At 43.2% G+C, this 61,987-nt stretch overlaps 1 protein-coding gene across 18 annotated transcripts; it reads right to left on the bottom strand.

Moving 5' to 3' along the window:
• Positions 1 to 3,156: 3,156 nt before the first annotated feature.
• Positions 3,157 to 49,299, bottom strand: LOC103721441 (WASH complex subunit 3-like). Of its 18 annotated transcripts, none has more exons than XR_005509328.1 (7): positions 49,063 to 49,299; positions 48,899 to 48,981; positions 14,693 to 14,881; positions 8,421 to 8,538; positions 7,398 to 7,476; positions 7,050 to 7,089; positions 3,157 to 3,790 (listed from the first exon to the last, which is right to left on the bottom strand). XR_005509328.1 is itself a non-coding variant. In XM_039120953.1 (6 exons), the coding sequence occupies exons 1-5, from the start codon at positions 49,189 to 49,191 to the stop codon at positions 7,429 to 7,431; spliced, it is 567 nt and encodes a 188-aa protein (XP_038976881.1). In that variant the 5' UTR covers positions 49,192 to 49,299; the 3' UTR covers positions 3,157 to 3,666; positions 7,398 to 7,428. The 18 variants fall into 18 exon arrangements, 12 of the variants coding, with proteins under 12 accessions (XP_038976881.1, XP_038976880.1, XP_038976878.1 ...); XR_005509327.1 differs by having other exon boundaries at positions 3,157 to 4,124; XR_005509330.1 differs by lacking the exons at positions 7,050 to 7,089; positions 8,421 to 8,538 and adding an exon at positions 48,317 to 48,419 and having other exon boundaries at positions 3,157 to 4,124.
• Between the last annotated feature and the right edge of the window lie 12,688 nt (positions 49,300 to 61,987).

Here is a 61,987-nt window from a genome sequence, read left to right on the forward strand (position 1 = left end):
CAGCTCGGAACAGAACTCCCTGAAGCGGGCATTGTCTAACTGACAGTCGTTGTCAGATATGACGATGCGGGAGAGCCCAAACCTGCACATTATCGATTTTCAAAATGAAATCTCGCATCTTTTGCTTGGGTGATTTGGGCCACTGGTTCAGCTTCGACCCACTTGATGAAGTAATCAATGGAAACAATGAGAAATTTTCTTTGTCTGGTGGCTTGGAGGAACGTTAAGTTTCGATGCCATTTGGATCTGATTGTATCCCGAGAAAGCATCCATAAATGTCAGCAGCTGGTGTCCCAAGGTAGAATCAATGAGTTGGTCGATCCTAGGAAGGAGAAAACTGTCCTTCGGGTAAGCCTTGTTTAAGTTGGTGTAGTCCACACACATGCGCCACTTTCCATTAGCTTTTTTCACGAGGACCACGTTGGCAAGCCAGTTCGGGTAGGTGACTTCTCTGATAAAGCCGGCCTCAAGGAGTTTGTCCACCTCCCCGACCGCTGCTTGCTGTCGTTCTAGTGCAAGGCTCCATTTTTTCTACTTAACGAGCATGTAGGTTGGGCTCACCTGGAGTCGGTGAATCATAACTTCAGAATTTATTCCTGGCACGTTAGTGGGCGACCAAGCAAATATGTCGGTATTGGCTTGGAGAAATTTGATCATGCGGTCTCGCTTATGAGGGCTTAGGCTAGAGCCGACCTGTACGGTTTGATCCGGGTGGCCCTTTCTTAAGGGGATTTGAAGGAGGATCTCCCCGAGTTCTGCTCGTTGCTTCCTAGGCTCGTCTCACACTTTCAGGGTCTCGATAGGTAGTGCCAAGGCCGAGACTTGGACTAATATTTCAGTCGGGTCTTAGCTTAATCAAGAGTCAAAGTGCATTTCCTTTACGTATATAATACCTGAGTATGTAAGATCCCATTAAATCAATTATGATTGAACAAGTGCATTTCTGCATGTTCTTTACAGTTCTTTAACACCCAGGAGCCATAAGTTCTATCAGTTAGGTTCCCCAACTGTATATATTCTTGGGTGCAATAATGAGAATGGAGGGTAGTGGGATTTTGGTTTCTATTCAAGATAGGGAGAACTAATTTTGTGGGTTGTTATGAATATCTATGGGTCCAAACATTCATGGTGAAAAGATTTGTAGCAGGTATATAAGAGAATTGGTGCTAGGGATTAATTCAGTTAGATGGACTTAGTATCATTTGGTTCTCTGTGGAACAGTGGGCCTATGTAGCATCATTCCAGAATGGTGTTTTTATGCCTCATAAAACTAAGACCTTCATTTGCATTGTCCATTTTAATAAGCACATGAATGGTGATGATTAACACTTGCTTTGTGGATTTGAGGAAGAGATAGTGTCTCAATTGTTTCTTCGGTATGCTTCTAGCAAGGGTTTCGTTAAAAAGTTAGCTCGTCACTTTTCTGTCAGTGTGTGTAGGAGAGGCTAATGATGTTAAAGCATCCATCTTTTGCGGGATGAAAGGCTTTCGGCAGTATTCCTAAGGTGAAGTAATCAAGGGCACAGAGAGAGAGAGAGAGAGAAACACTTTCTTTAAGGTCATCAGTATTGCTTTTGGGGATCTTGTTCTACGATAAAAGAGTCTTATAACGATATAATCAGATTATGCAATTCTCTATTTTTGCCAATTTTTCACATCTCCATATGGAGTTGTTCTCATATTCTATATCTTCTTTAGGTCTGTATGTTGTCTTTTGTCCCTCATCATTTTACAAATGTAGCAAATTCTATCACTTTTCATTGCCCTCATTACTCTGCATTCTTCTATATATACATTTATGCAATTGCCCATACAATCTTGTAAACATCAGTTCTTTCTTCTTTAAGCAAGAATAGACTAAACATATCATCTTCATTTGATTCAAGAATTTTATTTACTTGATTACAGAGAAACCAAGTAAAGAGGGCAAATGCTCCTACCATGAGTGGAAATCCTCAAAGAAATTCATTGTGGACTCTTATTTCATTTTCAATTTATTAACTCGATGTATGTAATAATTTTCCAAAATTTTGTTGATATGTTTGATTGATTTCATTACATGTGGGCTAGTCAAAATATTATTTGTAGGAAGTGATGTTATTTCAAATAGAGGTACCAACACAACCAAGGTTTATCAGGAACACTTGTAAGTAAGAACCCATCCCAAGATGGCAGGGGATGCACACTTGGAACTGACTTTTTAAGAGAGATTTACAATGTGGTGAGGATGCATGGCAGGCCTTTAAAAAGGATAGACAGACAATACTTATTTGAAGATGGTTTTGGCTCGACAAATGTATGGTCATAAATATATGTAATACATAATTTACCTATTCTATTATTTTGTACCTTTTGCCAAGGATGCGAATTTTTTTGTGATTAATTGTCCATATCTTTTCCAGCACTTCTTCATGGGGAGGAGCTGAAAATTTTGGTTTGGAGCATTTTGGACAAGATTGGGCGTGTATGAATTGCATTTTAGTAGATTTTTGTCAAGCATGACTTTTTGTGTTCTTATTTTGCTTGTTATTACAATCCGTACTATAAATATACCATTTAAAATACAAGTAATATATAAGTAATGATACACAATAGGGCTTGCGTACATATCTTCCCCAAGCCAAAAATAGTGTACGTAAAATAAATCAGCTATGCAGTCGCTGCTGCCGCTATAACTAAATTCACTGTATAGGCTTCACTGGTGCGTTTTATCGGCCCTAAAACTAAACCGGGGCACTCAGCTAATACCGCTAATGGACTCTTGAAAGTTGGCAGGAAAAGCCTTGCATGCTCAACAATTAAAAGCATTCAGCGTTGATGTATTTTATTTTCTAATTCATTTGACAGACCTTTTTTTCTCCCTTTGGAGAGGCAAGAACGGTCCAATTTAAAGATTCTCAGACACTTTTCACCCCTAGCAAAAACGTCAAATGACTTAAAAACTAGGTTTTTGCTCAAAGAGGAATAATAACGATCTTAATGAGAAGGAAATTGATATGTAGAGATAGTATAACCAATATTATTCTCAGACACTTTTCACCCCTAGCAAAAACCTCAAATGACTTAAAAACTAGGCTGTTGCTCAAAGAGGAATAATAACGATCTTAATGAGAAGGAAATTGATATGTAGAGACAATATACCAATATTACTGCACAAGACAATCAACTACGCTAGGTAAGAACTTTCTCTTGAAAGGAGAAATTTTTTTTAAAAAAAAATAGCCCACCAGTTAGGAAAGTAGAGAAATGCATGAACAAGAGGAATTTTTATGCACTTTACCTAGCCAAAGCAACAAGAAGGGAAAACACAGACAATTGCATATGATTTTTCTATAGCAACTTTTAATCAGATAATCCCTCTTCAATATATGGAGTTGGATGGCTTGTTCAGACCTGAATTCCAGCATACTTTCGACTGCCTCAACAGCTAGCAATTGGCTTCCTTTAGCAAGCAAAACAATATGCGGACCAGAAAGATGTCCCCATTTGGATCAAAAGTGCTTATGAGGGAGGAGATGATGACTGCTTCTACCATGCTATTGGCGCATGCTTCACCAAAAGTCCCCAAAGAAGTTCCTTCCTCAACCCAGTCATAAAAGAATCAAAAGATTAGCACATTGGACATGAAAGCCTGGCTCTGAAGTTGTTTCCATTTCCCACCGGGAGCTTTAAAAGAATACCAATGATTCCAATTACTTGACTACCAATAAAAACACGTTTGTAGACTCAGCATTGTTACTCGTTAACAAGAAAGGCAGGCAACCCAGCCCACTGAACCCCCCAACCGAAACTGCAAGGTAATGTCGAAAGAAGAAATTCGACCACTCAGCAGATAAAATTGGTTTTCCGAAGACAAATTTTCTGAAGACACAAAAAATGTGGTTTTTGCTGATATATATGATGCCTCTGGCTATTACTGACAATAAAAAAAGTGACTCTAATTCAAGTTTGGCAAACCAAACTCCGTAGGAACTGAATATAGAATAAAATTGATATAATCTCCGACCAATAAGGCCCATGATAGTACATGTAAAGTGCACCAAGCTTATTAGCAGTGGACTGTGTTTCACTCCAAACTAACACTATTTTTGTGATGTTGCAATAAAGAAATGATATGATAATACCTACAAGAAGAGAATATGAGAAAGGATAACTTACTGTTGAACTACTTGAAAGAAGCATAATAATACGCCATATAAGATCAGATAAACATGTCATGAGGGAGAAAGAAATATCAAAGTTGTGACAAAAATGAACTGGCTAGCATGCATAGCTTGACAACAAATTACCAGTGAAACAATCGAATACTAAAGATGGTTATTGCATAAAAGACTCACATAGAATGAGGAAAACAAAGAAAAATAACTTGATAACATGATTGTGGCCATGGACATGGGCAACCTATTGAACATAAATACAGATAGAGAAATGACTTATTGTACCATATTTACTAGATATCACCTGTATTCAAACAAGGACTCGTAACATTTTAAAGAGGACAGAAAGCAGCATGGAAAAAATAAATTACAGAATGGAGAATTGCAAAATATACAATTTTTGGGGGAAAAGCTTAGCTGAATGTGATTGTCAGCATGTGACAACTTCCAACTTTATTTCACTTTGCAAATGTAAACATCTGACAACCTGTCCTATAAGGAGCTAGTACAGATGTCATGGTGGACAGTCAAGGATAATTGTTTCATATTAAGTATCATGGCTCAGTCATCATTTTTCCAGTTTCTGAGCATCTAGACCATAACTCGATATAATCAGGGGTGGCGGTGTAAGGTTGGATTCTTAAATACATTACATTTTTGCATGTCAACTGGCTCTTTATCCCTCTTTTGTTTTATTGCAGTTGGATTGATTATCCTCGTTTGACCTAATAAGCATTTGTATGCTGGGTTGTTGAGCCATGGGGAGATGTTTCATCCGACTGACTATATTGTTCACCCAGTGGTTGTCACAAAATACTATGATCATCTATAAGCTCAGCTTATCCTTGTAAATGAACCTTGACATCTTGTGGGTAAATCATGTCATGTGTCCATTGATTTACAAGACATTTGGGTATCATGTGCTCTCACAATTGAGTCCACCTATCTATCTTCCAACCCCCGCGCGCTATTTCATTCTTTGCCTCAATAGTTATGGAAGTTCCCTCTCTTTTCACGCACCCCCCCCTCTTCCCCCTCCTTCGCTCTCTCCCTCTCCCTCTCTCTCTCTCTCGGTTTGCAAGCATGCCCACATCTACGTGCATGTGCATTCCCTCTATTGAAAAAACTCATTTGCGGCTCTCTTAGTCTCATATGATAAACACATAGATCCCTTTTTCTGCTTTTTTCTTGAGAGAGAGAGAGAGAGAGTTTGTGGGAGGGAAGTCATCCAACATAAATTACAAGATCCAGATACTTGGGGATGCACCACCCATGACTCAAACCTTGGAACCTCTTTTGATAGCAAAAAAATCTAGATTCTTTTGTATTTCCTGAGATAAGTGATAACTTGACTGGTGAAGATATCTGGGATCAAATTCTACCATTATGGGTGAGTTTTGTTTTGAGGAAGGGAGGGGGGTGGGGGGGGGGGGGGGTGCATAGATTAAGGTGAATTGGTGGGTTATGAAGAAAGAAGCAAAAAAAAAGGAAGAAGCAGAAAAAAACGAAACAAAAAAAAATGAAGGTGGGTTATGAAACAGAAAGAAGCAGAAAAAAAACGAAACAAAAAAGGGTTATGAAGGTGAATTGGCTAGAGAATTGGTGGGTGGTTAACTTTCATATGCAAGAATGTTGGCTCAACAATAAACAACTAATGAACCCACGGATTGAAGATACTTGGTTTAAAATGATTTTAATTTTCTTCCTTATAAGATTGCATAGATTAAGGAAAACGAAGATAGAACATTGACAACGAGGTAGAGGCAACCTATTGCACATCTGCACAGATAGGCAAACAATATATCAGCAACCTATATAATGAATATCACCTAGATTTACATGTTCTAGTAAAAATTATATGAGGACAAAAGGAATTAAACAAAAATTGCAGAATGCAGTATTGAAGAATATATATTTATCAAGATGATATCAACTTAGCTGGACAGAATTGTCAACATCTTCCAGCTTCATTTTACTTTTAAGTAAAACAAGTACCATAAAAGCTCTACTCTTAGAAAAAGCTAATGACCACGTCATGACAGACAATTATAATTATAGTCATCCCACAAACCTAAGATGATCAGTGTTTATGCATCCAGGCTTTGTAAGCATCTGCATTCCCAAAGTCATAATTATTCCATCCTACATACCACAACTTTAACATGATTTTCCTTGGACATGTTCAAAGTCTCTGAGCTTCTAGATCACAATCTATTCCTACATAAAGGTTTGAAAGTGTCAGAGTTTCAATTACCCCAATTCCATCAACCATACATTGGCTAGCCAGTGCTATTTCTATTGCTTAGCTAAAAGTAACAGGGTGTGGCTTAGGTGGGAGACGAGGACATTTTGCAGGGGAGAGAGCAGTGAAAACTAAGCCCAATAACTTTTCACCATAACAAAATATGGTGGAGATTAATAGGTTCCCAAGTCCCAACTTATCTGTATTTCTCCATGCCACTCAGGAACTAAACACTCAAACATCTGGTTCAGTATAGAAGCTCACTTCCTTTATTAGTCCTTCACATTCTATTTGGTCAACAATTAGATAAACACTGAACAAAAACAACAGGTTGACCTTTATGGAAGACAGATTAAAGGTACAGCTTTTTATTGTTAATAATACATCTCTGAAGGGCACCTAAGGTGACAATACATTTTACTTGAATAAAGAATTTAACTATGAAATCTTAAATTACATACCAGCCCAGAATCCTAAGTGACACATCCTATGACACATTATGATAACCACCAACTGAGATGAAATCGAAATAATCAAACAGAATGTGTCATCGGAAGAAAGTCAAGCTATGACAGATGAATTTTGTAGCATTAAAAAGGAAAAGAAAAAAGAAAATCAAATTTAGTACAGCTTATGGAATGCGTCCGTACTCCATAGGCCAGGGAGAAATGCACTGTAGACTGCTTCCACCTGTTGTCATCTCAAGATCACAAACATTTATGCCTTAAAATTTAGAATGTAAAACTAATAAGATACAAGCATAAAACCATATACAAAAATTACTATTTTGAAAGAAAGTACAGGTGTCAAGTACAAAATTGAAACATCTGATGAAAAATCAATGAAGCAGTAATAAGCATTGGTTGAAAAATAAGTGAACCTTCACAAACGATTCAAATAATCACACATTGGAAATTCAAGGAATGTTGACAATTGAGAAATAAGTATATAGAAAAAGAAAAAGAACATGAAACCACTAATAGATACTGCTAACGTACTTATTCTGACGAAGTTTGGCTGTGGGACCTTTCAAAGAATGGTAATGCTGAACTTAACTGCTGAACATCGGTAGAAGCCCTGGCAATCGATAAGCCGTTGAGAGAATGTTAGCAAGTAGATTAGACACAACAGCCCAAATGACTTGGACTTGAGTAAAGCAAGTGATCATAAATAAGATTAAAATTGGCTTTTCTATTAGAAAAAGAAGATGCAGCCTTACAGAAGGCTTAGATTATACTGATCCCTAATAAGAAAGCTACTCTCATCTTAGTGGACACAATACTCAAACTACTACATAACACTTAAAGATAATCCATCGATTTAACAGCGTAAATTTTATGAGCTAGAGCCTTGATCATGGTTCAAGCATTTGAATATCAACATCAATACCTCGTCTACAAAGATTTCATGCTGTTTATCAGACCATAAAGCTCTAGAGGCAATGGTTAAACATTGCTTCAAAGTGAGGGCATCAATCTAAGCATAATACCCCATTGACCACATTTTTGTTCTCACTTCCATCACAATGAAACACAGCCTAAAGGCCTGAATTTCTTGTGAAGAATGGACATCAAGCAGTGAGGACCTGAGTCCCCGTGAAGAACAAATTCATTCCAGGTATGTAAAAGTGGTGGCGTTATTGGGAGTTCAACTTACTAGTAAACACAGGTTACAAGAAAAGCAAATTAAAGGACACACTATACCAGCATGTAAGGTTAGATATCAAACAAGATTGCTGTTTGAAGTCACCGGGAACAATATGATGATGATATAAAAACATGAGGATACTCAAGAGACCGTTGATGTGGTGAACAATGAGAGCTTGCCTTTAGTGGGGATGATGGTTACTTAATCCGAACCCCTTAGTCATATAGTGCGCATTAGATATATAGGGACTCCATGAAAGAAGATCAAACAGACACTTTAGCTGACACAAGACTGTGGCCTGTGTGGCTGATACATGTCAACAGCCAAGGATGCAAAGACAAGAAAAAGGCCAATACTGGTGCAAATCTTGTTACCTCACATGTGGACTGTCTGAGAGCATGAAATGGCGCAAATATATGACGATGACCTCTTTTTCCGGATCTACACTTATTATGGCCTTTATGCTTGAATCCTTTTTGTATAGATTTTACTCTGCAGAAAATTATCAAGTTTTTATAGCACCGTATAGGTCCTTTCCTATAGGCACATTTTGTAGCATTATGATTGTAAGTACTGCAAAACACATATCAGCAAACCTGTTGGAGCCCAGTCCAAGGATGCACATCATAAAGTTAGCATGCTAAAGCATTAAACACCTACCACTTACATATTTCAACATTAGCCAAGATTCAAGTCCTCGTGGACATGGTATGCTGAACCAGCCCGTACCGGCTGGTTCAGCACGTACCGAACCGGTCCGGTACCGCGGTGAAAAACGGTTCTGACCCTATAGGAGCCGGAACCGAGCAGTATGGGGCACGTACCGGTGCGAACTGGACTAGTAAAAGCTTGCTATTGTTTTGTACTGATGCGAACCGGTGTACGCGCGGGCGCTTGCTGGGAACCGCGCCTGCGCGGGGTGGCCATAGCGACCATAGCGCAGACACGCTGTGGTCTGATTTGACCACAGTGTGGACGCATTGTGGCCGTTTTGGCCACGCAGTGGCCACGGCGCGGACGCGCTTTGTGGCCTGATTTGACCACGGCACAGACGCGCTGTGGCCATAGCGCGAATCAAATTTTTTTTTGGCCACACAGAGTAGCCATAGCGCTCCGCGATGTGGCCTGATTTGATCATAGCGCGAACGCATTGTGTTTTTTTTTGACCATGCAGAGTGGCCACAGCACTCCGCGTTGTGTTTTTTTTTTGGCCACGCAAAGTAGCATAGCGCTCCGCGTTGTGGCCTGATTTGACGCACTATGGTCATTTTCTTTTTGGCCATGCGGAGTGGCCACAAAAACCATAGCGCGTCCGCGTTGTGGTCTGATCTGACCACAGCGCTCCGCACTATGGTCATTTTTTTTTGGCCACGCAGAGTGGCCATGGCGCGAACCAAGGTACCGGTTCGGTACCGATTCGATTTGGTCCAAACCAATCCGATAGTCGACCGGTACCGGTTCGGTGTACCTTGCTCATGGATGCATAAGAGTTTAAAAGGTCTATGTAGCAGCTAATAAGAAAAGCCTTTTATAGTGGTTGTTACATACTTCTACTATTTCAATCATTGAAAACCTTAATGACAAGTGCCAGCAATCAATCAACATCATGACCTCAAAAACCCTAATGTAAAAATTATTTCATAGCTCACTGATGGCACACAGTGCCCTTAGTGAACAATTTTTCTCTATCATTTTTCTCTCAAAATTATATTATTTTCCACACTCCTTGGCTTTCTTATACTGTCTCTTTCTAGTGGATGTACATGTTTTGTTACTCATGGTCATAGAATACAAAATTTCTAAATGAAAAACCTCTACCGGTGGCATAAACAGAGCAAAATGTCTGTTTTCTATTAACACCTAGAAGGCTAGAACATAACGATCGAAGAATTCCTGAGGAGATGAGGCAGCTTAGAATAGAATGCAAAAAATGCAGCATTGTGACCAAATGATATGCCAATTCAGACATGGAAAAATATTTGAAGAAACTGATTGGTTTAGTACACTACCTTAGTCAATGATGTGATGGAAATTGAAGGTGCATGATCAATTAGTGGAGAGGAAAAAAGAAATTATATGAGTGCACCATCAATGATGAGATAACAAAGCCCAAAGATTGTTCAAGGAGCAATAATAGGATTAAGACAAAGCAAGGATGAATTGATTCACTGAATCAGGATGGCAAGTAAAAGTAGCATGTTATCCAAATCTATGCATGTAAAAAAATATTGTTGATTAGAACATCATTTGTTGAAAAGTCAAACATTAATAACAAGGATTTAAATACCTGTACAAATGGTGGTAACAATTTTCTGTCAGATTGGTATTGTACTAGTCCGGTCTTTATCAACTCACGATATGAGGGACATCCCGACACTGAACTGACATGCAGTCCATGTACATGGACCTTCTAGCAGCTCCAACCTTGCCTACCCTAACTTCTCTTCCATGAACAACATCGGCCTCATCCCCTCTACCACCATTGCCTTGATCTGGAGATTCCTCTGGGTGGGAGGATGGCCTTGGTGGGTGCGGATGCCATCGCTTTGGGACAAAGAGAGCTAAGCCTAAAAGAGAAAGAAATAGGCTGGAGAATAATTGGTTTTTCAATGGGGGGAGGTGAACATGCATCTTGATGCGGATCCAAATGCCCTAGCAAATACCAGAACTAGACCACCATGCACCCTACCCATAAATATCCCTCCAACCTTCCTTGAATCACTACAAGGATCCAAAAGCCATGTCAGTGCATGCATCTTCCTCTCCCTTGCCCACGTCCCTCCCTACCTTCCCAATGCATCCACCTTCCTCCCCAACGCCACCTCCATTGCCATCGCCTTGTGAAACCCAATAGAGGACACCGATCAGCGAACCATCATCATCTCGAGTGAGAATCCTTTTCAGTTGTCGAGGGTTTCCACCATGTCATCGATCTCTTGGCGGAAATATATATATACACACATATAGATTGTCACTTTTGCCACCCCATCAACTGTTAGTTCAATACTAGTCACACTGATGTTGGTATTAATGCATACTCTTGCAAGTACCAATCAGTAGTGGGTACCACTTGATTTCAGCAAATTAAAATAATATTTTTTAATAAAATAATCATTTTGAGAATGCTAATAGAACTATCCTGCATAAAGCCTAATTTATGGCTTTAGTAAACATCATTATAGGCATATAATTGTCAATAGCCAAAAGTGTCCTGCATTGTTATGACATTGAAAAATACCACTATTAACCCAATCTTTTCTTCAAGGATTACTGTTTGAATTATTTTATTTCTGTATCATAATAACCATCAAAGTTGTTATGTTTGAAATGGTAAGGTTCACCATGCCGGTGCATATAACCTTGTGCCAGGGCAATATCATACACTACACAATAATGAACCGAGACTCAATAACGAACCGAGTCTCGATAAGCTGAACTGAATCCCGTACTAGGCAAATCCATATTTTACCAGCATGCCATTGGTGTGGGGTCCGATATTAAGACGGAAAATCTTGGGCAGCATGTATATACAAAAATCTTTTCTTATCATAAGGCAAACAATGAAAACAACAATGTTGTAGATGTTTTAATATGCTGGAGATATTTTAATATGTTGTAGATATTCTAGTATTTAGTTTATAATAATATAGTTAATCTATAGGAATACTCGAAGTTCTTAACTCTCTCCAGCATCTACCTTATGTTCTCCTTATTTATGTATTCTCAAACATTTTCCATGAACGAACTTTGCTAGGACATGGAGTGTTATTTACCTTTTTCATTAGGTCATGTGCGTTATTATAGGATTCAAGAGGGTGGATGCAAGACATTAAGATGTAACCCAACAGCTATGGCTAATCAATTGTGATTCAACAGCTCTAAACCAACTCTTCTATCAGAGAGAACCAAAAGAAAAGTTTGTGATGCTGTGATGCTTGCAATGAAGTGGATACTTGAGACCAAAATTTTGAGACAGATACAAGATAGAATTGATGGGGTGAAAAATGCAAAATGGCTAGATCTCATGATGAAGCGAGCAAAATGATGAGGCTTTTATGAGATAGAATTTATGGGGGCAGATATATGTCAAATGGATATGTTTCATTATGGAATGAGCAATCAAAAGGATCTGAGTAGGAGATCAAAATGCATGAGCATGGATTCACAAATTAGGGCTCAATCGATTTTTTTTAAAAGTTATACTTGTAATGGAGTCAGTATATCACAATAAAGGGAAGAGATTCTTAAAGAGATGACAAATGTATGTGTGTGAGAGAGGAAGGGGGGTTAATAGGGATTGCATGAAACCTCACCAAGTGAAGAAAGACTGAGAATTGAAACTGTTTCTTTGAGACAAAAATCCCCATATTGTTGGAAATCATTAGCATGGTGGATAAGTAGGGATATTGAACGACTTGAGATGATTGCTTCTAAAATTAACTCCTATTAAGAAGCAACACTAGGAACATAGAAATTTGGGTCTTTTTGATAAACTAGAGGAACTGAAATTTGAGTTATGTGACATATAGTCCTACCATCAGAGTCACAATTATGGGGATCCAATAGAATAAGAATTTTTTAGAGAACAGTGATATGGAGAGGATGAGTAATGATGGGGACACACATTTTTTGTTTTATTCTTTGATCCCTCATAATTGTCACATGCAACTGCCTCTAGCTTTAGTTTATATAGTCCTGCAAGGTAGGACTCAACAATTTGGCAATATATACTCTGAATGTGCATGGATGCATCTACATGCATATTATCAAATTTATTATATATCAAAGAAATTTAAGTACAGCACATTGCTTGCTAAATGACATATAAGAAACTAAAATCAACAAAACTAGAAAGGAATGAAACATAGTTTATAAACACAGTTCATGCATCACAATCTAAGTTACATTGGATTGTAAACCAAGGCATTTGAAGCTTACAAGGTGTTCATATAGTTTTTCATTTGTAGGGCTTGTTAGATTGTTTTCATTATTTAGTGGGATAAAGGTCAATAAAGAAAAGATTTACAAGACTGCAAAAGCCAGCAATGATGTATATTCAAAATGCTGTGCAATAAGAGAAGGCTTGCGCATACTTAAAGAAACAAAGTGATGAAACTTGTTTCTAAGGATTGTGATAAAACCAAGAAATCTGAAGTTGAAATGAGTACACTAATTGTATCAGTGGACACCGAATTTGTTAAGAAAAAGAAAACCGGCTTGTGGCCATATGCAATATATGTCGAGCCTCTAAAAATGCATGAAAAGTAGAAGCTAGATTATATAGAAAAAATTTAAGAGAATGAAGCAGCATAAAGATAACTTGAATGTTGAAAAGATTTATTCAGTTTGCATTGACACAGAAAGCAACTCTGTAAGAATGTAGGAAATGAAGTACTTATAAATCCATAGGCAATTTCTTTATATAAAACTAATTAATGATCATTAGAATAATGGTACAAATTATCAGTTATGGTAAAAATGTCCAACAAAATGGATTACAAGTAAATTGTTCATAATTCTTGAATAGATATCACAAGTACCAATCCAAAAAAAAAGTGATTAAGCATAATCACAAAGTAAAAGAAAACATGGAAGCAGAATGATAAAGCAAATATGCCAACATTAATGTCTCCACTAGATTTACATGATATGACTTGTACCAAGAGTTCAAGGAAGAACAGAAATAGATGGGAGTTGTGTGAGCGCTTCCAAAGGCCTTGCATTGTTAGAGGGCATTGGGATGTCACCCTCATGGTGTCATTGGAAATGAAGATATTTTATAAAGTTAAGGACATGCAATTGGAACGATGCTTAATGCTTATTGTTCCTTATGGTAGAGGTTATGAATCCTAGTTATAGAGAAGCAATCACTTCCAATACCTCAGAGGCGTATGAAAAAATGCATGCAATCTAGAAATATATCATAATACAAATAAAACACATATATGGCTGTCAATTGATTTACAAAGCTTAAGTTCAAACCAAATGAGGCCTAAATCAAACTCAGTTAAAATTTAATTGAACGAAGCTTGAACCTAACTCATAGGCTAGAAATTAATTTCAAGCCAAGCCAAAAATCAATCCGACTCAATAAGACTCGAAAATATACAGAATAACATACATTATATAATATACTACCATATAAAAGGCATGCTTGATGGCTTAGTTAAAATTATTTAGTTAATATTATGTTTTATGGAGTGATAACTAATAATATATTTCATAGTATATTTAATATTTTTTCCAACTTTTTGTTTTAAATTAAATACTAATCGTTTTCTACATTTAAATATCAAACAAATTGAACTTTAATTCAACTTTGAATAGAGTTTGAATCCAGTTTCATTCAAGCTTAATACAATCTTGAATTAATTTCAGCTCCATTTTAGGTTATCAAGCTAATCAATTAGCCTAGCGTTCAGCTCAATGCGAATTTATGATTGAGTCAGGTTCAATCAAACTATAGATGATGATATCAAAATTCAAGCCCGAAAATGTTTCAAGCCAAACTTGATTAGTCCTAGGCTCAATCAAGATCAGGTCAATTACACCCCTAAAAACAAACAAGTAAAAACAAAGAATGGAATATTATCACAGCAATGGGGAGAAGGGGGGGAAAATGGTACAAGTAAAAGGAAACGCTAACCTTGAAGATTCACCGGATACACAAGGTCGATATAATGACTTATCTAGTGGCAACAGGTTAGAAAGAATAGATTGGCTTGAAGAACCCATGGCTTTGAAGCCACTGTCATCCTCCAACTCTTTCTTGGGACATGTGCTCCTTAACTTTGCTTCTAGAAGAGTAAGACTTGCATCTAACCGCAAGATTCTCCTGAACATATCATATTGAAATTGATTAGTAGAAGCAGACTCAATCAAAAACATAAACAGAAAAACTAGAACAAGTGCCATAAAGTTCAATTAAGTCATTAGCAGTGTCATAAGTATCCTAGAATGTCATATATTCAAGAATATTATCCAACAATGTAAAATGAGACTAGTTGCCTACATTGTGAGCAAATGATATAATTTTCAAACTAGTGGACTCTCCAAGCAGAACCCGGTGCCAACTAACATTGGAGGGCCTCAATTATCTAAGCAATTGCAATGTGATTATGTTGTCAATCATGTGCAAAGAAAATGGCAATGCAATTGATACTTGCATAGGTTGAAGCATAGTTGAATGCCAAGTTTGGATAAAACAGGTTTTTCCTGATGCTGGAGTGTCTATAATTGATTGAGTGAGTGGACGTGGGTTGAACTAGACATGAGACTAGACTGCACAAGTCATGGGACCATGTCCAGCACACATGCCACCGCATGGATCGCGAGTCCCGGCCGCATGGGTTGCGGGTCCCGGATGCATGGATCGCAAGTCCTATACGCATGGGTCTCGAGACACGACGTTTTTGGGGATTAATTATTCTTTTGTCTCAATTAGGGAAGTTTGATGTTACTTAATTCTAGTGATTTTTAATTTTTGTGAACTTTTTTTTTTGAAACTTTTGATATTATTAGAAAAGTTAGTAGTTAGGTTATTTGAGTCAGAATAGGACTAGAAATCTCATATTGAAAAGATGAAGAAGAGTCCCTTTATTCTACTTATAATTGCCCCCCACCGGGGCTCCTTTTGTAACCATACTTGAGATAGTTGAGTTATTAATTAATAAGAATTCTCCTGTGGAAATTTGTATCGCTTTCTTTCTATTCTCTTTCTTCTCCGTTTTGGTGGATTCCTAAGATTTGCGAGTGAGCATGCGAGAATTGTATCCTTAGAGTGGCCAGGCAAGGCGGTGTGTTCGACCTTAGAAGCAAGTGATCCACCCCAGCTCCTCTTCCAACTATCCTCCGCCCGCTCTATCACCTTGTGTTGTACATACAGTAGTGGGGTTTCTACCTCACTACAATCAGTTGCACTGACATATCCTTCCTCTTTCGAGTTTTCAACCTAAGTTCAACACATCCTTGGCATCAGTTGATATTAGAGCATGGTTTCAAGATGTCACCCTGCCGCCGCAATGTCGAAGGGCATTTTGAATGTAAGCAAGATCTGTGAGACATCGAATTAGATGAATTGCATCGCCAACTTGAACAACTTCAACAAGAACATTGGCGGCTTTATCAACGGCAAGAGAAACATGAATGCCAATATTGTAAGCATTCTAATCGCTACTCTGATAGAAAACCCTTGGATGATAAATGCTAGTGTTTCAATAACGAAGTGGAAAATTTCAACCCATTTTACAATAGAAGAGCATCTCCATCGAGCAAAAAAGATATCCGTCACCAAAGTGAACGAAGATCACATTGCAAGAATCGTGACTTCGGCATCAAAATAAACATCCCCAATTTTGAAAGATGTCTGCAACCTGATGAGTTCGTTGATTGGCTTTACATTGAACAAGTTTTTGAGCTTAATAAAGTTCTTGATGATCGATGTGTAAACTTAGTCGTCATTAAGCTTAAAAAGTACACATCAATCTGGTGGAAAAATTTGAAACGACAATGTAAGCATGAAAGATGCAGCAAGATCCGAATGTTGGACAAGATGCATCGCAAACTCAAAGTAAGTTTTTCTCGAAAGATTATCATCAAAATAAATTCCTTAAACTCTACAATCTCCAGCAAAACGACATGACCATAGAAGAGTACACCATGAAATTCGAGTAACTCCTCATGATGTGCGCCATCAAGAAGCCCGAAGAGCAAATTGTAGCGCGATATCTTAGAGGACCAAAGCCAAAAATTGAGCAAGTTGTGCGACTCCAACCCTATCGAAAGTTGAATGGTATGATACAATTGGCAACAAAAATCAAAAAGCAACAACTAAGGATAAATAATTCACGCATTCTGAGGTATAGAGATAGAGCATCCAACCAAAGAAGTTCTGTATTGAAAACATCAACACCCTCCAAAGTTAGTACCTCCCAACCGTCTCAAAAGCAGGATAATGGCATCCTCAACAACCCCAGCTGTTCTAACACAATGGCCTCTAACCCTCGCAAGTGTTTCAAGTGCCAAGGATTTACACATATTACAATTGATTGCGCAAATAGAAGCTCATCTCTCGGGTGAAAGAAGAATCTTATGTAGAAGAAGAACAGTCGGTAAAGTGGGATAAGATTCAAGCGGGAAGAGTTGTGCATGCCAATAAAAGTGAAGCCTTGGTGATCCACCGCAACCTTAATACGACCGGGGGAGCTAATGAAGAAGACTAGTTACACCACAACATCTTCCATACATGCACTTCGCATGGCAAGGTTGTTCAGGATTTGGATTTCTATAATGAAGTTGAAAAGGAATTTCCAATGATAGAAGATAATGTTCTTCCAATGGCTAGCTTACCAAAAAGAGTTGTGAAGCTGGATCTCATGGATAAGTTTTTATCGGTACCAAGTTTCAATTGCTCAGATCTCTTGCAACCAGGCACCTCTACTTCTACAAACCCCTTCTGTTTAGAATTTTTCTCCTCTTTTGAGGTCAACAATGGCAGTTCCAATCCAATTCTGCTAGAAAATGATAACCAAGATGATGCAGCAAGGTCAGTTTTCTCTGTGGATCTACTTTCAAATGAAATTCAAATAGAATTAGTCAATGCTGCATCAAAGGCCCTTTCCTACACACAAGATATAATTAAGGAAAGAATTTGTCTAACATATGCATTGCAAGCAGCATAAGAGGAGAAACTCATCATTAATGAGGAAAAACTAAATGAGTCTCTGTGGAGTGATTGATTAAAACCCTATTTGATTTTGATGAGCTCAAAGCATTTGAGTATATCTTTTGTCTACTAATGAATTCAATTGAGTGTTTCAGTGAAAATCTTGTCTAAGTGTCTCTAGACTTGGTTCAAGATATTTTGGATAAGTTAAGAAGTCAGTTTGAACCAAAGTCTGAGACTCGAGTCGACTCCAGGATATTACGAGTCGACTCCAAGCGTATCAGGATCACTGGCACGGGCTCGAGTCGACTCCGGATCATTATGAGTCGACTCCGACTGAGAACAGACAGACAGACAGAAGGAATCAACTTAAAACCTGTCAGCGAGTCGACTCCTGAAGTGCGCGAGTCGACTCCGATGTTTACCGAGTCGACTCCGGAGAGGTATGAGTCGACTCCAAGGAGTTACAGGCAGAAAAGTCAGAGAGCGGTTTTCGACCCTAAGATTCGAGTCGACTCCTGTGGAACGCGAGTCGACTCCAAGGATTGGCAGGTCGACTCCAAGGAAAGCGAGAGTCGACTCTCAGCGGTACACAGAAAAAGTCAGAGGGCAGTTTTTGGACTCTGAGATTCGAGTCGACTCCCGCATTGCACGAGTCGACTCCGAGACACCGCGACCCCAAAGAAGACAGAAGACCAAGTTGCTGTCTCTGAGATTCGAGTCGACTCCCAGACAGCTCGAGTCGACTCCAAGGCAGCGCTTCACTAAAAACACAGAAGACTAAGTTTCGGAAACTGAGAGCCGAGTCGACTCCGGAACAGTTCGAGTCGACTCCAAGACTGGACGAGTCAAAAGACAGTAGATCGGGAGTTCGGGCTCTGAGCGCCGAGTCGACTCCCAGGATTGTCGAGTCGACTCGAGTGGACCAAATTCAAAAATAGATCCACGGACTTCATGGGACGAGCCGACTCCGAAAATGCCAAGTCAGCTCCAGAAGTTGGCGAGTCGACTCCGGGTCAAGTCGAGTCGACTCCCAGTCGAAGAGGCGACTTTAATTCAAATCCGGAACAGTTGCCGAGTCGACTCCAGAAAAGCATGAGTCGACTCCCGCTACAGCCGAGTCGACTCCTGATCGCGCGAGTCGACTCCAACTCACCAACGGACATATTGTCAGGCTGTGCAGAGTGTGCAGAACGGGCAGAAAAAGGTCTCTAACGGCTAGTTTCCGTGGGGGATGGCTTAAATAGCCACAGAGGACTGTAGCAAGGCAGAGAACAACTATTCCACTCAAAGAAATCAAGCATTCAATCTCTGCAACCTGTTCTTCAACGGAAAAGAGGGAAGAGCGACATTAACTCCATCCAACTTCCTCTTCCCAGCATTTAAGGAAGCCTCCTCCTGCATTCAAGTCGATCACACATTCAAAAGGAGACCCGAAGTTCGAGAAGCCCTACTCAACTCCAACTCAAACGTGTTTGAGGGCTTCTAACTTCTTTTCTGTTTATATTGTTGCTTATCTGCTTTTGAGAAGCTTTGTTTTCTGTTTGTCCCTTTTATTTACAACTTGTCTTTGCTTGATTCAATCGGGGGATTGAATCAAGAGTATTGAGGTTGGTTGGTGAGCCGAGTGTAAAACCAACGTGTGTAAGGGTTCGATTGTGATCCCGGAAAAACAATCGGGGTGGTTCTAGTCGGTGAGCCTGGGAAAACCGACCGAGTTCGTTGTGAGCTCGTAAAACAACAAGTTTGGTTGTGAGCTTGTAAAACAACCGGCTGTAATCCAAGGGGTTATAGTGAATTTCCAAGTGAGACTTGGGGAGTGGACGTAGGAGCAAGGGTTAGCTCCGAACCACTATAAAATCCTTGTGTTTGTGATTGTTTGTCTCTTTTCTTTACTCTCATTTCATTCACAGCACATAGCAATTAATTAATCATCTGGGTAAAGCATTAATTAGTCATCCACAACGTTTTAAATAGCTAAATTCTTTTAAAACCCAATTCACCCCCCCTCTTGGGTTGTCTATCTGGGCAACAAGTGGTATCAGAGCCTAAACTCTTCTACCCTAAGAGTCAAAGATCAAAATGACAACCCCATTTGGATCTTCCCACATTGAGGGTCAGTCCACCCAAAAACCCCCATTCTTTAATGGATCCGACTACTCATATTGGAAGGCTAGGATGAGAATATTCATCCAAGCCCAAGATTATGAGATGTGGACCATTGTAGTAAATGGGCCATACATCCCATCCATATATGTAGAGGGTGTCACTGTACCCAAACTAGAAAAGGATTGGGATGAGCATGACATGAGAAAGGCACAACTAAATTCTAAAGCTATGAATGTGCTTTACTGTGCCTTAGATAGAAATGAATTCAATAGGGTCTCAACTTGCAATTCTGCAAAAGAGATTTGGGACAGACTTGAAGTGACCCATGAGGGCACGAATCAAGTCAAAGAATCCAAAATAAATATTTTGGTTCATAAGTATGAACTATTTAAAATGGATTCTAATGAAACAATCACATGCATGTTCACTAGGTTTACTGACATTGTCAATGGCCTAAAAAGCCTTGGCAAAAATTATACTAACAGTGATCTTGTCAGGAAAATTCTTCGCTGTCTACCAAGGTCATGGGAAGCCAAGGTGACGGCAATCCAAGAAGCTAAGGACTTGAACAAGCTTCCACTTGAAGAGCTCCTTGGATCCCTAATGACCCACGAGCTAACAATGAAGCAGCACAGCGAAGAAGAGTCCTCCCATAAGAAAAAGGTAATAGCTCTTAAATCTACTTCATCTAACAAAGACTTGTCTTGCAGCAGCAGCAATGAAGAAGAAGAGCTTGAGGGAGATGATGGTGAGGCTCTTCTTGTGCGCAAGTTCAGAAAATTCATCAACCACAAGAAGTCCTATCATCAAAGGAGAGGCCCCTCAAATTCCTACCGCAAGGATAAAGGTAAGGAAAGGGAAAGTGAGGGGATTGGGTGTTATGAGTGCAAGAAACCGGGGCACATTCGAGCTGAGTGTCCCTTACTAAAGAAAGGGAGCAAATACAAGAAGAAGAAAGCTCTCGTCACCACCCTATCGGACTCGGACTCATCATCATCATCGGATGATGAACAAGAAGAAAAGGCCAATCTCTGTTTCATGGCCAATGAAAATGAGGTAACGTCCGAATCGCATCTAGATTTTACATTTGATGAACTTTATGATGCATTTAATGAATTAATGATAGAATATAAGGCCATAAATCTTAAGAATAAAGAACTAAAAATAGCTAATCAATCATACCTACATAAATACGATAAATTAGTTAAGGATAAGGAATTAATCACCAAAGAAAATATAGAACTTAAGACAAGCAACCAACTTTTAACTCAAAAGACTAATACCTTAACTAAAGAAAATGAAAGGCTGAATAAAGAAACATTAGAACCTAAAAAACATAAACAAATCTTAAACAAGGATCTCACAAAAGAACTAAATGATCTAAAAGCAGAAAATCAAACACTAACTAAAGAACTTGAAAAATATAAACCTTTGGTTGAAAAATTTACATATAGTTCAGAAAAATTGAATATGATACTTAATAGTCAACGAGCGGTATTTAATAGAGCGGGTTTAGAATATAAACCTAAAAATAAGCAAAAACTTCTTAGTAACTTCTTTGTTAAAGCTGGAGAAAGCAAAACTAAGAAAGTAATCTGCTTTTGTTGTGGAACTGTAGGACATAAGGCAAATGTATGTAACTATAGGAAAGGGAAACTAAAAAAAAAATTAAAAGGGTATGGGTTCCAAAAGGAACCAATATGACTAACCATGAAGGACCCAAGAAAACTTGGGTACCTAAGATTATATGATCTGCTTGTGTAGGAGTGTCTTGCAGCCAAGGTCAACAAAAATTGCTGGTACTTGGATAGTGGCTGCTCAAGGCACATGACGGGTGACAAGGATCAATTTTTCACCCTTGAAGCTAAGAAGAGAGGTGCTGTGACTTTTGGAGACAACAACCAAGGTCACATCATTGGTATTGGTAAAGTTCAAATTACCCCTTCTACTTTTATTGATAATGTTAGATATGTTGATGGTCTTAAGCATAACTTATTAAGCATTAGTCAATTATGTGATAAAGGTTATGATGTTATGTTTAAACCATCACTATGCATTATAACAAACCCAAATGACAATAGTTTAGTTTTTAAAGGAATTAGACGTGGGAATGTGTATGTTGTAGACCTTGAAGATCTTGCCAAACATAACCAATGTTTAGTTGTTAATGAAACTAAGGATAATGATGCTAGTTGGTTATGGCACCGTAAGTTAGGTCATGCAAGCATGGACACAATAACCAAACTAGTTAAAAGAGATTCCGTGATAGGTTTGCCAAAATTAAAATTTGAAAAGAATAAAATATGTGAAGCATGTCAATTTGGCAAACAATCTAGGAACTCATTTAAATCTATAAAGTGTGTCTCTACCTCTAGACCTCTAGAACTACTACACATGGACCTATTTGGACCAACTAGAACCACTAGTCTAGGTGGAAATAAATATGGTCTAGTCATTGTAGATGATTATTCTAGATACACATGGGTTATGTTCCTAGCACATAAAGATCAAGCTTTTTCAGTTTTTAGAAAGTTCCATAAGGAAGTAACAAATGCTAGAGATTCTTCAGTCATAGCCATTAGAAGTGACCATGGAACTGAATTTGAAAATCAGTTATTTGATGAGTTTTGTAGTAAAAAGGGGATAACCCATAATTTCTCTGCACCTAGGACACCACAACAAAATGGAGTTGTGGAGAGGAAAAATAGAACTCTAGAGGAAATGGCTAGAACTATGTTATGTGAAAGTAACCTCCCTAAGTACTTTTGGGGAGAAGCCATTAATACTTCTTGTCATATATTAAATAGAGTTCTATTGAGACCCATTATAAAGAAAACACCTTATGAACTTTGGAAAAACAGAAAACCAAAGGTAAACTACTTTCATGTTTTTGGATGTAGGTGTTTTGTTCATAACAATGGGAAAGATAATCTAGGTAAATTTGACTCTAAATCTGATGAGGGCATATTCTTAGGTTACTCTACAACTAGTAAAGCCTATAGAGTCTTTAATAAAAGAACCCTAGTTATAGAAGAATCTATACATGTTGTATTTGATGATTCTAGTGACATCTCTTCTAGCAAGAGAGTTAATTTTGATGATGATGCTGAAATTCTTGAAGAAAAGATAGATGAGATGACATTACAAGATGATAATCAAAAATTAATTGAAGGTGCATCATCAAGCCAAGAGGCTATTGTGGATCATGGACTAACTAAAGCTTGGAGGTATGCTCACGGGCATCCTAAGGAATTAATTCTAAATAATCCATCTCAACCTATTAGGACTAGGGCATCCCTTAGGAACTTAAATAATCATCTAGCTTTTGTTTCTCATTTTGAGCCCAAACACATAGAAGAAGCTGAAAAAGATGTAAATTGGATAAATGCAATGCAAGAAGAATTAAACCAATTTACTAGAAACAAAGTATGGAATCTAGTTGAAAGACCTACTGAATATTCAATTATAGGTACTGTTGCTGGTGGTCCAAACCGAGAACGATTGGCACAGCGGTGTGAACGGGGTTCCCTTGGAGTTGGGTTGATTGCGCTCCACCTTCCACCGGGAAACCTGCAGGCAAGCCTCGCACCACCACTGGGGTAGTGGGGGCCCTCCGACGATCAAGTCAGAGGAGATTGAAGGAGAAGGAGAGATAGTAGTAACGGATAAGAGAATACTCTGGAAAACCTTTTCTTACCCCCCCTCCCCCCCAGCCCCATATATATCAGGCTGGGGGGTTTTTCCGGGGATTCGTCATCGTGTGGCACGATGGGGCTGCCACTGACATGGCCGTTACAGGGCGTCGTGGGGCAGCACTGGGTACGGCCCTGGCAGGGCATAGTGGAGCTCCGCTTCGTACGGCTGTTACAGGGGATCGTGGGGCAGCGCCGGATACGGCCGTTGCAGGGAGTAGTGGAGCAGGGAGCCGCGGCGTGCCTCAGAGGAATAGTCTGTTGTTGTCGAGAGATTGCCGACTCGGGGTCGGATGACTGGATCAGGAGGCAGCCGACTCGGGGTCGGGCTGCGGAGCCGAAGATATCCGACTCGGGGTCGGATTGCTGGATCAAGGGGCAGCCGACTCGGGGTCGGGCTGCGGAGCCGAAGATATCCGACTCGGGGTCGGATTGCTGGATCAAGGGGCAGCCGACTCGGGGTCGGGCTGCGGAGCCGAAGATATCCGACTCGGGGTCGGATTGCTGGATCAAGGGACTGCCGTAGTCTTCCTGGGCGCGCGTGCCGGTCACGTGGGGCATGGTGGCTAAATTCCCCCGTAACAGTAGCCCCCCACTTCCGAGCCTGGAACCAGGAGGGGAATGGGTGAAGGGAGTGATGCTTCGAGATTACCACCATCCCTCGGAAAGGCGCGCGCGCTTCGAACTCCCCGCCTCCTTTATGGTGTATAGCGGTTGTCGCTGATCTGGCAGTCTGCGGATTTCGGCGGACATCCTTCCTTAATGGCGTCGATTCGCCTTTGGGGCGCGAGCGATCCTTCGGCAGCCAGGCGTCCTCTGGCGTCACCGAGGCGTCACCCGCCCTTCCGCCTATTTAACCGGGGGCCCTCCCCCGTCCGCTTTTCTCTTCGCAGGCATCTTCGAGTTTCTCCCTTGCGCTGCTGTCGTTGCCGTCGGACTGTTTGCTCGCTCCTCCTTTGACGCCCTCGGAGCCGTTCTTCCTTCCCTTCCGGTGAGTTCCCCCATTCTCCAATTTAGGGCTCTCCATACTTTCTCCTTCCGTATTAGTGTACTTCAGTCGTTCCGGTCCTTTCCCCCTTCTTGGCCCTGTCCTGACCGTAGATCCACTGGCCATTAGGTATGGACGAAGTAAGAGCGGACCGCATTCAGTCGGATCTGGTCCCCGAAGACCTAGATAGGTTCGTGGCCCGGTACCACCTTCCCGAAGCCTGCAACGTTACGCTCCCGGGGCCTGAGGAGAGGATGTCCCATCCTCCTCCAGGGAAGGTCGCCATCAACGAGGACATCCTTCGGGCCGGGTTCCGCTTTCCCCCCTCGGACTTAGTTATACAGGTGCTTCGGGGTTTAAGAGTGGCGCCGACGCAACTGGTGCCGAACTCATGGCGCGCCCTGACGGCCTTCCAGGTTCTCTGCCGCATGCACGAGGTTTCCGCCACCCTGAATGTCTTTTGGGAATGCTACGGCCTGAACGGCCACCCCGAGGACAGAGGGTGGTGGTGCTTTGCGGCGCGGCGAGGGTGCGGCCTCGTCAAGGAGGCTCCTTCCTCCATCCACGGCTGGAAGGAGCGTTTCTTTTTCATTGACGTAGATCCCTCTTGGGGAATCAGGGCAACCTGGGAGACGCCGATGAAGTCCCCGATCGGCCTATCGAGGTTGTCGAGGGAGGAATCCGATGGCGTCGCCGTCTTGAAGGGGTTGGTTGCCGAGGGCCGGCTCCCCCCGGTGTCTCGCCTTATTTCTGAGGACACCTTGGTGAACGTCGGCCTGAGCTCGGTCCCCGCTGACCGTGAGCCCGCCACCACTTCTTTTTTAGCTTTTTTCTCCTCTTTCGTTTCTTCTTTCCATCAGCTTCTCAGTCTCCGACCATCTCGTCCTTTTTGCAGAAATCGACGACATCACGCGGTCGGACAAGGCGATGGCTGTTGGTAGGACGTCCCTACTGGAAGCGGTCCGGAGGAAGAAACGGACTCCTCCGAGCGGGGTCCCACCGGCGAAGAAGTCCCGCCTGCAGGCGACTCCGACGCCGACAGACGGGTCCGGACCCACCGATCAGGGGGACGCCGCGGGCTCGGACCGACAGTTGGCGCTGTATCAGCCCTCCGGTGATGAGACTACCGTTATTCCGGAGGTGTCATCCGAGCGTGCCCGAGACGGCCGGGTTGGACGCGATCGGTCCCCAACCCGGCCTTCGACTCGGTCGGCTTCGGATGACACGAGGAGGGGCGCGCCGAGGCCCCGGCCGAGCGGGACCCTGTCGATTCCTGGAGCGGCCCCCGCCCCGAGCACGGTCAGCATGACTCTTCCCCAAGCGGTGGGTAAGGGTAAGGCTGTAGAACCACCGTCCGGCTCCGGGGCGAAGTCGGGGTCGGCCTTCACTTTCGCCGGCGCCCGAAACCTCATCGAGACGGTGCTGCTGAAGAAGGACCGTAGGCAGGTCCGGCAGATGAGGATCCCTGACGTCGGGGCTGCCAGCTGCGTCTGTCTTATGTCGGTGAGTGTTCTTTTGGTCGCTTCCGCCACTCATAAGCTCTATTGATCCCCGTCTGACGCTCTCATTTTTTCCTATCTTTTAGCTCGCCCAGTACATGATTCGTCTGGAGGAGAGCCACGAGGAACAGGCGAGGCTCCTGGCGATGGCCGAGAGCCAACTGAAAGCAGTAGAGGAGGGAGGCCAGGCTACGGCGGGGAGGACGACCAGGGACCTCGAGACGAGGCTCCAGGTGGCCGAAGAGCGGGCACTCGGCTTCGCCGCCCTCGAGAGGCAACTGTTGGAGGCTCAGGAGCAACTCAAGGTTGCCTCGGGTCTCGAAAGCGAGGTCAGGAAGGCGGAGGAGCGGGCCGAAAAGCAGTCCCGGGAGGCTGCCGACTTCCGGGAGAGGTGGGAGAAGGCCCAGCGGTCAGCCGACAACGCCCGCAACCGAACCCGGTCTCTTGAAGCCAAGCTGGGCGAATTGGAGTCGGTCTTGGAGGAGTACCGCGCGAGCGACCAGGAGCTTCATTCGCGCCTGGAGGAGGCTGAGGCTGCTCGCATTGCTGCCGAGGCGAAGCACAAGGAGGCTCGGGCTGATCTGCTGAGGGTCTCCTCCGAGGCGGACGACCGGATTGTGGCGAAGGTCATGGAGGCAAAAGCTCAGATTACGGAGCGAGCAGAGGCGGCGCTGGCCGAGAAGAGCGCGGAAATCGGGCGTCTGGCGGTACAGGCCTATCGTCAGTCCGATGAGTTCATCCGTGACATGTCGGAGGCGGTACAGGCCTATCGTCAGTCCGATGAGTTCGTCCGTGACATGTCGGACGCGGGGTCCGACTCCTTTGTCTTAGGCTTCGACGAAGGCTTGGCAAGGGTGTCGGCTAAATACCCCGGGATTGACCTGAGTGGGGTCTCCCTCCTCGACTCCCCTCCGGCGCCATTGCCTGCTGATTTTCCAACCGCCTCCCTACTCCTTGCGGACGTGCCCGGCGTTCCCGACCCAGGGGTTCCTCCAAGCTGACCCTCTGTACCTTTCTTTGTCCTTTTCTTTGTATGTTGGCGTTTTGCCAAGTTGTATGGGTCTCGGCCCTGAAACAATGAAAGTTAATGCAAATAGAGTGTTTCTTCATTTCACTTTCGTCCTTCCTCTTTTTAACTCTTGGTAGCGTCTCGCCGACTCCTAACTCTTGAAGTTCTTCCGGCGCTAGGCCGGGCATCCGAGGGTTAGGCCTCAGGAAATTCTTCCGGCACTAGGCCAGGCATCCGAGGGTTAGGCCTCAGGAAATTCTTCCGGCACCAGGCCAGGCATCCGAGGGTTAGGCCTCAGAAAATTCTTCCGGTGCTAGGCCAGGCATCCGAGGGTTAGGCCTCAGGAAATTCTTCTGGCGCTAGGCCAGGCATCCGGGGGTTAGGCCTCAGAAAATTCTTCTGGCGCTAGGCCAGGCATCCGAGGGTTAGGCCTCAGGAAATTCTTCCGGCGCTAGGCCAGGCATCCGAGGGTTAGGCCTCAGGAAATTCCGCTCGTTAGTCGGCCAAGGCTGGCGCAAGCCGAGGCGACCGGTCGGGGCTTCAGGCTAGTCTGCTCCCGGGATGATCATCGGGTTAGCCCGGCATCCGAGGGCCGAGCCTCGGGGAATTCCGCTCGTTGGTCGGCCAAGGCTGGCGCAAGCCGAGGCGATCGGTCGGGGCTTCAGGCTAGTCTGCTCCCGGGATGATCATCGGGTTAGCCTGGCATCCGAGGGCCGAGCCTCGGAAAATTCTTTCGGCGCTAGGCCAGGCATCCGAGGGTTAGGCCTCAGAAAATTCTTCCGGCACCAGGCCAGGCATCCGAGGGTTAGGCCTCAGAAAATTCTTCCGGCGCTAGGCCAGGCATCCGAGGGTTAGGCCTCAGGAAATTTTTCTGGCGCTAGGCCAGGCATCCGGGGGTTAGGCCTCAGGAAATTCATTTGGCGCTAGGCCAGGCATCCGAGGGTTAGGCCTCAGGAAATTCTTCCGGCGCTAGGCCAGGCATCCGAGGGTTAGGCCTCAGGAAATTCCGCTCGTTGGTCGGCCAAGGTTGGCGCAAGCCGAGGCGACCGGTCGGGGCTTCAGGCTAGTCTGCTCCCGGGATGATCATCGGGTTAGCCCGGCATCCGAGGGCCGAGCCTCGGGGAATTCCGCTCGTTGGTCGGCCAAGGCTGGCGCAAGCCGAGGCGACCGGTCGAGGCTTCAGGCTAGTCTGCTCCCGGGATGATCATCGGGTTAGCCCGGCATCCGAGGGCCGAGCCTCGGGGAATTCCGCTCGTTGGTCGGCCAAGGCTGGCGCAAGCCGAGGCGACCGGTCGGGGCTTCAGGCTAGTCTGCTCCCGGGATGATCATCGGGTTAGCCTGGCATCCGAGGGCCGAGCCTCGGGGAATTCCGCTCGTTGGTCGGCCAAGGCTGGCGCAAGCCGAGGCGACCGGTCGGGGCTTCAGGCTAGTCTGCTCCCGGGATGATCATCGGGTTAGCCTGGCATCCGAGGGCCGAGCCTCGGGGAATTCCGCTCGTTGGTCGGCCAAGGCTGGCGCAAGCCGAGGCGACCGGTCGGGGCTTCAGGCTAATCTGCTCCCGGGATGATCATCGGGTTAGCCTGGCATCCGAGGGCCGAGCCTCGGGGAATTCCGCTCGTTGGTCGGCCAAGGCTGGCGCAAGCCGAGGCGACCGGTCGGGGCTTCAGGCTAGTCTGCTCCCGGGATGATCATCGGGTTAGCCTGGCATCCGAGGGCCGAGCCTCGGGGAATTCCGCTCGTTGGTCGGCCAAGGCTGGCGCAAGCCGAGGCGACCGGTCGGGGCTTCAGGCTAGTCTGCTCCCGGGATGATCATCGGGTTAACCTGGCATCCGAGGGCCGAGCCTCGGGGAATTCCGCTCGTTGGTCGGCCAAGGCTGGCGCAAGCCGAGGCGACCGGTCGGGGCTTCAGGCTAATCTGCTCCCGGGATGATCATCGGGTTAGCCTGGCATCCGAGGGCCGAGCCTCGGGGAATTCCGCTCGTTGGTCACGCGCCTGTCGCTTGCCGCTCGACGAGATTTCTCCGTGGCCAGCTACGATTGTGTTTCTCCTCTTCTCCAAGCGTCGCCTGGGGAACACCAGAAGGGTATTAAATGCTAATTGAGGCGTTACCTGAGAAATCGGATCGCCAGTTGCTGCTTGCAAGGAGTGTCAGTTAAGCAGCCGCAATACGCGCGTTCTTCGAGGCGGATGCGGCCTGGGCGCGAGCGGAGATACGTGGGCCGTGGGATACACCGCCCGGAGTGTTCTGCATGAAGAATGCAATTAAGGAGAACGACGCTTAGGAGATCGTGGGAGGATACGCCTCGAGAGCTGGAACGGCTCCGGATTCGGTGCGCCCGCCTTTATTGGAGCCACCCGCATCGGAACGACCGGGGGGCCACAGTTTGGCTATAAGTACAAGTGCAGGCGCGGTGGAGCCTGCCAAGCCGGAGCTATTCAGGTTACCATGGATCGTGGACCTCCTCTTCGGCGTGTGGCTGGGAAACCCCCGCCGGAGGAACGGGAGGCGCGCCCCTCGCGACTTCCGCCAACTAGCCGTTTCATCTGGGATCAACAAGGAGGTTCTCCCCGGCGGAACTCCGCTCTAGGCGTTTCATCCGGGATCACATCCCCCCTCCTTTCAGCCCCGCCTCCCGATTGAGCTCTGCGCCAGACGCTTCATCCGGGATCGCGCCTCCTCGCGCTCTTCTCCCTTGTATTCCTCCCCTCCCCTTCTCCTGGGGAGGACCGGAATATCCCTTGGAGGTGGCGTTTCTCTGGAGGCAGCGGGAACTCCTCCTTCGTCCACTTCTTCTTCGTCCGCGCCGGCTCTTCGTCCTTTGCGTGAGGCGTGGATGGCGCCTCCGGGGAGAAGCACCCACGCCCGTTGGGATTGCAGCTGCTTCGGATGGAGGGTTCGGGGTCCCAGATCTTCAGCTCCACGGAGTCTCCACCCCTTCCTTATTTTCTTTACTCCCCAATTCCCCTCTGGGAATTCTTTGTAATCACACGAACACACCGTTGTAACCAGGAATTATTGAAATGAAAAGAATTGTACATTTTTCGAACTGTCTTCCTGGCTTTGTCGCTCTACTGGTGATACACCCGCAGGTTAGCGGAATTCCAGCTCCTCGAAATTTCTCGACCATCTAGGGCCTCCAACTGGTAAGAGCCAGGTCGGTTTACCCAGCGAACCCTATACGGGCCTTCCCAATTTGGCGCCAGCTTCCCACCTTCCGCGGGTTGAGATGCTTTGGCTCGCCTTAGCACCAGATCTCCGATTCTGAAAAGTTTCGGTCGGACCTTGGAGTTATAATATCGGGCCACCCTCCGCTGATACATCGCCATCCGAACCTGCGCCATTTCTCTTGCTTCTTCCAAGAGGTCCAGGTTCCCTCGGAGTTGCTCCGAATTGGCCTCGGGTCGGTGCGCGGCGACCCGGGGCGAGGGGAGTCCGAGCTCCACGGGAACAACCGCTTCCGTGCCATAGGTTAGGCTGAAAGGCGTCTCCCCGGTAGGGGTCCGATGCGTGGTCCGATACGCCCAAAGGACATTCTCGAGTTCTTCGACCCAAGCTTGCCCCGTCCGACCGATTCGCGCCTTAATTCCTTGGAGGATTGTCCGATTTGTGACCTCGGCCTCACCGTTGGTTTGGGGATGCGACACAGATGTGAACCGATGCTCGATCCCGAACTCCTCGCAGAAGTCACGGAAATGCTTGTTGTCGAACTGTCGACCATTATCCGAGATGAGGACCCGAGGTACCCCAAATCGGACAATAATGTTTTTCTTCACGAACTTTCGGACTTGCGCCTCCGTGATAGTGGCCAGCGGCTCTGCCTCCACCCACTTGGTGAAGTAGTCGATTGCAACAATCAAAAATTTTCGCTGGGCTGAAGCGACGGGGAATGGTCCGAGGATATCCATTCCCCACTGTGCGAAGGGCCAGGGCGCGGTGATTGGTGCCAAGGGGACAGAAGGGACTCTCTGGACATTGGCGTGGCGCTGGCAGGCGTCGCATTTCCGTACGTGATCCTTCGAGTCCTCCAACAAGGTAGGCCAATAATAGCCTTGCCTCATGATCTTGTGCGCTAAGGACCTAGCCCCCAAGTGCGATCCGCAGACGCCCTCATGGACTTCGCCGAGGACGTAGGCCGCCTCCGAGGGGCGGAGGCACCTTAAGAGGGGGGCGGTGAACGAGGTCCGATACAGCCTCCCTTCATAGAGTACGTAGTGGGCGGACTTCTTGACAAGTCGCCGAGCTTGATCTTCGTCTTCAGGGAGGATCCCTTCGGCGAGGTAGGCGACGAGCGGGTCCATCCAAGACGGCTCCGGATCAATCGCCATCACCGCCCCAGCCTCGCCGATACTCGGGGCATCCAAGGTCTCCAGGTAGATTGCCCTCGACAAGTTGTAGGCCTCTGTGCCCACCAAGCGGGACAACCTGTCGGCCCTGGCATTTTCGCTTCTGGGGACCTGCTGAATGTCGACACTGCCGAGGTCGGGAATGAGTGCTTGCACCTTCCGGACGTAGTTCTGCATGGTCGGGCTCAGGGCCTCGAACTCCCCACGAACCTGCCCGACCACCAGCTGGGAGTCGGTGAAGACCTTCAAACGCCGAATGCCGAGCTCTCTGGTGAGTTTGAGTCCCGTGACTAGGGCCTCGTACTCCGCCTCGTTGTTGGTCACTGGAAATCCAAACCTCAAGGCATACTCGGCTATCACTCCATCAGGACTGGTAAGGACCAGCCCGGCCCCTCCACCCTCGAGGTTCGACGACCCATCGATGTGAAGCGTCCAAATCGGGAGGTCGAGGCTGGGCGTTTCTGGCGGTCTAGGTTCCGCCTCCTGCACCGTGCACTCAGCGAGGAAGTCCGCGAGCACCTGGGCCTTGATGGCGTGTCGAGGCTGGTAGCGGATGTCGAACTCACCGAGTTCTACTGCCCACTTCACCAGTCGTCCCGCATTCTCGGGGTTGCTGAGGATCTGTCGTAGTGGTTGATCGGTTAAGAGGGTGACCGAATGAGCCTGGAAATAGGGGCGAAGCCTCCTGGTCGCGGTCAGCAGCGCGAAGGCGATCTTTTCAGCCTTCGTGTACCGCGTCTCGGCATCCCGTAGGACCCGGCTGATATAGTACATAGGCTTCTGGAGCTTTGCCTCTTCCCGAACCAGCACCGCACTGACCGCGGTTGGGGAGACCGCCAGATAGAGGTAGAGCATCTCCCCTTCTTGCGGCTTGGACAGTAGGGGAGGAGACGCCAGGTATTCCTTGAGCTGGTCGAATGCTGCTTGACATTCGGCCGTCCAGAGGAAGTCTTTCGGGCGTTTTAACACCTTGAAGAATGGTTGGCAGCGTTCGGCCGATTTTGCCACAAATCGTCCAAGCGCGGCGACCCTTCCAGCGAGCTCCTGAACCTCCTTTACTTTGGTCGGAGGGGACATACCTTGGATGGCCTTGATTTTGTCTGGGTTGGCTTCGATACCCCGCTGGTTGACAATGAAACCGAGGAACCTCCCGGCCGAAGCGCCGAAGGCGCACTTCGCTGGGTTCAGCTTCATGCGAAACTTCCGCAAGGTGGTGAAAGTCTCCTCCAAATCCGCGATGTGCTGGTCTGCATAGCGGCTCTTCACCAGCATATCGTCCACGTACACCTCCATGTTCCGGCCGATTTGCTCTTTGAAGATTTTGTTGACGAGGCGCTGGTAAGTGGCGCCAGCATTCTTCAGACCGAAGGGCATTACCTTGTAGCAGTACAGCCCCCGGTCTGTTATAAAGGCAGTTTTCTCCTCGTCCTGTGGGGCCATCATTATCTGGTTGTAACCGAAGAAGGCGTCCATGAAAGACAGCAGCTGATATCCGGAAGTCGCGTCGACCAGTTGGTCTATTCGCGGAAGCGGAAAGCTATCCTTAGGGCACGCCTTGTTCAGGTCGGTATAGTCGATGCACATCCTCCACTTCCCGCTCGCCTTCCGGACAAGTACAACATTTGCCAGCCACTCGGGGTAGCTTACCTCCCTTATGAATCCTGCCTCCAAGAGCTTGTCTACCTCCTGGTCGACCACCCGGATCCGATCCGGGGCACAGTGTCTCTTCTTCTGCTTTATTGGTCGGTGGGTCGGGTCGACGTTGAGGGCGTGAGAAATGACCTCCGGGTCGATCCCAGGTACATCGGCCGCCGACCAGGCAAATACATCGGCATTGGCTCGGAGGAATTCCACCAACCGGGCCCGAGCTCCCGGGTCGAGATTGGCGCCGACCCGGACCGCCCGGTCGGGGCGGCCTTCCTCAAGGGGGACTTCGACCACTCCCTCGGCCGGCTCCCCGTGCCGCAAGGCCACCTCGTCTCTGGCATCAAGGGACTCGACGCTTAGGGCTTCCACGGGCTTCTTCCCTTTGAGGTTTGCTAGAAAACATTGCCGTGCGGTCGGTTGGTCACCTCGAACCTCTCCGATCCCGACCGCCGTGGGGAACCGCATGAGCAAGTGGTACGTGGAGACCACCGCGCGAAGGGCGTTCAGCCCGGGTCGCCCGAGGATAGCGTTGTAGGCCGAGGGGATGCGGACGACCAAGAACCCGAGTCGCACCGTGGCTTCTGCGGGTGCGACGCCCGCAGTCACAGGCAGCTCAACGACACCTTCCGCCGGGACTGCGTCACCGGTGAATCCTACGAGGGGGGTGGACACTTTGTGCAACAACTGTCTGGACAAGCTCATCTTTTGGAAGGCCTCGTAAAACAAAATATCAGCTGAGCTTCCACTATCCACAAGAACACGTCTTACATCATAGTTTGCCATAGTGAGGGAGATCACCATGGCGTCATCGTGGGGAGTCTGAACCCCCTTTACATCCTCATCAGAAAAGGTGATTACATTGCCGACCCTCTGCCTCTTTACGACGGCCGTCCCTGACGCTTCCGTCGAGCCCCCTGCGTTCCTCACGGGCCGAGAGCAGCCCCCAGTGATAGTGTGGATCACGCCCGCAACGGGTCGATTCTGCTCCCGAGGCTCCGGAGGAGCCGGGTCGGCCGGACGCGGGTCTGCGGGGGGACGTCGGTCGCTCACATACCGACCGAGACGCCCCCGACGGATAAGAGCCTCGATCTCGTCCCGAAGCTGGAAGCAGTCCTCTGTGTCGTGGCCGTGGTCTCGGTGGTACTCACAGTACGCCCGGGAGGGCCTCTTTCCAGGGATCCTTCGTATCTGTCTCGGGGCCGGGAGGTCCTCCCGCCCCTTAATCTCCATAAGGATCTGGGCCCGGGGAGTCAGGAGAGGGGTGTACCGGTTGAAACGTCGGGGCGGAGAACGAGGGCGTGGGGCGCCGTGGTTCTTCGCCGGCGACGGGCTTCTGCGCCGACGCTGGGGCGTCGGGCTCCTCCTCTGGCGTGCCTCTTTCCGCCTTTTCTTCCCAAGCTTTTGTGGGATCTCAGCGGCCTCCTTGCTCCGGTGGGCGGCCGCCTCCTCGGCGTCCGCATACTGGTTCGCCCGGGACAACAGCTCTGGGAAGCTCCGCGGCAGGCGTTTGTCCAGGGAGAAGGTGAGTCTGCCCTTCCGGAAGCCACGCTTCAGGGCTGAAAGAGCTACCTCCTGACTCAGGTTCCGGACCTCCAGCGTAGCCCTGTTGAAGCGGGTAAGATAATCCCGCAGGCTTTCTCCCTCGTTTTGCCGGACATCAAAGAGGGAGTCGGAGACCAGTCGCCGCCGGCTACTGACGGCGAAATGAGTGATGAAGAGGCGAGTGAACTGGTCGAAGGACCGGATTGAGTCAGCCTCCAGCCCGGCGAACCATGCCCTCGCCGGGCCACGGAGGGTTGCCGGGAAAGCCTTGCAGAGAAGGGGATCTGATGCTCCGTGGAGGAGCATAAGGGTCCTGAAACTCTCGACGTGATCCCGCGGGTCCGCCGCCCCGTCATAGGGCTCGATCGCCGGCATTTTGAACCCCGGCGGATTCGGGGTCCGCAGGATCCTCGAGGCGAGCGCCGGCTGGGAGATCTCTAAGTCGGCGAAGGGATCTTTGGAATGGCCCTTCAGGACCTGGAGTTGTCGGTCCACCCGCCGGTCCAGGGAACGCGACCGGTGGGTGGGAGACAAGGAGCGGCGAGAGGGGGATCGACCGGAGCGCGGGTTCCTCGAGGACTGGGGGGTCTGGGAACGCGCCCGGGCCCGCCTCTCGTACCCCGCGCAGCTCCGGTGGGAAGGTCCCGGCAGAATGGAGCGTGCTCGAGAATCCTCCTCGCGTCGGCGCTCCTCCCCATGGAAGAGGAAGGAACGCGGGTTAAGGAGGACAGGCGAACGCTCAGGCAGCGGCGGCTCCTGAGCCTGCTGCGGCACCCGGGACATCGCACCCTGCAGATTCTGCACCGCCTCCGCGAGGGTGCGAACCTGCTGGGTTAGCTGGTCGAACTGGGCGGCTTCGACCATCTGAATGGGCGGTGGGGCGGTGGAGTGTTGCTGAGAGCGTGTTGGGGATGCAGCGGCCTCCCGGCCAGTGGCGCGAGAGGCCCCGCGACCGGAAGCATTGGAAGCTCCACGACCACCTCGCCGTGCCATTACGATCGCTCTGAGATCCGTCCCTTCCTCTAGCGCCAACTGTTGCTGGTGGTCCAAACCGAGAACGATTGGCACAGCGGTGTGAACGAGGTTCCCTTGGAGTTGGGTTGATTGCGCTCCACCTTCCACCGGAAAACCTGCAGGCAAGCCTCGCACCACCACTGGGGTAGTGGGGGCCCTCCGACGATCAAGTCAGAAGAGATTGAAGGAGAAGGAGAGATAGTAGTAACGGATAAGAGAATACTCTGGAAAACCTTTTCTTACCCCCCTCCCCCCCAGCCCCATATATATCAGGCTGGGGGGTTTTTCCGGAGATTCGTCATCGTGTGGCACGATGGGGCTGCCACTGACATGGCCGTTACAGGGCGTCGTGGGGCAGCGCTGGGTACGGCCCTGGCAGGGCATAGTGGAGCTCCGCTTCGTACGGCTGTTACAGGGGATCGTGGGGCAGCGCCGGATACGGCCGTTGCAGGGAGTAGTGGAGCAGGGAGCCGCGGCGTGCCTCAGAGGAACAGTCTGTTGTTGTCGAGAGATTGCCGACTCGGGGTCGGATGACTGGATCAGGGGGCAGCCGACTCGGGGTCGGGCTGCGGAGCCGAAGATATCCGACTCGGGGTCGGATTGCTGGATCAAGGGGCAGCCGACTCGGGGTCGGGCTGCGGAGCCGAAGATATCCGACTCGGGGTCGGATTGCTGGATCAAGGGGCAGCCGACTCGGGGTCGGGCTGCGGAGCCGAAGATATTCGACTCGGGGTCGGATTGCTGGATCAAGGGGCAGCCGACTCGGGGTCGGGCTGCGGAGCCGAAGATATCCGACTCGGGGTCGGATTGCTGGATCAAGGGACTGCCGTAGTCTTCCTGGGCGCGCGTGCCGGTCACGTGGGGCATGGTGGCTAAATTCCCCCGTAACAGGTACCAAATGGATTTATAAAAATAAACTTGATGAAAATGGTACTGTAATAAGGAATAAGGCTAGATTAATAGCAAAGGGTTATAATCAAGAAGAAGGTATAGATTTTGATGAAACCTTTGCCCCGGTAGCTAGACTTGAAGCAATTAGGCTTTTGCTAGCATTTGCATGCTCTAAGGACTTCAAATTATTTCAAATGGATGTAAAAAGTGCATTTTTAAATGGGTATATTAATGAGGAGGTATATGTAGAACAACCTCCTGGTTTTGAAAATCATCAATACCCTAATCATGTTTATAAATTGAACAAAGCACTTTATGGTTTGAAACAAGCACCTAGAGCATGGTATGAGAGGCTTAGCAAATTCCTATTAGAACATGAGTTTTCTAGGGGAAATGTAGATACAACACTGTTTCTAAAGAAGAAAAACCAAGATATGCTATTAGTACAGATTTATGTTGATGATATCATTTTCGGTGCTACTAACAATCGCCTCTGCGAAGAATTTGCTGATTTGATGCAGAATGAATTTGAGATGAGCATGATGGGAGAGCTAAACTACTTCCTCGGGCTTCAAATCAAACAGTCTGAAGGAGGCATCTTCATCAATCAAGCCAAATATATCAAGGAGATGCTCAAGAAGTTTGATATGGAGGGAAACAAGTCAATCAGCACCCCCATGAGCTCATCATGCAAATTAGACCAAGATGAATCAGGTAAATCTGTAGATCAGAAACTATATAGAGGTATGATAGGATCTTTATTGTATCTTACTGCAAGTAGACCTGATATCATGTTTAGTGTTTGCGTGTGTGCTAGATATCAGGCTAATCCTAAGAAATCACATCTAATTGCAGTAAAGAGAATCTTTAAATACCTAATAGGAACAAAGAATATAGGGTTATGGTATTCTAAAGAATCTAGCCTAAACTTAATAGGATACACAGATTCAGACTTTGCTGGATGTAAACTTGATAGAAAAAGCACCAGCAGGTCTTGTCAATTTCTAGGTGAAAACTTAATCTCATGATTTAGCAAGAAACAAAACTCGGTTGCATTATCTACTGCTGAAGCTGAATATGTTGCAGCCGGGAGTTGTTGTGCTCAAATCTTATGGATCAAACAACAATTAGAAGATTATGGCATTAAACAAGATAAAATACCCATTAATTGTGATAATACAAGTGCCATTAATCTAACTAAAAATCCAATTCAGCATTCAAGAACCAAACATATTGAGATAAGACATCACTTCATAAGAGATCATGTACTGAATGGTGATGTGACACTACAATTTGTTTGCACTGATGATCAATTAGCTGACATTTTTACAAAACCCCTAAGTGAAGAGAGATTTAGTGTGCTTAGGAGGGGATTAGGAGTGATTGATCCATCCTAGTGGTATTTTCCACTAGTTCATTGATTTTGCTGATTAGATTGTGGTTAATATAGAGTATCTTTACAATGATCATCAAATCAGATCATAAGTTAGTGATTTTCCCTCATTCGGCACGAACATAGCATGATTTTTAGGTGCGTGCCAAAGTTCGAGACGACTCGAGTAAGTTTCAGAGTCGGCTCGTAAGGGGGAGTCGACTCGCGCTTAGTCGGGAGTCGACTCGCGCATAAGGAGAGTCGGGGTCAATAGGCGCATAAGGAGAGTCGACTCGCGCATACTTTGGAGTCGACTCGAGGTCGAGTCGACTCGCGACTCAGAGGAGTCGACTCGCAGTAGGGATCCGACTTTTTAACCCTAACTTCGTCGTTTCGAAAACATTTCTATTCTCCGCCGCCACTGTTCACAAGCCCTAGAGCCGACTCCTAGGTCGTCCCCGGTCGTCCCCAAGCCTTTTCCATCGATCTTTCACCGTCCATTAGGGCTTTTCCCCATTCTAGGTCACTATGCCTCGTAAAGCCGTTGTCCGGAAGAGGTCCCGACCCGAGGCCGGTCCCGAGAGGCGTTCCAAGGCTCGGCACGATCCCGCGAGGCCACAACCTCCGGCTCGTTCCCCGCCGAGGGCGGTTCCCGCGAGGCCGTGCGCCGGGAAGGCGGTCTCCACCGGGAGATACGTCGATTTTGACTATCTCTCCCGGGAGGGCTTCACCATAGGTGAGAGATTGCGTGTCCAGGGCTTAGAGTATTTCCTCACTTTAGATCTCCCCACATACCCAGGCCTTATTAGAGAGTTTTACGGTACCGTCCATAGGGGAGATGGGGGTATCGAGGGCACGGTAGCCGGTGTCCCATTGTTTATTTCGGAGGATATCATTGCCCACATCCTCCATCTACCACAAGTCGGGGTGGCTCCCACACACCCCGAGGATAGGACTGAGGCCCTTACGGCCATACTAGGTTATCCTCCTCAGTCCCCCTTAGACGAGGTTTCCGCTAGCTCACTTCCAGTTGAGGTGCGGATCCTCTTGAGCATTCTGTCTAGGTCCTTGTTCCCTAAGACAGGGAGATTTGATTTTGTAAATGAGAGAGACCTAGCTCTCATGTTCTACATTCTCCAGGATACCCCAATCAACTTTTCCAAGATGATGTATAGGTATCTGTGTGAGCCCCTAGATAAACCTAGGCTCACTCTCCCATACGGCATGTTATTCACTCTTTTGTTTAGGGAGTACGAGATTCCCATTCCTGAGGGGGAACCCTCTAAGGCATTGCGATGGACAGATCGCATGCGAGCGGGGACCCTACACAGGATGGGGTTTCGGAAAGTAGCAGGGACATGGGTTAGGAAGTCTTCCACCTCCACACATACCACCAGACCTTCCCCCAGTCCAGAGCCAGATTCTGACTACCCTGACATTCCCTTCACCTCTGCTCCTACCACCTCAGCCGGACCCTCCTCCCAGCTCCACCACCCATGGAGGTCCGCATCGCTCCTGAGCAGCTCCGGGAGTTGCGGCAGAAGATTGTTAGAGACCTGCGAGAGGATCTGCTTCGGGAGCTCCGAGGTTCAGTGCCTGCTCCCTCTCCCGCTCCATCTTCAGCGTTGGTCCCTTCCCTGACGGCCGTGACTGACATGACGGCTCATGTGCGGGAAGAGATCTACAACATGAGGACCTTGATCCAGGCCCAGTTCCATAGCATGAGTGAGGTCACGAGCACCACTCGACAGATGCGGGATGACATAGGACGTGACATGCACACCACTACCGAGGGGGCCGAGCGCTTGTCGAATGTGCTCATCAACAAGCTGGACGAACTGCAGAAGTCGGTGCTCGAGCTCGATACGACACAGAGCAGGGCCATCCAGGCCATCATTCGTCAGTTAGAGAACGTCACCAATGCGGTCCAATCACTCGTGGAGCGCATGCCTCGGGGAGCCACATCCTCGAGAGGAGGAGATACATCCTCGAGAGGAGGAGATACATCCTCGAGAGGGGGAGCAACATCCTCGAGAGGGGGAGCCACATCCTCGAGAGGAGCTACATCCTCGAGGAGACCGTAGCTGCTTTTTGTGTTTTATTTTGACATGTACTGTTTTGCTTTACTTATTGTATTCTCAAATATATTCACATCCACATCAATACAATGAGTAGACATCTTATCTTCATTTCTGTGCAATTTGATTTATGATTGATTGTGTGTTCTGCTTACCTCCTTTTTTTTGATACGATGACAAAAAGGGGGAGAAATATGTATAAAATATGTAAAAGGAATCAATGAAAATCATTAAAAAGAAAAAAAACTTTTAAAAACACACAAACATTTGTTCTTAGTGGATTTGGTACCTCGAGGCTCATTATCTCTCTGTTGGGGCTCCTAATGGAGTAATCTCCAGAATCTATTCAAGGGATATTCGGAGATTAGCTGAATCCAACTCAAGAACAAATTGACAGATTTTCCCTCTAAATACCAAAATTTAAAATTCAAAAACTTCAATATACCAAAAGGAAATTCAGAGAATCAAAACATAGTAGAATGCATATGTTGAGGGGGAGAATCTGAATTTTTAAGAAAGCTAAATCATTAATTATATATAAGCCAAACAATTGATTGAATGATATGAAGGCTTATATAATTCCAAATGAAAGGGGGAGCTTTAACTCCAAAATTTACTGTTTCACACCTTTCAAGCTTGGATAAATTAAATTACCAGACATTTGAATTCATTTATGGATTTTATTTCCTTGTTTATTGAGCAATTCACTTTACATATACTCAATGTTTTGTCATCATCAAAAAGGGGGAGATTGTGGAGTGATTGATTAAAACCCTATTTGATTTTGATGAGCTCAAAGCATTTGAGTATATCTTTTGTCTACTAATGAATTCAATTGAGTGTTTCAGTGAAAATCTTGTCTAAGTGTCTCTAGACTTGGTTCAAGATATTTTGGATAAGTTAAGAAGTCAGTTTGGACCAAAGTCTGAGACTCGAGTCGACTCCAGGATATTACGAGTCGACTCCAAGCGTATCAGGATCACTGGCACGGGCTCGAGTCGACTCCGGATCATTATGAGTCGACTCCGACTGAGAACAGACAGACAGACAGAAGGAATCAACTTAAAACCTGTCAGCGAGTCGACTCCTGAAGTGCGCGAGTCAACTCCGATGTTTACCGAGTCGACTCCGGAGAGGTATGAGTCGACTCCAAGGAGTTACAGGCAGAAAAGTCAGAGAGCGGTTTTCGACCCTGAGATTCGAGTCGACTCCTGTGGAACGCGAGTCGACTCCAAGGATTGGCAGGTCGACTCCAAGGAAAGCGAGAGTCGACTCTCAGCGGTACACAAAGAAAAAGTCAGAGGGCAGTTTTTGGACTCTGAGATTCGAGTCGACTCCTGCATTGCACGAGTCGACTCCGAGACACCGCGACCCCAAAGAAGACAGAAGACCAATTTGCTGTCTCTGAGATTCGAGTCGACTCCCAGACAGCTCGAGTCGACTCCAAGGCAGCGCTTCACTAAAAACACAGAAGACTAAGTTTCGGAAACTGAGAGCCGAGTCGACTCCGGAACAGTTCGAGTCGACTCCAAGACTGGACGAGTCAAAAGACAGTAGATCGGGAGTTCGGGCTCTGAGCGCCGAGTCGACTCCCAGGATTGTCGAGTCGACTCGAGTGGACCAAATTCAAAAATAGATCCACGGACTTCATGGGACGAGCCGACTCCGAAAATGCCAAGTCAGCTCCAGAAGTTGGCGAGTCGACTCCGGGTCAAGTCGAGTCGACTCCCAGTCGAAGAGGCGACTTTAATTCAAATCCGGAACAGTTGCCGAGTCGACTCCAGAAAAGCATGAGTCGACTCCCGCTACAGCCGAGTCGACTCCTGATCGCGCGAGTCGACTCCAACCCACCAACGAACATATTGTCAGGTTGTGCAGAGTGTGCAGAACGGGCAGAAAAAGGTCTCTAACGGCTAGTTTCCGTGGGGGATGGCTTAAATAGCCACAGAGGACTGTAGCAAGGCAGAGAACAACTATTCCACTCAAAGAAATCAAGCATTCAATCTCTGCAACCTGTTCTTCAACGGAAAAGAGGGAAGAGCGACATTAACTCCATCCAACTTCCTCTTCCCAGCATTTAAGGAAGCCTCCTCCTGCATTCAAGTCGATCACACATTCAAAAGGAGACCCGAAGTTCGAGAAGCCCTACTCAACTCCAACTCAAACGTGTTTGAGGGCTTCTAACTTCTCTTCTGTTTATATTGTTGCTTATCTGCTTTTGAGAAGCTTTGTTTTCTGTTTGTCCCTTTTATTTACAACTTGTCTTTGCTTGATTCAATCGGGGGATTGAATCAAGAGTCTTGAGGTTGGTTGGTGAGCCGAGTGTAAAACCAACGTGTGTAAGGGTTCGATTGTGATCCCGGAAAAACAATCGGGGTGGTTCTAGTCGGTGAGCCTGGAAAAACCGACCGAGTTCGTTGTGAGCTCGTAAAACAACAAGTTTGGTTGTGAGCTTGTAAAACAACCGGCTGTAATCCAAGGGGTTATAGTGAATTCCCAAGTGAGACTTGGGGAGTGGACGTAGGAGCAAGGGTTAGCTCCGAACCACTATAAAATCCTTGTGTTTGTGATTGTTTGTCTCTTTCCTTTACTCTCATTTCATTCACAGCACATAGCAATTAATTAATCATCTGGGTAAAGCATTAATTAGTCATCCACAACGTTTTAAATAGCTAAATTCTTTTAAAGCCCAATTCACCCCCCCTCTTGGGTTGTCTATCTGGGCAACAGTCTCAATACTAGTTAGCTCCAAGGCATGCAGAATCATTAAACAAAACAAGCTTTCCTCCGCATTCACCTTCTCATCCTTCTAGTTCAGCAACGGTCACTTCAAACAAGAATAGCCTTGAAATTGTGCCGCAGCCAGCATATTCTCATGCACAATTTCAAATTTCTTGTAAATTGAGCCTATCACGTGACATTTTTGACTTTTTCCGTCAATATTTTAAAATGGATGCAATGCAAAGACAATGTTGCAACATCCATGGATCCAAAACTTAAGATGTACTTTGCCATCCTCTCTGCAACAAATTGGTGGATCAATTAGGAACATTGATGAAGATGTGGCTAATGACAAATCAAGCGCCAATAACCAAACTGGCAGTGAAAGTCTATCGGTAGAGAGAACAAAGAAGAACCTAAAAAAGAGATCTTGACTAGTGATTCTACTAAAAGGAACGGGATAGATGAAGATCCCAGTTTAAAGTGTAACTTTGCTTGGAATACCTGTTCAGACAATCCAGAAAATATAGTTGATGATGTGCTTTCAAGCCAATAGTCTTTGATGTCTCCAAATTCGTCCTATGCTTTGAACGAGCCTAACTTGAAGATGCTGCACAATATGGCTCATGCTATAAAGACTACAATCTATCAGCTCATCAAGCAAGCCTACCCATCATGGATGCTATCCATGATTGCCTCTACCATGTTCGTCACCACCAATAAGCATGTTGACTTGGGGCAGCCTATCAAGTTGCAAGGCCTTAAGTTGTGCTTCCCGTATCTCTCCACTCCATTCGATCTTGGCATTGGTTTTATCAATCCTTCAACTACACTGGACTCGGGCTTCGTTTTCTCATCAAACTTTGAGGACTACAACAACTTTCTATGCCCATGCAGTGCAATCTTCCACCCGAACACCATGCAACGAAATATTTGACTCTCCAACAAATCTCCATCTTCCATCAATTACTATATCAGCTTTTTGGGCATTTCAGCAAGTGTAGCACAAAGTCAAGAATGTAGCATACAAGATGGATCAATCTATATTGACTGACTGCCTTTATTATGTTGTCGCTAGCAAATACTGTTGGCCCTATGGAAAATGTGGTCAGAAAAACATAATAGAGTCCAACCACAATGACCAAATTTATTATCTACATACTTTTGCTCCATTCAACCCCCTAGAGGGATCAAGGTTCCCGTGCAACCAAGTAGGTTCAACATAATACTAGAAAGAACACAGCATCTGGAGCTCAAGAAAACCAAGAAGATCTAGAATCGACGGCAACTCTTCTCCAACCAAGGGACTATGATGCCGCAACGTCTATGATTGACCAAGTGGGCATAGGTTGAACTAGACACAAGACTGGACTACACAGGTCATGGGACCATGCAGGACATACATGCCACCTCTTTGGTGGATTCCTAAGATTTGCAAGTAGATGTGTAAAAGTTGCATCCTTAGAGTGGCCAGCCAAGATGGTGTTTTCAACCTTGGAAGAGAGTGATCCATCTCGGCTCCTCTTCTAACTACAGTCCTCCCGTTCTAACACCATGTGTTAGACATGCGGTAGTAGGATTTCTATCTCGCCACAATTGGTTGCGCCGACATACCCTTCCTCCTTCGAGTTTTCAACCTAAGTTCAACACCTCCCAACGTCATTTCCAAAGATCAACAAATAGACTTCAAAAGAAGCAAGGTTACCATATTATATTCTCTCTTTATTAATCAAGAATGTTTACACTATGAGTAAGATAAGATTTGCACTATGAACTCAGAGTCGCATGTGTATCAACACCAAAGAAATAGTGCTCTTACCAAAGAATATGTTCAACTGAGATGGTCAAACACATAAACAAAAGGAAAGAGTGTTCTAACACTGACAGGTTAAACTATTTATATTTCCAATATCCTTAAAATAACAACAAATTTTGAAGAGTCCATCTTATAAGTTCCTTAGGCTTTTGCTCTGATGATTTGTGGATATCTAAGATTCAGTATCTATTTTTCAAGGCAAAGACCGCAATAAATATATATGTATTTGTTGTTGAATTCTTTTGATGGGACTTTTGTACTTTTCATTTCAGTAACAACTCTAAAAGACATTGAAAAAAAAAGTTGCAGAACATAGATGTGTGGTGATGATTAATATTAGCTAGGACTGCAATTGGGGCAAGTACGCACTAGGGAAAGCATGATGAGAGTTGACTCTGTTTCCTTTGAAGTCATGCTTTCAAACCCAAATCCAAACCATCGGCTTAAGGCTAGCCATATCGGGGTCAAGACCATCCCATTTGTAGGCCTAAATTATTAATCTAGAGCATAAGTAGAAGCCTTATTGGATTTTAACATTCTTTAGAAAATAGCCGATGACCATATCAATGTCTCAACTATTTTAGGTCTGCTTTTTTAGATTTTTTTCAGCACATCTTTATTTTCCAAAGTACGAGTTATGGTAACCACAAGCACTCTCATATCCTGCTTTTTCATTAAATCTTTCCCTCATTTATTACTGCATGTCAAGAATTAATCTCAAGGACAAAAGTTTTAAGTTTTGCCTAAATGGAGCGGTTTCAACTGCAATAAAGCAAGCTACCACTTAGTTATGGATTTTGTTTAGTTTTGGCTGAAATCATTAACTACATAACCTATAAAGGGTGAATTTCCAATAGTTTTCTTTCTTTTTTCTCTTGAGTTAAAGGGGATAGATATTAAACATAACCTGATGAGCCAAAGCCTCCAAGAAGGCTGTAATTGTAGAACTTTATAGGAAACTAATGTGAATGACTAAATACAAGATGTTTTGCAAGAGTTGCATCTCTTTTATATACATTATATATTCAATAATTACAGACATTTAATTAGGAACCATTTGATATTGCTTTTGTTTTCTATTTTTGTTTTCAAAAACCCGAGAGGAAAATTTAAGTAGATTGAATAATTTATATAATGAAGCCCTTTAGTTGTTTTAATTGTTTGTAAAATCTTTAGAGTTTTTGATAGCAAAGTTTTTCAAAAAGAGTGAAAATAAAAGCAAGGAAGAGTATTTCACTAACTTTTAAAGAAACAAAACCATGAAAACAACTGCAATACCAAGCACGCCCTGAGATAGTCCATTAACATCAAAAGTATAAGAAAGAAATGCCCAAATTCAATATATTATTGAGTTGTTGTAAATAATGGCGAAAAAGTTTAGATGCACTTAGCACTTCAAAGAACTCAAAAATTGATAAATATTATGAATTTTCAAATAGCCTAAGTTCATATTCACAGTACAAAGTACTGATATATTTAACAAGGTTCACTTACATGCAAATATTAAATTCTGCATAACATGTAATGGTAATCTTGGCTTCTTTTGTTCTTCTTAAGTCTTTTCTTTTGAATACTATAAAAAAGCTATGTAATAGTTATCTTGACCGAAACTCAAAAATCTTGAAGTGAAACTTCTGAAACCAATAAAACTACTAAAATAGAAACCCCACAGACCCGACCAAAATTGAAACCGAGTTTCCAATCTTTCTATGAGACCTTAGCAAAAACTCTGTAATTTTCATCACGTGTCCCAACATTTATGTGACTCTCAATAACACAAACTTTTTGGTGCAATCTAAGGATTATAATGCACTATCTTTTATAGTTTTACCTAGTATACACATACTTCAAATTGCATGTCATGCCCATATGTCATACTTATGGGATGCCAGCACTAGTTAGATATGACTTAAATACATAAGGATACATCCTATTATTGAATTATAAAAAACTTTGATGCTTCTCAAATAAGTCCAAGGTACTTCCCAAGGATGAGAGGGAGGACTTTCCTTTTGTTGTTAAAGTTGAACTCTTAATGATGGACAAGATGGATGTTTAATTATAGAGTTTGCAACATTGATACCAATATATGGTAGCATTTTAGAAATTAGATCACACCAATTGGTGGGATCATCAATTGGTCAAGTCTATAATTTGGATAGACTTCTAAAATTGTTCACTAAAAAAAGTATATAATATAAACAACCTCTTCGCATGCAGAGGTAAGGCTGCATACATTTGACACTCCCAGACCTCATAGTAGCGGGAGCCTCATGCACTATGCTACCTTTTCAAATGTAAAAACCATCTATACTATCAATTGAACTAATATCCCATGTGAACCACCCTAGGTTTTCATGATACAACTAGTTTTCCACATTACAAAAAGCCTCTATCGTTCACCACGTTGTGGCAGCACCTAGGGTTTTTCCAAAACAGCTAAGGGTTTGTAAACTCACGCCACACCTCTCTGGCCTTTGGCCCTTCGCACACCTTTTTCTTCCCAAACATCCTTTCTTCCTTTAGTGAGGGTCATAAAACCATGCTGCAGCTCTCCCTTAATTCCTTTGACCTCCAACTCCAACAATGTGGATTGTTGTCCTTTGGTTATCTCTCTCTTGGAAAAATGGATTGATGTGACGTGACAAGCGATGAAATTCAAAAGTACATTCTAATCTAACATACTCTAGTTGGGTTTTTCTTATTTCCTTTTCTATTTAACATTTTGATAAGACCCTCTAGCTAGGATTCAATAAAAGGATAAATATTCCTTAGATACAGCCTAACCCATGCACTTCTACCATCCTTTTTCTTTTTTTCTTCAGAAAACGTTCATCGAAATTGAGAACTGGAGATTCAAAGAGTTACAATTATATAATCTTTCCATTTATTGTTTATTTCATTTCATGGTTCTCCAATTTCCTAATGCGATGGTAAAGTGACCAGCACATAATATCATTAGTAGACAAACTTGAGAGAAAAATCCCAATTAACTTTTGATCCGATCAAGCCATTAGGCCTTGATTATAGAGTTGTAAAAAGCACAATGGACGATGTTAATATTTAAAAAATATTTTAAAAAAATTATATATATCTACAGACTTAGTTTGCTTATATTGATTAGTTAATAATTGATAATTGAAAATGTGTATATGTGCGTGTACATATTATCATGATGATGTCATTGTTCATTTCCAGCTGACTTGAGCAGTCACTAAACTATTTCCATCAATAGTCCAAGTTTTGAAGCATTGGTGTGGAGTATTATCTGTTGTTTATAGATTTGAATAATGATTTAGTGATGGAGCCTATCAATGTTATGTTACAATATTTAATCAGACTATGCTATTGTGATAATCCACTATGCTTAAGGCTGTTATTCTACATATATGTAAGAAACTGGCTATTTTATCCTTCTTCACTTGAAAATGCTAATTTTATGTGACAAAACCTCCTTCAATTCCCAACATTTTGAACCATAAAACACTGCTGACTATATCATCGTCATGTATAATCTTCCCCTGCATCTATCGTTGCGCCATGATTTTGCAAAGCTCTATCCATCCTATCTTGTTTTAGCAGATACGCCTTTACCTATCTCCTGATCAACTGTGTTATAGTTTTGAAAGCACAAAGACAATTCTTCGACTGCACTTCATTCCCAAATTTCACCACGGAAATTATTTTCATTTGTAATCTATCCATGCAACCCATATTGGTATGGCTTGTTATTAACTGAATTTTAGAATGCTTAAAAATATTCATAAGCAGTTATATAGAATTCACAATCTTTTCCTATTATACAGAAAGGTGGGCCTAAGCTAAAAGTTTTGCAGTCAATAGATCAATGACAAGTATGAAGAGAAAAGGGCTTAAGGCGAACCACTGCTGCAGGCACTTTGCAATTCTAAACTCGTGGGTCCACCGCCGACATTCATTACACGTCACTATGGTCAGAGTGTCGGTTCAAGTTAGCATGGAAAAAGCTGAAAAATCATACTTCATTAGAATCAAGGGGGAAAACATCAGAGTAAAAAATTAACAAGAGCAAGGAAGAAGCAAAATAAAAGGGAAGACTTTAATAAGACATCCACGGGACTCCTCCTTTCACAGATATGGGTTCCTTAAACTCATCCTACTGTAACCGTTCATGAATTCTATCCAAATCACATTGCAAACTGATAACAATTACTCTTATTTCACAATAACTTGATAGGAAACGACACCCTGAGATTGTTTTACCCTCACTGAGTCATCTTGTGCTCAAAAACCTAATATTTTCCCTCCATTAGTTCACAATTTATCCAAAAACCTTGTATAGAGAGAACTAGACCAATCTTATAGGACTGCAGTGATTCCAATTCTCGTTACCAAAAGGATTTCAGAGATTATCGTTGTACAACTTTACGAAGAGAAGGTTGAATCGATCAAAGGGTGAGAAGGAGAGAAGGACTGGAGTGAGTACCTGTGGACGTCGGCGAGCTTGTCCTGACAGAGGTCGGCGAAGGTGTTGAGGAAGCGTGCGTTATTGCTGATGAAGATATTGACCTAGAAAGGATTGTTAAAGGAGGAAGAGAAGAAGTTGAGAATAGAAAGAGATGGCTAGGATCAGGTTTTAGGGTTACAGACGAGGTAGAGAGTCCTCTGATCGGAGATGGCGAGAGCGGCTTCCTCTTCCTCGTCCACTGGTTGGGGCGGATAAGCCGAGAAGGAGGGAGGAATGGAAGGGCTTCGCCCCGCTGCTCTCCGTGGCATCATCGATCGACCTTTTATTCTGTTCACTTCGACTTCGCGCGCGAGAGAGAAGAGGCCACCGAGAGGAAATAATCACCAGGCTGGTCGCGTATGCATTTGGGGCCACACAAGCGGTCCAGAAATCTTGAGTAAGATGCGTCTTCCGGTTAACGCGTAGCAGGTGGGGGCGGGTGTGAATCTAAACATTTTAAAAATCACAAAGAAAGCTAATAGTTCGCTTCAGAGGAAAAATTTAAAATGAATTTCGTAGGATTTCTCTGAGTTATTTTAGAAAAAAAATAAATTAAATATACAAAAAGAAGAATGAAAACTCAACCCCATTCTAAAATTTCAGAAAATTAGAAAAAATAGAAAAAAATATAAAAAATCATCTCAAATATTCATAAAATTTTAAAAAATAAAAGTTAGCTAGATATGTTAACGTTAGCTAAATATGTTAAAAGTGTTTAAATATATTAGAAATCATCACGCATAGAAAATGTTGTCGTTGGGAGCCAACTTATCCTAGACGTCGAACGAGTGACGCATTAGTGCTGGAGGACTCGGTGATCGGCGACTCAAATCCGACTGCACTTAAGGCGAATGGCTGCTACTGGAATTCTAGTCCGCGACCGTGCTCCAACCTGAAACAGCTAAGACGAAGAAGTCCTCTTGCCGATGTGTGTCCAGTGGGAGATCCTCCGATGCTTAAATCAGAATGATGCTTAGAAAACAGAAGGAGATTCTCAGTAGTCTGTCAAGGCGTCCAAGCACTTATCTGAAAGTTCCTCCGGAGAGTTCATTGTATAGGTGAAGGTGAGAGCCTGACGCCGTAGAATTCAGACACATGGATCGACCAGGATTGGTAGGCTTTCGTATGTTCCAAATATTAGGCATAGGTGTTTCGCACTCGAATTATGTCCCGTGCCTAATTGGTCGGCGTGATTTCAGAGATTGTATGGGATCTCGGTTGTGGTGTCACTAACTATAAGCGGCTTAAAATTCAAACTTGACCATGCACTTCTAGGCATACCAAGTGGCTGCCCCGATTGGTGATTTACTGGCTTCATGATGAGCTTTAGTTGGATGGCCCCTCGCATGAATTGTAGTTGGTTTTGATGCATATCACTTGCCCCCTACTTCTATAGTCGAGCCGAGCTTGCTGACTCGAGTTGCAGAAGTAGCTTTCTTGATAGAATCATTTAACAAAAATTGTTGAGGAGGATACGAACTGCATTCTCATCGAAGAATGGATATTCTCCACATTCTACATTTATGAGGGGCATGACCATGTTTGTCTTTTCCAAAAAGTTGTAATCATGAGAGGGATGTTTGCAGGTTAAATGGCCATTTGGAATCGAAGGCAATTCAAGATGTCACTCAGGGGCGAATGTATGGGTGACACGTGGCCAGAGTTGGTGAAGTATCGCATTGGAATGGGTTTCTCGGATCTTTTAAATAGGGAAGACGGTAGCCCTAACCCTTTCACCTTGTTCTTTCCTACTTTAGAGCCTAGTGAGAGGAAGAGAGCAAGTGTGAGATTTAGGTGGCCATTCCTTCTATGCTTTCATTCCATAATTCTTCTTCCTAGTTCTCAGCTAGAGTTTTGCTTTTGTCTCTCGATGGGTTACTCTATGTCTTTTTCTTTCTCTTGTATCCTTCGGTCTTTCTTTTACATGCCCTTCATAGACTCGTTGTTGAGTAATTATTGTTCTCCTATATGATTTTGATAACCCCAAAATATATGAGTATATTTCATATTATACTAATGAATTCAAGTGAGTACTTTAGGGAATATATTGTTAAATGTATTAAAATGCCTTAGAAAATAGTTTAGGAATTTTAAGTTTAGTTTCTACAATGTTTGGAACCATTTTAGTTTTTGCCCTGCACTCGAGTCGACTCTGAGGATTTCTGAGTCAACTCTGGCACAAAGGCTGCTATCTGGCACGCCCTTGAGATGACTCCTAGTTTGGGTGAGTCGACTTCTGACGGATTTGCAGAGAGCAAAATTTCTGAATGCAGAGCACGAGTCGACTCCGACTGAGATCGAGCCGACTCATAGAGCTAAGACAGAGACGTATTTTCTGGGGCATATTTTCCGAGTCAACTCCGACTGAGGGCGAGTCGACTCCTGCAAAAAGACAGAAGACCTGCTGATGGGGGGAAAAGTGAACCACCCCACAAGATGCAATTAAAGTACTTGAATCCAATGTATATGCACAATCCCAATAAGGATGGCCTCGCCAAGTACGGCATCAACAAACACGAACTCGACAGGTATGACTTCGGCAGGCATGACCTCAGCAGGCATGACCTCGGCAGGCATGACCTCGACAGGCACGGCATCATCAAATACGATCTCGGCAGGCACGACCTCAGCGGGCACGACCTCGGCAAGCATGACTTCGGCAGGAACGACCTCGGCACGCATGGTCTTGGCTGAGCAAAGCCTGATTGACCTCAAACCGACCCTGACTCCACCAACAGTCAAGCCAATCCGCCTAAGGAAAGGACCATCAAATCTTCCATACCCGGGATCAAATTCTGCAATCTTTGCCTTAATGGCTGTCAACATTTAAATTCATGCAATCTCAACCAATCGCCAGCTAGCCCGAAATCTCGGACCGTTTAAGGTAACTCATTTAAACCATGATTCGCGCACACACCCGATTACGTGTAACCGCTACACCCCCTCCTATAAGAAGGGGGGAAGCTCTAGGGGGAAGATCTTCTCCCTTGGCCAAAAACATATCTCTATTATCTCCATTATCTCCAAACCCCTCTCTAACTTAAGCATCGGAGGGTCTTCACTGGATCCCCCAGCCAAAGGCTTCTTGCAGATCCGCCGGAGACAACCGTCAGCCACCGCACCGGTAGCAGAAGAACCTCCTCCTCGGCTCGTGGTCACCCACGGGTCTATTTTCCAGCAACAGTTGGCGCTAGAGGAAGGGCCCGAGTCGTGATCATGAGACTAAGGAGAAGAAGAGCTTCTAATGCTTTCCGACATCGTGCACCAAGCCCTGGACGCTTAGTCCAGAGTCCACCACCAAAGCCTCTGACGGATCAAGTTCCGTAAATCCAACCTGTTGCCCAAGGTGACAAGCCAAGAGGGGGGGTGAATTGGTTTCTTCTAAATTTTGGTGCTTTAAACGTTTTCTTAATTAAGTGCAGTGGATGCTTCCTTAAACTATTTGAATGATTTAAACTAGTGCAAAGATAGAAGATGATGCAAGAATAAACGTAAGCACAAGCACAACACAAACACAACAATATATAGTGGTTCGGTGCTCTCCTTAGCACCTACGTCCACTCCCCAAGCGTCCCCTTGGGAATTCACTATAATCCCGCGGATTACAGTTGGATTGTTTTCCGGGCTCACAATCCAAAAACCTTTGTTGGTTTTACGGGCTCACCAACGAACCTATACACTTGGTTTTCCGGGTTCACCAAAAACCTTTGTTGGTTTTGCGGGCTCACCAACGAACCTATACACTTGGTTTTCCGGGTTCACCAAAAACCTTTGTTGGTTTTGCGGGCTCACCAACGAACCTATACACTTGGTTTTTCGGGTTCACCAAAAACCTTTGTTGGTTTTGCGGGCTCACCAACGAACCTTTACAAAGTGTTTAACAAATAAAAAGAAAAGATTCAAACTCCTAAATGAGCATATAAAACAATATGAACTACAAAGAAGAGTTAGAAAGTATTTATCGCTTTGAAGTCGCTTTGCTCTTCTTTGTCAAGGATGCTTCACTCTTCAAGGGAGGATGGAGCTCTTGATGACTCTTTGAATCTGCTCAACCCCTTTCTTTTGACTCTTGAATGAAGCACTTGGATGAAGCTTGCCTTGCTAGGGTTCTCTCTTGAATGCACTTGATGTATTTTCCCAAAAGCTTGCTTCCTCTGATGAATACTCCCTCTTAAATACTTCTCCAACCTCCAAATAGTCTTTTCTGACCGTTGGATTGAAGAAACTAGCCGTTTATAGCCGTTGGGAGTCCAAAAAGCATTTCTGCACAACTAGCCGTTATGTTCAGCCCGTGTTTGGGTCGGCCCAACCTTCACTTGGGTCGACCCAACCTTCACTTGGGTCGACTCAAACATTTCTTGGGTCGACCCTCTCAGAAAACACAGAAACTTGAAATTCAGCCTTCCTTTCCTTGGGTCGACCCAACCTTTCTTTGGGTCGACTCAACCTTGGGTCAGCTCAAACTTTTCTTGGGTCGACTCAACCTTGGGTCAGCTCAAACTTTTCTTGGGTCGACCCAACTTTCAGAAAATTCAGAATCTTGAATTTCAGCCTTTCTTCACTTGGGTCGACTCAACCTTTCTTTGGGTCGACTCAAGGTTTACTTGGGTCGACTCAACTTCTTCTTGGGTCGACCCTCTCAGTAAATCCAGAGAACCATTTTCTGAGTTGTTTGAGGATCTTGATGTTTGGGTCGACTCATGCTTTTCTTGGGTCGACCCAACTCACTGTTCATCTGTGCCATTTTTGCAGAAGTGTGCCAAATGATTTCTTGATGTGCCGGGGGTCGACCTAATCATCCTTTGGGTCGACTCAATCCACACTTTGCTGGCATCTCAAGGTTAGATTCATTCATATAAACAATGAAATGTATCTATATCAATTTATACAAATATACTGAGAGTAATGAACTTATAAATGAAGTATCGATTTAACTTATAACATACTCTTGTTAAATGCTTGTTAATCATCAAAATAACACTATCATTCTCAATCTCCCCCTTTTTGATGATTACAAAATAAAGAGTATGAGCCTATTGATACTTATCTTAAAATCAGTTTTTGAAAAGGGCTTAACTTGCTGAATTTCAGCTTTTCATATATAAGAGTGAAGTCTCCCCCTATATCATTTAAATGTTGCCAATTTGACTTTTTGAGTTACTCCCCCTTTCATTTATAATTCATTAAAGATGAAACTCCAAAAATTTGAGATAAAACATGAGTTTCAGATTATGTATCGAGGTGTGAAAGGTGCGTGCCAAATTCTGAAATTATGTGTGCCAAATTCTGAAATTTGATATAAATTTTTGAGTTGATCATTTTCATTGTTGCAAATTGCTCCCCCTTGGATGTGTATGCTTTCCTATATGATTTTCAATTTGTTTTACAAATTATTTCTCTTTCTTTCTTTACTTCTCCTCTTATTACTCTTTCTTTACTTCTCCCCCTTTTTGTTATTCTATTTACTCTAAAGATATCTTTACTTCTCCCTTTACTTCTCCCCCTATTACTCTTTCTTTACTTCTCCCCTTATTTCTCTTTCTTTACTTCTCCTTTCTTTACTTCTTCCCTTTTTGTTACTTTATTTACTCTAATTTATTTACTCTAAAGATATCTTTACTTCTCCCCTAAAGATATCTTTACTTCTCCCCTAATACTCTTTCGTTACTTCTCCCCCTTTTTGTTATCATCAAAAAGATACATGGGAAAAGATGCAAAAAAAATAACAAACTTCAAACTTCATTGATCAAAATAGGAACATTTTAGTACATTCATGCCAAAAACAAAAGCACAATGTTCCTTAATCAAAGTTTAAGATACATGATAAACACAAAATAAATATGAGAACTAGATACATATCCTAGGCTTTAAAGAAAGATCGTGAGACTCTCCCGGATAGCTTGACTACGGCTCTCTTGGGTCCCATTTCTCCAAGATCTTGAAGTATTCTACTATTTGGAGATGATTGGAGAAAATTTGAGAGTGGGGAATAGGGTTTTCGGAAGAGGACAAAGGGTAAACAGTGCCCTAGATATGCTCTCAGGTCCCCTTTTAACAGTGGGGTCCCGACGTTGGGTCGACTTAAGATTTTCTTGGGTCGACTCAACGTTGGGTCGACCCTGTTCTGGGTTGGGTCGACCCAAGTGCAGAATTTTTCTTTTCTCTTCCTTTTTGCTTCTAAAAATTTTTCTTGCTTCCAATCCTTATAAATTCTTTCTGGGACAATGATACATGAGTAAGAAATCTATAGATAACACGTTTGACTCATGTTTCATGGGTTTTTAGAAATTGGAGGAATGTATCATGAGACTACTTGCTCCCTTTTATATTTCTTCAATAAAAAGGATCACATATGCCTAATTCCCTCCTTAGCGTGCAGAATCTATCTTCACTCAAGGGTTTTGTGAATATGTCGTCTAATTGTTTTTCAGTGCATATATGCTTAATACATATGTTTCTATTTTGCACATGATCCCTAATAAAATGATATCTTATTTCTATGTGTTTGGCTTTAGGAATGAGATATTTAGGATGTAAGCCAGAAGTGATCTCTAAATGTAGATTCCAAAGATAGTTTTGAAATCAAGTGTAGATGGAATCCTTTTCAAGTTATTTCAAGGAGTATCAAGAATAATATTCAAAGAAAGCACGAATGAAAATCCAATACCCCTTTTTTTTTAATATATTAAGTATATAGCCACATTAGAGCAATCTAATTAATTTTTAGAGTATAGTATAAGAGCAGATAAAGATCAAAACTTATTTACTCGAAAAACATAAGATCATGTTGAATCCTTAGTTCTTAATGACTTCAAAGTTCTTTCATGATATAAAAGTGTTGGAGCATAGATACCAAAATGTGAATTTATGCAATGTAGGATACATAAAATTCAGGGCTTTTGAAAGTTCTTTTAAAGCTCTCTTAAAGACTTTCTTTTACTCCCTTAAAGATCATAGCATCAAAATCAATTAAAATGAATTGGCTCATGATTGAAACGCTAAAGTGCAAGCCAATAAGAGCTCATTAGTAGATTCCAAAGTAAATTTCCAATACTAAGACAAATGGAATCCTTTTCACTTAGTTTTCAAACAAGTGATTTACCAATTAAGTACAGATAAAAATCCAACTTTCAAAAGATATTCAATGAAGCACAAAGTTTAATACCACTTTACATTTAGTATTCTTTCTCTTATCTTTAGTTGAATTTCAGATTTTAATGATAAACGTGAATAAAACTGAAACTTTATGATATCAAGAATGTAGAGTGATCTAGAATTATTCAAAATTTATAACAACCACTCTTTTTAATCTTTTAAGAACAAGTTATGCTTCCTCTTAATCTTTGAGAAAATGTACTGAAATATTAATTAAAAAATGATTCATTTGAAGCTCAAATTCTTTCAAAAGCATTTACATTTTCTTTCTTTTAAGAATTATTTGAGTGAGCTGAAATATTTCTAGACTTAAGATCATTCACTCTTTTAATAATATATATATACATATATTTTTTGATGGAAGTCTTTAATAATGTAGGAGAGGAAAAACATATAGATGATCATTGAAGTATATATATTTATAGGACTCAATTTCTTAATCAAGGTTTTTCAGCATGTATATATGAAGCACAATAAATCTTTTCAATATCAAAATAAAATCATATATTAAAAAAATATTTGTTTGCAATTAAGATCATCGAAAGACACATCATTCAGACCAATATTAGTACACTTTGAAGATAAGAAATGATATGTTTCAGATGCGTATCGGTGCAAGCAATCAAGGCATCAGAATTATTCTATTTTTCTTAAGCTATAGTTTTATCGAGAAATTCATATTGAGTTTAAGTTTTTATACAAAATCAGATTCTGAATTTCATTAAAGATTCTCAAGGAGGCTTTCAAAGTTGTAATTTGAGATATGTATCTTCACATTGTAGCTCATCTTAAATCATTACGATTGAAAACACATATTTCAAGCATATAAGAGCATATTCAGAATATTTGTATTTATGTTGAGTTTTGGTATGAATTATATACCAAAGTTAGGCAAGTTGAAGGATAAAACAAAATCAATTCATTTTGCCTAAATAGAGATATCCCTCTCTTCTCCTTTTTACAAATTTATTCAACTTTCAGATTTTAAAGATGATTGGGAGCATTACAAAATATTGAGAACCCATAATTCAAGACATCATGCCATATGCAAAATATATTATGTGTTAAGGTTATGCATTAAAATATTAAGAGCAAGCATGTCAATGATCAAAATCAATTCTTTTCAAATAAACTCCTCCTATTTAAATATAATCTTGCACTGATTTCATTCTTAAAGTGTGTTTTCAAGTGATTAAAAATTTGACTTGATTCTTCTTATATTACTTTCATTTTTACCTTCTATGCTCTATACTCTATTTGCTCCCTATCCGGTGGAGTTGGAAGGGGCACGAGGTACTACCACTAGCCTCCCTCTTGTGCCGTCCCTAATATACCCTACACCGAATAGTTGGGTCAAATAGTGCCGGGTACTACCACTAGCCTCCCCATTGGCACCATCCCTATGATGAGCAATATAGAAATGTTAAAATGTTCACTTCAAACTCTCCCTGTTTAAGTGTAATTTATTACTGATTTTATCCCTTTCACTAGTCTCACAAATGTGCCGAATGTATTATGCTTGTTTTGCTTTTTCTTAAGATTGAAGTATTTGCCTTTACTTAGATTTTACTTCTCTTGAATAATATCCATTTTTTTTTTTATCTCTCTCTCTCTTTTTGTTATTCTCAAGTAATTTACATGAAAGAGCAGAATAAAGAAATAATCTTATATGCTGCATATAAATGAATATCATGCAAACATCATTTTCATTATGCCCAATGATTCATAGCTTATCACAAGTTATTTTGAATTAGAGATTTGAGGCATAAACTTGTGTATTTCATGGTTATGCATTATATAAAAAAAATAAACTTCAATTTAATCACACCATGAAACAATCATCACTAGCATGAGAATGAAGCATGATATCAAGATGATCAGCAATTAAAGGTTTAATCATGCTACCATATAATTTCAAACTATTGATTTTGCTCAACTAACTTACAAGAGAAGAGTTTAGATTACCAGTGCATTTAGCATTCTTCAAGCCAAATACCTTTTAGATTCTTTTATACCCTTGGCTGAAGAAAATCTCTCTTTTTTTTGTTTGCAAGGGAATGTTTATTGTATCTTTCATCGAGGTGTCCTTCAAGTTGAAATTTCTTGCTCATAAATCCTGTATCATTAATAAAATCTTTTTCTTTCTTGAAGGGAAAGTCATTAGTTTCTTCAAAGATACAAAACATTCATACAATATATTTCTTAGCTAGATGACTCAACATAAGATATGGACAATAATTGAATATTAAGTCACTTTACTCAAGAGCATTGTCTAAATATAAGCAAGCACAAGTCACTTTGAACTAAAGAGATAACTTCATTAAGTAAAATGGTTCCAAGGACAAAGCATGTGAGGCAATAGAAGGATCATCGAAGGTCAAATCAAATTTTTTTTTTTATTTTCAGAATTAATTTTAGCTTAGATTCTATTTGCTTAAGATAATTATCAATAAGATATACAAGTTGAGTTTTAATCAAATTATCTTAAACAATGGTTTCTATCAAAATTCAGATTTTTACATTAGAATCAAAGTGATAAAACTATATCTCAATAAAAGATCTAGTTTTAATAAGAATAATATAAATGATCTTTCTACAACTAGTATCTTTTCATTGAATATTCTATATGCATTGCTTAAAGAGTAATATCCAAGAAAATACTTGTTTATCAGATTTGGCATATATTTCATTTCTTTGAGAACATATATGTATAACTGAAAAACATGAAGGTATGCCAACATTTGATTTTCTGTTTTTCATGAGTTCACATGGGAGTTTTCTTTAAAATAGATTTAATAGAAACCTTATAATATGACAAGCTGTGATGATAGTATTAATCAACTGCAATCACAAGCATTGTCCTTTACACAACAAAGGTTCTAATTTTTATATTTTTATAACCCCTATATGCAATAGTATTCTTGGTGCAAGCACAATTGTATTCAATACCATTTTCTGTACAAAACTTTATCAACAATTGGGTTTTCAAAGCTGTGCCATGAATTTTCACAGTTTGCAAACCTTTTTCATTTTGAAAACCTTTTGTAAGTTTGTGCCAAAGCAGAAATATTTCAATTTAAGTGCCAAGAAATAAAACCAACATTAGCTTTGAGAAATCATTCCATAATTACAAAATTAAAGAGCTTATCTCTAGGTTACCAATCCTAGAGATCTAAATAAGTTCTTATGGAGATTTCCAACGGCTAAAAGGTGGAACAATATTTTCAAATTTAGAAATGATTCTAGTTTATTTTTCTAGATGACATACATTAGCAAAACTTTGACTTGCAAAAATAATCTAAGTGAACAATGACAAGTCTTTGAGATTAAGTCCATACTAGTATGAGTTGATTTTATATGCCAAAAGTGGTTTCTTTAATCTTGGTATTCATAGTATATATATTTAAAGGCATTACCAAGTATACATTCTCATGTCTATGATCAATAAGATAATACATTGATAAAAAACTCTCAATCAAGTAGATAGAGAATTCATAGAGTTATTCTTAATAAATTGATTAATCATTTAGCAACTTATCAGCAGTAAGTAAGGCATACTATAAAATGAGTGATTTGATTATATTTTAAAAATATTACCCTACATCACAAAATTGATTAATACCTCCAATTTATGTTTTAATTAGATACTAAGGCAAGAGAATGGATGAGATGCAAGGATTACAATTTTCATTATTCTTTTCATTTCAATTATTTTCTAAAGTATATTTTAAGTTTCATTCTTTAAATATATGTCTAGAGTACCCCAATTTCTAAATTAGCATCTTTTGTTGGGAGCCTTGAGTGCTAGACACACCTACAGAAATATTCAGATTTTCAACTTTAGGAACCCAAGCTCTTTTGGGTCCTTGTAGGTTAGCTTTATTGTTCCTTTGGAACCCATATTTTCTTAATGGCTATTTTGTCCATAGGCTTGCAGAATTTAGGATTATAAGGAATGTATTTCTGCATACTCTTATTAATTTAACAAACATTGATTTAATATAAGTGGATGATGGATTTTTAATTTTCTGTTTTTGTTCATTAGGTTCATTAGATAAATTAGAATCCGTTTTAGGATAGATAGTGGAGGATTTAACACATATATCATTAAGGGATTTTGTGTGTACCAAGATTGATATCCTAATCCAGCCTTTTCAAATTCAGCTCTTTGATTATTTATCATTAAGTTCAGTTTTTCAGAGCTGATAGTAAATTTTTAACTATAGGCTTAAATTGTTAACTTCTTTAGTTAGCCTTTCATTGTCTTCTGAAAGTAATTTATTATTTTTCTGAGTTATATTATAGCTTTCAGCAAGAGATAGATTTTTCTGATTTAGCTTTTTATTCTTTAAACTAAGCTTCTTATATTCTAAGTATAAATCAGAAAAAGCATCATGAAGTTCATCAAATGTAAAATCAGATTGAGCTTCAGTATGTACTTGATTTTTGAATGAGAAATCACTTTGTGTTCGAGTACATACCTCATCTTCATGTGCTCCAAAGCATAGATTTTCAGTTTCAGTTTGATGCTCTTCTTCTTCGGAACTAGTTTCAAATTCACTAGAAACGTTAGTGCATTCATATTTAACTTCAAGCATATTCCATATTTCCTTAGCAGTTATGCAAAAAGATATGCTATTAAGTTCACTATCATCCAATGCACAATATAGAATATTCATGGCTTTTGCATTTTGCTGAGCCTTTCTTTATCATGATTAGTGTTTGTGTGTAGCCCATTGACTATGATACTCCATAAATCGTAGTCATGTGCTTGAATGAAAATGCGCATGCGTGCTTTCCAATATGTGTAGTTTATACCATCAAATAGTGGAGGTCTATCAATTAATTGTCCCTCACTCATAGAATATCCCACTGGGTTGTCATGATCTTTAACTCTTGATTGTGAGATCAATGAGTACTATTAGAGCACCTTGCTCTGATACCACTTGTTGCCAAGGTGACAAGCCAAGAGGGGGGGGGGTGAATTGGTTTCTTCTAAATTTTGGTGCTTTAAACGTTTTCTTAATTAAGTGCAGTGGATGCTTCCTTAAACTATTTGAATGATTTAAACTAGTGCAAGATAGAAGATGATGCAAGAATAACGTAAGCACAAGCACAACACAAACACAACAATATATAGTGGTTCGTGCTCTCCTTAGCACCTACGTCCACTCCCAAGCGTCCCCTTGGGAATTCACTATATCCGCGGATTACAGTTGGATTGTTTTCCGGGCTCACAATCCAAAACTTTGTTGGTTTTACGGGCTCACCAACGAACCTATACACTTGGTTTTTCGGGTTCACAAAAAACCTTTGTTGGTTTGCGGGCTCACAACGAACCTATACACTTGGTTTTCCGGGTTCACCAAAAACCTTTGTTGGTTTTGCGGGCTACCAACGAACCTATACACTTGGTTTTCCGGTTCACCAAAAACCTTTGTTGGTTTTGCGGGCTCACCAACGAACCTTTACAAAGTGTTTAACAAATAAAAAGAAAAGATTCAAACTCCTAAATGAGCATATAAAACAATATGAACTACAAAGAAGAGTTAGAAAGTATTTATCGCTTTGAAGTCGCTTTGCTCTTCTTTATCAAGGATGCTTCACTCTTCAAGGGAGGATGGAGCTCTTGATGACTCTTTGAATCTGTTCAACCCCTTTCTTTTGACTCTTGAATGAAGCACTTGGATGAAGCTTGCCTTGCTAGGGTTCTCTCTTGAATGCACTTGATGTATTTTCCCAAAAGCTTGCTTCCTCTGATGAATACTTCCTCTTAAATACTTCTCCAACCTCCAAATAGTCCTTTCTGACCGTTGGATTGAAGAAACTAGCCGTTTATAGCCGTTGGGAGTCCAAAAAGCATTTCTGCACAACTAGCCGTTATGTTCAGCCCGTGTTTTGGGTCGCTCAACC

This window comes from Phoenix dactylifera, unplaced genomic scaffold, assembly GCF_009389715.1.
Source record: "Phoenix dactylifera cultivar Barhee BC4 unplaced genomic scaffold, palm_55x_up_171113_PBpolish2nd_filt_p 000925F, whole genome shotgun sequence".
Taxonomy (NCBI): Eukaryota; Viridiplantae; Streptophyta; class Magnoliopsida; order Arecales; family Arecaceae; genus Phoenix; species Phoenix dactylifera.

Coding starts and splice junctions, on each gene's coding strand:
- LOC103721441 (XM_039120953.1), bottom strand. CDS start 49,191: ATGATGCCACGGAGAGCAGCGGGGCGAAGCCCTTCCATTCCTCCCTCC. Junction 48,982..49,062: donor ATCAGAGGACTCTCTACCTC/GTCTGTAACCCT, acceptor AATCCTTTCTAG/GTCAATATCTTCATCAGCAA. Junction 14,882..48,898: donor AAGCTCGCCGACGTCCACAG/GTACTCACTCCA, acceptor TGATATGTTCAG/GAGAATCTTGCGGTTAGATG.